The sequence below is a fragment of the Cornus florida genome, unplaced genomic scaffold, assembly GCF_030987335.1.
Source record: "Cornus florida cultivar Cherokee Brave unplaced genomic scaffold, ASM3098733v1 CherokeeBrave_3.0.0_Hap2_Chr03, whole genome shotgun sequence".
NCBI lineage: Eukaryota > Viridiplantae > Streptophyta > Magnoliopsida > Cornales > Cornaceae > Cornus > Cornus florida.
In genome coordinates, this window is record NW_026775573.1 from 41,419,552 (window position 1) to 41,491,640 (window position 72,089).

Consider the following 72,089-nt stretch of genomic DNA (forward strand, 5'->3'; position numbering starts at 1 on the left):
CTCAGTAACCCTCCAAGTGCCCAACCACAGTCCTCTTCTACTTTTGCAGTAGTCAACAGATTCCAGCCGCTTACACAAACATTTACATTCAAGTCAGCCTTGGTTAATCCCTCTTCAGATCCCTTTTAAACCCACAGTTCGCCAAAACTTACAGCCAGTTCCAAAAAAGTCATCTGGTGATTATTTTGAAAAACCCTCTGTTCCAATTTTTTATATTGAACCACACCTAAGTCACATAAAAGATCCAATCGCTTTGATGCGGTCTTATTTCCCTAGTAACCTCCACTTTTGCCCAAATTATCCCCAAAAAACACTTGGATTCTATAGAGACATTCTCTATCATATTGAATCTATCACCATCAGGTCCATAAAAGATCGCAATAATCCTACCAAAGTCATATACCACTCCCTATATATCCACCAGATTTTTTCCATGGAAGAATGGGGTGATTATCATTCTCTACTTCAACCCCGGCCTGATCATGAAATTCATTTTAGTTATTATGATTACATGGCAGCATGGTCAGCTATATTGTTACACCAAAATGAGTCATTTACCCATTCTTGGTTTATCAATTTTGACAACAAGTTCAAATGTCAAATCCCAACCTGGTTTCTTAAATGGTGGTCTACATGGCTCCATCCCAGAAATCCTCCCCTTAAACCTTGCAGATCAAGTTAAATATTTCCATACAGTCTACAAAGTCAACCGACATAATTCATAGTTCCCAATTCTCCTACTATTCTCCTGCAAATACAAGGTTCCATGGATATTCAAATTGCAATATCCAAGGTCCCATTGCAGTTCGTCGTCATTTTGTTAAATGGTGGGACACTTTTAACATTGATTCCCAAAGTCAATCCCAGCACAAGTTGCCCAGGTTGCTCCACTAGCTCAAGTTACTCTAGTTGCTTCACAACCAAAACAGATGCTTCAACAAAAACAAGTCAAAAATTGCAGAACTTAAAGAAATGGCAACATCCGTTTTAGATCGCATCCAAGATCTCTTTCAGAATGATGAAGAGGCTGATGATGCCTCCTCAGCTGCTGCATCAAGTCACCCGAAGAATCTGTACAATGATTCCCTATTCCAATATAGCCAGGATCCATTTTGAGATTGATCCGGGCTATCCAGGTCAAAATTCACTATTTGCTACCGTACAAGTCAAAGTTACTATTTCTACAGGAACTGTCGGCAGAATCATTATTTCTACCGTAGTTCCTCTATTTTGGCTTAATTGTCGGGAAAACTATAGAAATAGTGATTCTGTCCATAATTCTTGTAGAAATAGTAATTTTGACTTATACCGTAGTAAATAGTAAATTTTGACCTGAATAGCGCAGATCAATCTCAAAATGAATCTTAGCTATTAGAGTCTTCGTTGACTTCGTGCAGCAGCTGATGAGGCATCATAAGCCTCTTCATCATTTTGAGCGTTGACTTGATGATGCCCTCCCACATCCCTTGTATCACGCTCATTTTCTCTTTTAACCCTTCTTTCTCCAAAGGAGCTGCCGACAGACTGATGAAAAACGGAGAGAGAAAGTAAAGGGGTATAGAGAGAGAGAGAAGGAGAAGTCTCTTGGAATGAGAAACACCAGGGAGGTGAAGGAGAGGTTGGTTTGTTGGAGGGCCGAGACAGATCTGCGAAGAGGATGAACACGGCGGCGGTGGTGACTTCAGGATCTGGGAAGTCGAAATCGGTGCGGATGCCGTTGCAGCCAGTTTCCCAGAGGTCGGCGGTGAGGCGGGTGGAGCGGATGAGATCGAATGCGAGCTTCGGGGTCCAAAACGCAAACCTGATCGATTGATGGGTCTCGATTTTCTGGGTCATTCGGATTCATCTGTTGAGAGCTTGAGTAACGGTGGTGACGCTAAGAATGGAGATATCAGAGATTGGTGATATCAGAGATTGTTCCAGCTTTGCGGCTTCGATCTGTGGAGAGAGAACAATGGGTTGCCGATGTAGTCATGCCGCCCGTGACGAACTTAAGAAGCAAGCAAGCGACGGTGGAGCCCAAGCACTGGGCGATCCAGTAGAGGATGCGACTTAGAGCCGGCGAAGATGGAGATGGCAGTTGTGACAGACTTGGGACGATTCGCGGCTTCTCGCGGTACCGGCGAGGAACAAGTGGGACGATCAAGCGTCTGTGGAGACTGGAGGAACGAACTGGGTACAGAGTCTGTGCTGCCGTCGGAGGGCGGATGGGTTCACGCTGGCAACCTCTCCGACGAATCCCAATTGGGCTGATGTGGCCACCTTGGCGGCGGACTTCATGGCTGGTAACCAGTCGGCGGTGAGTGTGCCGACGCAGACCGTGTCGGCGTGAGGAGTGAAGCCGCAAAGCTTGAGAGTTGAGAGACAGCGGGCCGAACTGGAACAGCGGGCTATGGAAACTGAAAGATATGGGTTTTGAATTTTTTTTTTTATTTTTTGATTCTTGCAGACTTTGCAGTTGCAGAGAGAGAGAAGGAGGTCAGAGTTGAGAACAGAGGCGGAGACGATGACTCAGAGGTTGGTTTAATTGAGGACCTTGGACCGCCGCCGGAGATGAGGCCTATGCCGCCATCTCCGGCGGTGGCTCTGATACCATGTTGAATATCAGGATAGAGAGACAAAGATGAATATGAGAGAGATATAGAACTGATGTAATTGAATTGATGTAAATAATGATACAAAGGAGGACATATAAATAGGCCACATTACAACGGCTACATAACGGCTATAATATAACGGCTATAATATAATATATTATTATATGTTAAAAGAGAGAACCGATTCAGCAACTTCATCTTTCTCACACTGGATGATTCAGACGATGGCTCTTGGATTTCCCCCATCAAACACCAGGTGTGTGTATATAAAAATATCTGTATATGTGTATGACAGATGGTGATTTGCTAGTGTATATATATATGTGTGTGGGAGATGGATACGGAGTTGGAGATTTGCTGTGTATATATATATATATAAATTACGTGTATTTATTATATATATGTGTGTGTCTGTGTTTGGAACCGGGTTTTCAAAATGATATCAAACCCTTGTTTTGCCGGGACATGAGATGGAGATCGAAATGGGTTTGATCAATATTTTAAGTTTTTTTTTAATACTATTTTATAAATTTATATATATATGTGTGTCTGTGTTTGGAACCGGGTTTTCAAAATGATATCAAACCCTTGTTTTGCCGGGACATGAGATGGAGATGGAGATCGAAATGGGTTTGATCAATATTTTAAGTTTTTTTTAATACTATTTTATAAATTTATAACAGGTTTGTGGGATACATGACTTGCAAGGATGAAATTGGTCCACACGGGGAAGAATACAGTGCTAGTATGGGTATGTCAGATGGTGATTTGCTAGTACTACATCTATATGTCTGTGTGGGAGATGGATATGGAGTGGGAGATTTGGTGTGTATATATATATATATATACACAAACGTGTATTTAAATCATGCTTCTTCATATGGAATTTAACCATTGCTGATAAGCCACTGCCAATCATGATCTAAACTTATTTATCTGTATTTATCATATATATATATATATGTGTGTGTGTGTGTGTGGGGAGAAGGAGATTGAAATGAGTCTGATCCATATTTTAATTTTTTTTTAATACTATTTTATAAATTTATAACAGGTTTGTGGGACACATGACCTTCAAGGATGAAATTGGTCCACACAGGGCAGGACTACTACATTTTTAGCATATATTGTGCAACACATTGCTCCCGTCAACACAATGATCAACGTGATCGAACATTGCCGGGTTTCGCCGCCACCAGCTGCGGTGGCCGATCAGTTTCTCCCCCTTTTTTTTTTGACCTCATGTGGATACAAATCCCTCCTGTCCAAAAACTTCTCTTCTATGATTTCCACCACTCCAAGTCCCATTTCACGGACTCCCTCATTCCCCATCTCAAACACACACTCTCTCTCTCTCAAACACTTTTTTCCTCTGGCTGCTAATCTCATACTTCCCGCGTCAACAAATTCTAGTAAGCCCATAATCCGTTACGCCGATGGTGACTCAGTTTCACTAACCTTTGCTGAGTCTAGTAGCGATTTAAAGTACCTTACCGGAAATCAATACCGAAATGCTGATCAATTCTCTCTGCTCGTCCCTAGCTCACTCAAGAGGATTATACGGACAATGTAGTAGTCCCACTTGCAGCTCTTCAGGTCACGCTTTTTCCAGAGTCAGCAGGCATTTGTTTGGGGATCAACTACCACCATGTTCTCGCAGACGGTAAGGCCTTTCAAGGTTTCATGAAGTCATGGACTTCTATATCTAAATTTGGCAGTGATAATGCGGAATTGTTGTCTGGTGGGCATCTCCCATTTTGTGACGGGACTATGATAAGAGACCCAATTGGGCTAGAAAAAATATTTTTGAGCCAAGTTTGTGGACGTCAGAGTAAACAACAAAACTTGTGTCATCAAAGTAGCAGCAACAATGTTCGAGCCACATTTGTCATACCAGGAACCGATGTTCAACGACTCAAAGAATTGGTTATGGCCTGTTCTACAGTACCATTACACGTATCCACATTCTCGGTGACATGTGCCTACATGTGGGTTTGTAGTCTAAAGGCACGAGCAAGCACTAAAGTGCACGACAAAGATGATGATATTGATGAAGTAGAACACTTTCTTTTCCCAGTGGATTGTCGAGAACGTTTGGATCCACCCATACCTGCAACTTACTTTGGTAATTGCATAGCAATTTGTTTTGCAACGGCAAGACATAGCCAACTTATAGAAGAAGAAAAAGGTTTTTTCGTAGCAGGTAAGGCATTAGTATAATAAGTTATATCTTGTCACATAAATAAAGTCATATCACTATGTATTTTTGCATTTATGTATTTTTCTTATAACAGCGGAATCTATCGGAGAGGCCATTGCCACAAGGCTTCACAATGGCAACCCTGAGGGAGTGTTGAAAGGTTCGGAGACCTGGCTTTCCCAAATTAAAAGTTCGAAAATGGATAGAGTGAGGTCCATAGCCGGGTCGCCCAAGCTCAGACATTACGAACCGGATTTTGGGTGGGGAAGGCCCCGAAAGAGCGAAATTGTTTCCATAGATCGTGCAGGGTTTTTCTCCATGAGTGAGTGCAGGGATTCTCAAGGAGACGTGGAGTTTGGCGCGTGCTTCCCAAAGATCACAATGGATGCTTTTTCTTCGATCTTCGTCCATGGCCTAAAGCTCCTGTAAGAATATATTTAACAAGTTCTTTTCAATTATGTTGTGTTCCATGCACCCATTTTTTTTCCCCGAAAGTTCGAGCAAATGCACAACCCTTCATACTGCTCCTACTAGAACTCGAAAATTCAACCCCCTTGAAAGGGAGATATCATACCATCTAACTTATGAATATTTGAATTATGTGATACATGTCTATAATAAAGCCTGATACACGTGTTCATGAATATGCTTCCATATTGATATATTTCATGAATTTATGAATATTTGAATAATACATGTCTATAATAATTTGGGCTTCTGAAATATATGTTTATGAACGTAAATTAATTGAATTAGCTAAATATACTGTTATAGTGTTATGGATTATTGTTAGCCCCTTGACGGTTGTCCAAGGGAAGACATGGGCATTCCAAGGCCATGCCATGTCTTAGGAATACTTTGGCTTTGATTAGACAGCCATGAGGGTGCTCAGTGGGTTGTCAGCGTGCACAAGATGCTCAGCGTGCACACAGGATGCTTAAAAGGATGCTCGGCGTGCACTGGGGGTGCCCAGTGGCACTTTCGTAAATATGGCAAAAAGTGAAACTTGGAGTTTTGACTCGGGATCTTTATGGGAGATACCTTGAGTCCATAGAAGCTGGTTGGCGCAGACGGCACTCAATTTGGATGTCGGGAAAGGTCTGAAAGGCCATTATGACTCCTCAAGCATGGGTGATGTTTACTCCTGTCAGAGTGCTGGATTTCCTTAAGACTATATTAGGGGGGGTCTGTTGAGCGCATCGGTTGGGCTATGGCATGGCTTGCTTAGAGTGCTTAGCCAACGTGCATGGGCACGTGTTGCACCACTCCAAGATGGTTGCACAAGTGGGGAGCATCCAAGATATTGAAGGGCAAATAAGTGTGCACCGACACGCGCGCTGGAGTGCAGCGGCGTGCGTACGGGCGTGCAGGTGGGCGCGCGGGTAGGCGTCCAACCTAGTGTGCGCGAGCGTCTAGCTCGGCGTGCACATGGGCGTCCAGGTGGGTGTACAGCCACGGGCGCATGAGGGTACAAACATGGCGCGCGAAGAAGGGCACTACTGTGTGCGCCGGCGTGCACTTTGGTGTGCACCCGAGCGTGCGCACGGGCGTGCATGGCTTGGCACGCCGTGCACTCAAAGACATATATATGTGGGTGCAGATTGGTGGACTTGGCTTGGGCTAGGTTCACAGGGTTGACTCAGATGTGGCTAGAGCATGGATAACACAAAGTCATGGCTTGCGGTTACAAGAGGTGGTGGCTTAGTGGGCTCGGTTGGTTGGGGGAAGTTACTAGCACTTCCCACTCATCATGGGAAGTGGGGGAGTGCTGAGTAACCTCCCAAACATGTGGCACAATTCTGAGAGGACCAACACACAGGCGGTTAAGGGTGGTTTCCTCCACCATGCAGAATCTAACTTCTTGTGGTTATGTGGCATGAGCAGCACATGCCAACAAGTCTAGCAGTTGGGCTTGTCAACTGCATTATAGTGCTGGCTCATTTAGAGGGTGCCAGCACGACCCTAGGTGGATGGGGGTGTCATCCATCATCTTAGTGGGCAGTTATGGGCGGTTTTGAGAGGCCTATATAATGCTAAGGTGGGCTTTGTAGAGGGAATAAAGAAGGGGGTGTGAGCCTTGGTTGTTCCTTGTACGAACTCATGTTCCTTTGTAATATGTTTAATATGAGTAAAGGTTGGGGCTTGTCCCTGTAAACTGTGTGTGCCTTCTTTATATTTCTATACTGTGTGTATTGTGTTGTTGTGTTGGCTGAGACTTGGTGGCCCCAAGTGCCATCGCAGAGGCAAAAATTCGTGGTGTAATTTAGCCCTGTGACAATTGGTATCAGAGCCCCGTTCTACGATGGCTGGAGGTAATACTCGTGAAAGAGTTTCCCATTTGGAAGAGTTCGTGGGTTTTCCTACAGAAACAGAGGTACAAGATGGTGCAGAGAGCCTTGTTGTTCGAATTGAAAACTTGGCTTCTGAATTGGAGATCTTGAAGACTGATCTTGATGGGTTTGGTGACTTCATGCAGGCCACCAAAGAGCAATTGTCCCGTATCTCTGAAGATGTTGAGTCACTGACTGACGTTTTCAAGAAGAACCTGAAAGACCTTGAAGATGAAGTGTCCTTGGTGAAGAGGGCCATTCATGGGAGTTCCAGAGGCGGTGGTGATCCTCTTTCGCAGAAGATCAAGGTGCCGGATCCCAAGTCTTTCAGTGGTACCCGAAATGCCAAAGAGTTGGAGAATTTCCTATGGGACATGGAGCAGTACTTTAAGGCTGCTCGGATCCCTGATGGCGAGAAGGTGACCATTACAAGCATGTATCTGTCTGGTGATGCAAAGCTATGGTGGCGCACACGGACAGAGGACGATGCTTCTGCGGTTAGGCCTCGGATTGAAGTTTGGGAGACCCTCAAGAAGGAATTGAAGGACCAGTTCTTGCCTTAGAACACTGCATGGATTGCAAGGGAATCTCTGAAGAAATTGAAGCACACAGGTACCGTTCGTGACTATGTGAAGGACTTTAGTTCCTTGATGCTGGACATTCGAAATATGTCAGAGGAGGACAAGTTGTTCAATTTCATGTCCGGATTGCAACCATGGGCTCAGGCAGAACTCCGTAGGCAAGGTGTGAGGGACCATCCTACTGCCATGACAGCGGCAGATTGTCTTGTAGATTTCAAAATGACTGGGTCTACTACACAAGACAAGAAGAAGTCCAAGGAGGGGAAGAAAGACAAAGGCCAGTCCTTCAGGTTCAAGGACAAAAAGAAGGACAAGAATCAAAAGAAGGATAAAGGGGGTGGCTTTGTCAAGGCCAAGGCAGATTACAACAACAAAGGGAGTAGTAGTGGGACTAAGCCCAACTACGGTTGTTTCATCTGCAATGGTCCCCATCGTGTTAGGGACTGTCCCAAGAGGGAGAAGCTGAGTGCTATTGTCGCTGATTCAAAAGGAGACTCAGACTCGGAATCTGGTCCAACTCGAGTTAATCCTCTACAAATGCTGAATGCTCTTACTGAAGAACAGTCCATGGAGTTGAAAGGGCTCATGTTCATTCAGGTGACACTGAACGGCAAGGAAGTTTTGGCAATGGTGGACACGGGGGCCACTCATAACTTCATTGCGCAGAGGGAAGTAAGTAACTTTAATTTAAAGTTAATTCCACATGCTAATAAGATGAAAGTTGTGAATTCTGAAGCCAAGCCTGTTTTAGGCATGGCCACCACTTCTATGAAAGTTGGTTGTTGGGAGGGCGTAGTTAGTCTTATGGCTGTTCCCTTAGATGATTTTGATCTAATTCTTGGAATTGAGTTCCTTACGAAAGCCAGAGTGGTAGTTGTGCCATATTTAGGAGGAGTTTTTATTTGGGACAGGAGTTGTCCATGTTTTATTCCATCAGTGGCTCTTTATGGGCACCAAAAGAAGGAAGATCGTAAATATGGTTGCATCGAAATAATCTCTGCATTGCAAGTGAAAACAGGTTTGAAGAGGGGAGACTCTACCTTTCTTACAGCTATGATAGAGATCAAACCGGACCAACTTGTTGAAGTTCCGGATTCTGTTGCTGAAATTCTAGAGGAATTTGCAGAAGTGATGCCACCAGAACTACCCAAGCAATTGCCCCTTCGACGTGCTGTTGATCACAAGATAGAGTTGGAGCCGGGTGCAAGGGCTCCTGCTCAGGCCCCATATCGGATAGCGCCTTCAGAACTGGCTGAACTACGTAGACAGTTGGATGAGTTGCTGGAGTCTGGCTATATTCAACCATCCAAGGCACCGTATGGCGCGCCAGTGTTGTTCCAGAAGAAGCAGGATGGCTCAATGCGGATGTGTGTGGATTATAGGGCTCTGAATAAGGTGACTGTGAAGAACAAGTACCCAGTGCCCAATGCCGCAGATTTATTTGACAGGTTGTCAAGGGCATCCTACTTTACTAAGCTGGATTTACGTGTAGGCTACTGGCAGGTGCGTATAGCAGAAGGAGATGAATCCAAAACTGCATGTGTAACTCGTTATGGGTCTTATGAATTTCTTGTAATGCCGTTTGGGCTAACTAATGCCCCGGCAACCTTCTGCAACTTAATGAATAATGTGTTTTATGACTACATCGATCGCTTTGTTGTTGTTTATTTGGATGACATTGTAGTCTATAGTGAGTCATTGAAAGATCACTTAAAACACTTGAGATTGGTTTTCTCAAAACTGAAGGAGTTTCAGTTATTTGTCAAAAAGGAGAAGTGTGAGTTTTGTCGCCAAGAAGTGATGTTTTTGGGGCATTGGATCAGTAAGGGCCATGTCAGAATGGATGAGAGAAAGGTGAAAGCCATCCTTGATTGGTCTGCACCTACCAAAGTGACAGAGTTGAGATCTTTTCTAGGGTTGGCAAATTACTACAGAAAGTTTATAAAGGGGTATTCCAAGAAGGTTAGTCCTTTAACGGACTTGCTGAAGAAGGACAAATAGTGGGTTTGGTCTGAGGAGTGCCAGAATGCTTTTGAGATGCTTAAGCAGGTAGTGTCTACAGAACCGGTCTTGAGACTGCCTGACTTTGGTTTGCCATTTGAAGTGCATACTGATGCCTCTGATAGAGCAATTGGTGGGGTTCTAGTCCAAGAAGGACACCCATGTGCCTTTGAAAGCAGGAAGCTTAAGGATGCTGAACAGAGGTATACAACTCACGAGAAGGAGATGACTGCAGTGATACATTGTCTTGACGCATGGAAGCACTATCTGTTGGGTACTAAGTTTACATTGGTGACTGATAATGTGACCAATACCTACTTCAAGACACAGAAAAAGCTTACTCCAAAGCAAGCTCGTTGGCAAGAGTTTCTTGGGGAGTTCAATTTTGTGTGGGTTCACAGACCTGGAAAGCAGAATCAGGTTGCTGATGCCTTGAGTAGGAAAGAAGTGCAGGAGTATGTGGCGTCGTTGACAACGGTGTATACTGATTTCCTTGACAGAATCAAAGAGCAATCTCAGTCCGACAATGCCTATCAGAAACTAAAGCAACAGGTTACTGATGGTGAAGTCAGAAAGTACTGGATTGAAGATAATCTACTCTATGCCAGAGGAGGTAGATTATATGTTCCTGTTGGAGGTTTGAGACGGGAACTAATGCGGGAAATGCATGATCCTCAGTGGGCTGGACATCCAGGGGTGGATAGAATGCTGGCGTTGATATCCAGATCATATTACTGGCCCAAGATAGAGGATAACATAGAGTTATATGTCAAGACTTGCTTGGTCTGTCAGAAAGACAAGCATGAAAGGAAGAAGGAGGCAGGGCTACTGCAACCTTTGCCTATACCAGAGCGTCCATGGCAGTCAATTTCAATGGACTTCATTTTTGGTTTTCCCAAGGTGGAAGGTATGAGATCTATTTTTGTGATTGTAGATAGATTCTCTAAGTATGCAATTTTTATTGCTGCACCACATGCATGCCCAGCGGAAGTTGCTGCTGGTTTATTTCATAAGTTTGTGGTGAAATATTTTGGCTTGCCCGAAGATATTGTTAGTGATCGTGACACCAGATTTACGGGAAGGTTCTGGACAGTGCTATTTGGCTTGATGGGTTCTGAACTGAAGTTCTCCACAGCAAACCATCCTCAAACTGACGGACAGATTGAGAGGATGAACCAGTTATTGGAAGAATATCTGAGGCACTATGTCACTGCAAGTCAGAAAAATTGGCTGGAGTTGCTAGACACTGCACAATTCTCTTATAATTTGCACAGGTCTTCAGCAACTGGAATGAGTCCCTTTGAGTTGGCAACAGGGCAACAACCTCGCACACCATAGGAGGTGGCAGTGCAGAGGACAGGTGGAAGATGCCCTGCAGCATACCGATATGCCCGTTCCATGCAAGAGATGGTGGAGGAGGCACAGGACAGCCTTGCCAAGGCTGCGAGAAGGATGAAAAAGTATGCAGATAAAGGGAGAAGGCCATTAGACTTCCAAGTGGGAGACAAGGTTCTGTTGAAGTTGACTCCACAGATTTGGAAGAAGATAAGCAGCAAGACTGTTCACAGAGGGCTGATTCAGAAGTATGATGGTCCATTTGAAGTTGTGAAGAAAGTTGGGAATATTGCTTACAGATTACAGTTACCTGAGAGACTGAAGGTCCATCCTACTTTTCATGTGAGTTTCCTCAAGCCTTTTCATGAGGACACTGCAGATACATCAAGACAGCAGGCTAAGAGAGCCCCACCTATTATTCGGTTGCAGTTTAACAAGGAGGTGGAGAAGATTTTGTCTCACCGGACCCAGGGTCAGAGTAAGAAAAATCGCAGAACTGATTACTTGGTGCAATGGAAAGGATGCAGCGAAGCAGAGGCTAGTTGGGAAAGAGATGTGACATTATGGCAGTTTGAGAAACAGGTAAAGGAGTACTTGGACAAGTCGACGAGGGCGTCGACTTCTTCTGGTGGGGGTGGTTTGTTAGCCCCTTGACGGTTGTCCAAGGGAAGACATGGGCATTTCAAAGCCATGTCTTAGGAATACTTTGGCTTTGATTAGACAGCCATGAGGGTGCTCAGTGTGTTGTCAGCGTGCACAAGATGCTCAGCGTGCACACAGGATGCTTAAAAGGATGCTCGGCGTGCACTGGGGGTGCCCAATGGCACTTTCGTAAATATGGCGAAAAGTGAAACTTGGAGTTTTGACTCGGGATCTTTATGGGAGATACCTTGAGTCCATAGAAGCTGGTTGGCGCAGACGGCACTCAATTTGGATGTCGGGAAAGGTCTGAAAGGCCATTATGACTCCTCAAGCATGGGTGATATTTACTCCTGTCAGAGTGCTGGATTTCCTTAAGACTATATTAGGGGGGGTCTGTTGAGCGCATCGGTTGGGCTATGGCATGGCTTGCTTAGAGGGCTTAGCCAACGTGCATGGGCACGTGTTGCACCACTCCAAGATGGTTGCACAAGTGGGGAGCATCCAAGATATTGAAGGGCAAATAAGTGTGCACCGACACGCGCGCTGGAGTGCAGCGGCGTGCGTGCGGGCGTGCAGGTGGGCGCGCGGGTAGGCGTCCAACCTAGTGTGCGCGAGCGTCTAGCTCGGCGTGCACATGGGCGTCCAGATGGGTGTACAGCCACGGGCGCATGAGGGTACAAACATGGCGCGCGAAGAAGGGCACTAGTGTGTGCGCCGGCGTGCACTTTGGTGTGCACCCGAGCGTGCGCACGGGCGTGCATGGCTTGGCACGCCGTGCACTCAGAGACATATATATGTGGGTGCAGATTGGTGGACTTGGCTTGGGCTAGGTTCACAGGGTTGACTCAGATGTGGCTAGAGCATGGATAACACAAAGTCATGGCTTGCGGTTACAAGAGGTGGTGGCTTAGTGGGCTCGGTTGGTTGGGGGAAGTTACTAGCACTTCCCACTCATCATGGGAAGTGGGGGAGTGCTGAGTAACCTCCCAAACATGTGGCACAATTCTGAGAGGACCAACACACAAGCGGTTAAGGGTGATTTCCTCCACCATGCAGAATCTAACTTCTTGTGGTTATGTGGCATGAGCAGCACATGCCAACAAGTCTAGCAGTTGGGTTTGTCAACTGCATTATAGTGCTGGCTCATTTAGAGGGTGCCAGCACGACCCTAGGTGGATGGGGGTGTCATCCATCATCTTAGTGGGCAGTTATGGGCGGTTTTGAGAGTGGCCTATATAATGCTAAGGTGGGCTTTGTAGAGGGAATAGAGAAGGGGGTGTGAGCCTTGGTTGTTCCTTGTACGAACTCATGTTCCTTTGTAATATGTTTAATATGAGCAAAGGTTGGGGCTTGTCTCTGTAAACTGTGTGTGCCTTCTTTATATTTCTATACTGTGTGTATTGTGTTGTGTTGTTGTGTTGGCTGAGACTTGGTGGCCCTAAGTGCCATCGCAGAGGCAAAAATTCGTGGTGTAATTTAGCCCTGTGACAATTATCATGGTGATCAGAAATTTGTGACTTATATTTATAATTGTGGCTAAACTACTTGAGATAAGAGTAGGTATAAATTCACGTACATGTGAAAGTATTGAAAATATAAACATGTGGTTCGAGCTACTAGTTATATGAGCGTACAGGTTTTGGTCAGAAATTGTACTATTGAGATGAACCTTTATACGTTAATAGGGTATGCCCTAATAGGGTACGGTCTCTGGGTGGGGGTGGGAGTCACTAAAAGGTTTGTGTTAATAGTAGTATAGTCCGGGGAGTAAAATCTTCTCGTGTGAAGCAGTAGTCTTGTCTCTTTTAATTAGTGATGTACTAAATCACAATATTTTGGTAGCATACATTATTAATTGGACGGGAGAGGACACTGTTTTATTGGAGATGATTTTAATTCCTGCCCCTGAGTGTAAAAATATTGATTCATTAAAAGGCTACTGCAAAAGGACCCTAATTAGGGATTTAAAGGTTTTTATGTTCTTTGAGTTATCAATTTTATATTTTTGATTTATTGTTTTAAATTCTAACATAGATAATTGGATAATATTAACACAATTTTGAACTGGATTATGAGGTCATCACTTTTTAAATGATTGACATTGAATCTATTATGTAACGTTGGTTTTCTTTTAAATTAGATTTCTTTGTTATGATTTGTTATTTTGATTTTTTTTTTTTTTAATGTTTAGCGCTTGCATGTTTATTATTCTTTATGTGCAAACTTGGCCAACTTATTAATTAATTGTTCATATTGGTCACACAATTTGTCATTTTAGGTTAGAGATTTTAGAATGGAATTATTTAACTAGTGATCGAGTTGTGCAAGCAAGCTAACCCTATATTTTTACGATCTCCAGATCTGTTCGAGGGAGGTGATTAAAGAGGAATGAAAAGTACTTGGTTCATGATGTTTCGAGGAATGAAAAGTACTTGATTCATGACGTTTCCAATGTGCTTACTTGATCTACATTAGTAGAGGTTGCAAGAATTTTGTGTGCTATGATCCACGTAAAATGTATGTTGGCTTATAATAATTTTGAAAATGTAAAGTCTATAGTTTGGCTAATACTAGTACAATGTTTGTTAGTTTAACATACTTTAGAAATTAAAACTCGATAAAATCAATGTTTGTTAGTTTAACATACTTTAGAAATTAAAACTCGATAAAATCAATTATGAATGTGAACTTTTTTAATTCTAGAATTTTGGATTTTGGCTGATTATGAAGTGAAATTTCAAGATATATATTTTTTGTAAACAGTTTCTCATTTTATTCCAAAAACTCGAGATATTTCAAGCCACGCCTAAATAATATTGTTTCAACCTTTCTTAATCCACACGCCTATGAGATCTTTGAAGATAATGCAATGACATTGTTTCAAGAAGAAAATGAATGAAAGTGCAATTAATCTTATGTTATGTTTGGTACACAAAAAAACTACTATAAGGAAAAAATGAAAATTATTTATTATAGACATTATAAAATTGCAGTAATAAAATTAAATAAGAAGAGAGGGAAAAAAGAAGTCGTCAAAGTACATACATCATACACTCGTAGGAAGAAGAAATTTCAAAAAGAGATAATAGAAGAAATTTCAAAAAGAGATAACAAAAACAAAAGGATAAGAAGAAGAAGAAGAAAAAGAAAAATGAGATTACTTTGAAAGAGAAAAAAAATTGGGTGAGATTGAAGAACATGAATATATATAAATTTGAAGGGAATTAAAGGAATTAGAAGAAGAATAGGAGCAAATTATAAATGAAAAAACAAACTTAGGATGGCAAACATTTACCACATCAAGCTCCTTGCTCAAAAATATAAAAAATTCTATATTGCTGCTTGTTTTTAGTTTTCTCAATATTTCATTGTGACACACATATGTCAAGCGCGACTGATAATCTTGAAATGCGAAAAGAATATATCTAATACGTTTTACCAGCTTCAAGTCCTGAGTGATATGTTCCTCTCAAATGAATGAAAGGAAAAAGAAGATTTCAATATGTGATAATAAAACATGAATCTTGCATAAGACTAACACCAAATATACTACTCCCTCCTCACTCACATAATAATTGTCCATCTTCTTTACTTAGTTATCCCAAAATAGTTGTCATGTTTCAAAAATTAATGCACTATATTTTGTCATCCTTATAAAATACTCTTATTGTATTAAAATAATAAAATAAATTAAAGTGTCGACGACAACTTTTGGGTCCCACCAGTAATAGCTTTTAGGAGGAATAAATTGAAAAATCTATTTAATAGTAGGGGTGGCAAAGTTTTAACACGACTCGAGTTAAGTGAGGTTAAATTGAGTTTCAAAAGGATTCGAGCTGGAAACGGATCGACACGATTAACCCGTTTAGTTACTCGTGTCATGTTTGGGTTAAGGGGTTCAACCTGTATAACCCGTTTAACTATACGTGTCAAAAACAAATTTATATTTAAGTTCCAAAATAATTATCTAAACTTGTGTTTTATAATTTACTCTTTTGTAGACTAGAGACTATTTAATAATTTGGTTGAATTGAAACTTATATATTTCTAATATTTATTGTTTAATTGTCTATTATTAAAGTAATATATATATATATATATATATATACACACACACACACTCACATTACTTAAATATATATATTTTCGATACGTAATAATTTAAGTAATATAGTTTTTTTTATTTTAGTAAATAACTCATTAAACAGGTTACATGTTTAACCCGTTTAATAAGCAGATCGGATTAGTGTTGGGGGTTCCTGACACGAATATTAAACGGATCATGTTCGAGTTAAGCTATTTAGTAGAATATCCTTAGGTCAACACAACATGAATATAACTCGAAAACATGAATTTGCCACCCCTATTCAATAAAAAGGGCGCAATAAAATTATATACGTGTGGTGGTGTTGCCTGAGTGATAAAGGGTTGGACCCTCATTTAATCCGTTTAATAAACAGGTCGGATTAGTGTTGAGGGTTTCTGACACGAATATTAAACGAATCGTGTTCGAATTAAACTATTTAGTAGAATATCCTTAGGTTGACACAACACAACTATAACTCGAAAACATGGAATTTGCCACCCCTATTCCCCCCACCCCCGCTAACCATCACTATCTACTCACTATTGTTAGGAGGAAAAAAAAGAAAAATATACAATAGAATAATTAAATTGGGATAGAGGAAGTAATAACCCATTGGACCATTAATCTGCCTTAGTTTTTTAACAAACTTATTGCTTCTACTTTGATAAATTAATCTTTCGTAAATGATGTATTGAAATGGGTACAACAATAAAATTAATATTTATTTATTATTATTTTCTTCATCATCAGAATATTAATTGGGTTGATTTTCTTAAAAAATATTCTGGGTCACTGAAAGGGGTATTTTAAAGAAAAATTATTCTATTCTAGATTTGATGCTGGTCTAACCAAGGTGAAGGATCACCTCCGGTCGTGCCCCATTTTCTCCTTTCTGGAATAAATGACTGAGAATGTGCCACATCAATTAAAAATATTGGGCAATTATTTTTTCACCATCCATTTTTTTAGTTGTATATTATATATATATAAATTTTAAATATTGTATTTCATATGCATATATATACGTCGTCTTCCTTTCTCTCTCTAGAAGTTTCATCAGCTTTCATTAATGAACTTTCCAAGGACTGACAACAACTTCTGAGCTTCAAAGTTTCACTTCAAAAACCCAAACACACTCCAAAACTGGTTTCCCAACAACAACTCATGTAATTTCACTGGAGTATTATGCAGAAACTCCATAGTATCATCCATAGATCTAAGCTTTGTTCATCTAAATCTCGATTTTGGGTCTGTTTTTTCTTATCTGATTACTCTTCCCAATTTGTTGGGATTTTACGTATAACAAATAAAGTACGTACTACTTGTGATACAAATTACGTATTGCTTAGGATGTTAAGTATATATGATGATGTTAAGTAGGATTATGTTGGGATGTTATGACTCCAGAGTATCATCCATAGATTTTTGCTTTTTTAATATAAATTTTGATTTTGGGTCTGTTTCTTCTTATCTGATTACTCTTCCCAATTTGTTAGGATTTTACGTATAACATAAGCATGAAATAAAGTACATACTGCTTGTGATATAAACTACATATTGCTTGGGATGTTAAGTAGGATTATATTGGGATGTTACGCATAATTTATATTGACTTAAATTACAAACTGTTGGGATGTTATGTACAAACTGCTTGGGATGTTATGCAGTACACAAATAATTAAACAAAAAAAATCATGTCAGTCCAGATATTGCTCTGTTCCGATATTACTCTTGTTAATTTGAAATAAAATGACCTAGTATAGGAAGAAAGGAAATGAGAAATTTATAGAAACAAAAGATGGAGAAATAGATCTGTGATTCATTTTGGAAACAAATAAAAATTATCAATATTTGAAAAAAGAAGAAGATAATAAGTAGAAAATTACTCTCTTTCTCTCTCTGAAACGCTGTTTTTATTTGGAAACAAATCGAAGCATGCAAATTTTTGGAGAAAATAAAGAAATCAAAATTTGAAATGGGTTGATTGATATTTTGGGAGAGAAGAAACTGAAATGGCGGGATTTCAATTTGTTTTCAAATGGGTTGCTGAAATGGGTTTGTTGAATTAAGGGAGGGAAGAAGAGTATTTGTGAATGGTGTGTATATATATATATATATGAAAGTTGTGCGTACAACAAATACACATTTTTACTCATCATAGTAATTACTGATTTTTAACAAAAATGGAAAAAATGGGTAACTGTTCAAATGGAGAGGATCTTGATCTACCAAATAGAATTATTCCATTTCATATGTCAAACCAAACAACAAAATGAGAGTGACATCTCTATTCTATTTTTATTCTCACTTGAACAAATATTTCATTTCATTTATGCGCACCAAATGAAACCCAAAGAGTTATATGAAAAGTAGAAAGAGTGATAAAATTAGTACACCCATATGTTCACACAAATATAATAAATTCAGGATGATTTAACATTCCAAGGTATTAGCAAAGATGTGACAGTCAACCATTAAGATTAGACTTTAATTTACTCAGTATAAGTGATAATTGACATCCATAGCTTTTTAATTTTTTAATTTTTTATTTTTACCCTAGCAAGAAAACATGCCATACGCCATACGACATCTACAACAAGATCATCAGGCAGATACAGAAGATCAAAAACACATAAAACATCATTCCAAACTAACTAACATCTCTTATAGTCAAGATCAACAATCTTGACAAGTCAAAGAAAAAGTGCCAGTTATAGAAGGAAAATCACCACAACAAAAGAAAAAAGCCACTGGCGAGAGAACCAAACACACCAGCGTAGGCACCAAAAAGCTCCATAAAGGAGCAGACAAACAAACCCAATTCCGGCGACCCAGCAACCATCTATCGTTGGAAACGATGTAGATCAGGAGGTCGGGTACAAAAACTCACAATAAAACATGAGAGACACTGCTTACAGCGAAACCTCGACGACAGCGAGGAAAAACAACAAAAGATGGCGTGAAGCCACCCACCAAACAGGCTATGTACAGCACGCCGATTTTATAAATTAGTGGGTGGTAAAAAGTGGGACTTCCCCACTCGCATGGGAGGGAGTGGGGAGGAAGCAGGGGGATAAAGGTGAGGAGCGACGGCTACTAGGGTAGAGAAAGGCGAGAGAAAAGTTGGGTAGAGAGGGAGAGACATCCATAACTTAGACTGCAAAAAAAGTAGCAATGAAGTTTGGAAATATAAAATGTAGATGATCTACAAACGCTTAAAATATCATAAGAACACTTCATGTGAAGTAAAATCAATTTTTTTTTTTTTTTATTTTCTTTCAAATTAAGTACATTAGAAATAGTAATTTTTTCTCGAAAAATTTCAAAGCATAAGAAAGGGGGAGGTTAAGCTGCACCAAAATGTCTTTCCCCAAAAATTTGCCTAAATGAAAGTAAGGTTAGATCCAAACACACCTTTACACACTACAATTAAAACCATCAGGCGGCACTCACCTTGTTTTGAACTTTCTAAACATTGTGGGAGAAATTTTTTGTTTTTTCTTAAAGAACTTCCACAATGTTTTTGAGGAGACTCAAACCTCTACCTAGACGAAATATCACTAGGTAGCAGTCTTAATGTAACTTACACAAGTTACACCACCCAATACTACTACAATAGATCATATCAATCTTTGCTATACAAAAACTACTATCAATCAAGTTGAAACTTGTCCTCACCTGTGTGATGGTTTTGAAAGAAAATTTAGAAGGCTGAGTTCAAATTTTCTCGTTACTAATAGACTGATGAACTAAAGCTATTTTGCTCATTCACATATTAATCACTCAAAAAAAAAAAAAAAAAAAATATAAATAAATAAACAGACTGAAAAAAGCATAGATCAAATAAGAGGAAAGAAAACTTACAAGGACGCGAGTAGGCTAAATTGTCAATACTGAGATAGTCAGATATGCAAAAAAACAAAAAAAAAAAATTGTAAATTATTTTCTCTACATAATTAAGGTTGGAAATTTTATATTTCATTTAAAAAATAAAAGCTTAACTTATCTTTTTGCCTTCATATGTTAACTGTTTTAATTTATTTTAGGAATTTGATTGACACAATGCAATAATACATTCAATTTTTTATTTTGGGTCCAATTTATTTATTTATTTTTTATGGAGATATTTTGCTTGTTGGGTCGGAAGAGATGAAAAATATTAAAAATTAGAAATAGAGAAGTGGACCTAAACATATTTAGAAGGATAGTTGTGTCCTTTTAAAATATATATATTAGTTAAAATTAGAAGTGTCATTTCATTTTAAATTAAAGTACAGGTATAGAGAAATAGAATGTTAATATATCACACTTTAAAAAAAAATTGAATATCAATTCAATTTATATAATTTATTTGAAAGTTTTCGTATAAAATTTTGGAACGAAGACGAGGAATTTATTCAATAATATTAAAGATTAGGTCTCGTTTTCTAATTATTTAAATTGATAAAAAATATACTCCATATATTTTCAGGATATTTGAAAATAGTTTGGGAGTTGTTGAAAACTTTACCAATTTATTCGGGTCGGTCTGCTTTCGTCATATCCTCAAAACCCGGATTGTGCCAAGGGCTCCATGAATCCATGAATCACCTCACTTTTATTTTTCGATAACTTGCCATATACATCAACACAAGATTTACACTCACTGGATTCAAAAGAATCGAATTTGGACACAAAATCTGGAAAAGAGTTTGTGGGGTTGATTCATTTTGAGGTAATTTCTTAGTTTGTTAATGGGTTTTCTTAGTTTACTGGATTTGGGTATTGTGAGTTGGAATCAATCTGTTCAGGTTCGTCTTGATATTCGTAATCTAATCCCCTTGGTATTGTCTTCAATGAGAAATCTGCATTGATATCATATATATGCTGTTGTTTATTTCTCTAAATTTATTATTTGGAATGAACTGTAATGAGTTGTTACTTCATATAGTTCATAACCTTAGTTTGTATTCTTCTAACAGCAACTTCATGACAAGACTCAAACTGGGTTTTGATTTTTATATGATGTTGAATACATGAATTATCTTCAAAGGGTTGTTGATTTGTAGAGCTGGACGAAGCATTGTTGGATTATATTGACCTTTGATGGGAATTTTTTACATGGGTTCAATTTTGAGGTTGTTTGTGTAACAATGGAGAGAAAATCATCAGCTAGTAAGAACTTGAAGCCGAGCGGTTCATATGGTTTCTTAGACTTGCAACGATCGATGCAAGTTGATCACCAACAAGATGCACTGCCATACCGGAGTTTCGTGACCCATCCCCAACAATTTCAAGATGATTTCCCGGTAAGGGTTTGGAATATGCAACAACCTGAGCAACTGGAACCATCTGCGAGGGGCATTGATGGATCGAATACGGTGGAAGAAAGTGTTGATGTGAACAATGAAGGTGATAGAGAGAAAAAGGAGTCCCCCTGGCAGCGCGTAAAGTGGACAGATGAAATGGTGAAACTTTTAATTACTGCTGTTTCTTACATAGGAGAGGATGTTTCCTTTGATTGTAATGGTGTCAGAAGAAAGAGGTCCTCGTTAAAGAAAGGGAAGTGGAGGTGTATTTCGAAGGTCATGGCTGAGAGGAGTTATAATGTATCGCCTCAGCAGTGTGAAGATAAATTTAATGATCTGAACAAAAGGTATAAGAGACTGAATGATATACTAGGGAGGGGCACTTCTTGCAAGGTGGTTGAGGAGCCAGCACTTTTAGACTTGCTAGACTTATCTGACAAAGCAAAGGAGGCTGTAAAGAAGATTTTAAGCTCAAAACAATTATTTTATGAAGAATTGTGCTCCTATCACAATGGGAATCGGTTGTACCTTCCTCATGATCGAACTCTTCAATGGTCCTTGCAGTTGGCTCTTAGAAGTAAAGAAGACGATGATCCTCAGGAGTCAAGGCTGCACAAATCTGAGGCCATTGATGAAGATGATCACGTTGTAGAATCTGTTGTTCGAGATGATGAAACTGAGGAATATGCTTCACTTAAGGGTAATGGGGAAGCATTTGTGGGTTTTGACAATGCCTTGAACTTTTTGGATTGTAAAAAAAAATCAGATCCTCATTCTTCAAATAATTGTGCCAATGTGAGCCAAAATTTCACTGAAGGCAGGCATGTAGAACGGATTCAGAGTGAATCAATTATGTCTCGGTCACTTCAGTTGGAGGAGCAGAAACTGCACATTCAGGCCCAGATGCTGGAGTTGGAGAAGCAGCGGTTCAGGTGGTTTAGGTGTAGCGAGCAAGAAGACAGGGAGCTGGAGGAGATGAGGCTAGAAAACAAGTATATGAAGCTTGAGAATGAGCGTTTGGCATTAGAAATTAAACGCAGAGAATTGGGTGCTAATTAAATTCAATGACCATTGTGCGGGAGCCTAGGCATTTTTATTTCAGGTGCATAACTTAGTTGTCTTTTTCAATTATTTTTGTCTTTCCAGTAAGCTCGTTTTTTCCATCAAAGGTGGAGTAAATTTAGATGGGGGCATCTTCAAGTGCAATGTATAGGCTTTAATAGGTGATAAATTTTTGTATCATCTACAAGTGATCAATGGTACTGCCTCAATGTTTATCAAATTATTGATGGAGTTCTTATTTTATTTATTTCTACACCAGAGAATCCTTCTTACTGAGGATTTTCTCAATGATTGATTTCTTTGTGCCCAAACTTCATAAACCCAGTATACTTGGTGGACTGTAACTTTTGATAATTGTTCTAAAATATTAATTGTGTAAAAATATCCTTTATAAGTTGTTCCTTTGTTGTATTTTGGCGTTTTCTTTTATTCTTGTTCTAATACTCTTTATTTTATCTAAATTCTATCTGTAATTATATTGTCACATAAAGAGATAACTTGGGAAAAAATTTGAATCAACTTTTGGGTTACTGAATTTAGTGTTCTGGATCAAGAAATGTTTCATGTTTTGCAGTGTATGTTACAAAATTCAGATTGCTAGGGTATTAATAGTATATGTTACCCCTGATATGTGGACAGGTTCTATTTGTTTTCTTTGAGATGCATATATATGCACTAGTTGACATGCGTTTGTACATCTATCTAGACATCTATCAAAATTATCATATTTGGTATATCTCCAGTTTGGAATGGAAATTGAAAATGAACTAATTTTTTGATCTTTTTGGATTTCTTTATTTACTTGCAGAAGATATGTTTAGAAGGTACATGCAGTTCTAGTTTGGTAAAATTTTGTTCATCCCTACCAGTCAGTGGTGGTAGGAAGTTGCACTCTTTTTTATACATGGTTTTATGCTTTTAATTTTGTCAAATAACTAAAGAAGAGGCTGACGAACGAGGATGGCGAAGATAATTTGAAATAATACAATCTTTGGGACAATGTGGCCCATAATTGAGTGAAAAATGTTTGATTAGTATAAATGAAAAAAACCTTTCTCTGAGAGCATTGGACCTTCATGAATTTGTAGTGAGAGACATTTTTGTACCTAAGAATTGATTAACCAAAGTAGAAACTAGTATTTCATTTATGCTCGGGCTGTCAAGCGTGAGAGCGGGTTGAATTGAGTAACGGGGACCTTATTTTGTAATGACCCTTTTTTTCAGTTGAAATTACTTTGATTTGGTAGCTTGCTTATTTGATGTCACTTTGTGTCGTTTGATGCATACTCTTATTTCTTCACATTAAGCTATGCGTCTTAAACTAGAACTTCCTATTTGTGAGCTACAAATAGTTGGCTGTGGTTAGAGATGGTTCTCAATGGAATCTTGTCAGTTAGCACATTGAAAATCATTAAGATTGTGTAGTTGTTCGTCCCCTTCCTATTGGGAAATCTTGCTCTAATGTTTGCATCTGTTTCCGGAGATTGTGGAGTGTGGACTTTAAAGTTTATTTATTATTATTATTATTGTTATTATTATTTGTAAGTCCTATAATTATATTGGAGTTGATAAAACGGTACTTAAAACAGTAAGTTGCTAGTCTTGTGAATAACATGATGCAGAAACACTGATTAATAAGATTTAAACAGTAAGACTAAGGTCCAAGGAGTTGGGATGCAGTTTTTCATTTTTTTTTTGGGTTAAGGAATCCAACATGTTAACTGGTCTACCTGTCTCATTGTTATTGGGTCTTGATTTTCAACCCACAGGTCAGGGTCTATGGACTGGTAGAGAGAATAAAAAAAGAACCCAATATGAGAAATTCTACTAGAATTGGCGAAAGCTTCATGCTTCTTTGATGGGTATGATGTTGAAACCCATTGAAGCGAAGATGTGGCGCTGTTGCCGTCTGATGTTTAGTTGGAGACTCTAGTGGTTGCTTGACTGGGGATCCTTACAGAGGAGCTAAAACCTCTTAGTGCTTCCACAATTGAAGTTGGAGGTCAGAACTTGTACTGACGGGCACAGAGATTTCATGTCGATAAAGAACTGGACAAACTATTTGAAATTTAAGCCTAAAGAGAAGGCAAGTGAGGGTATTGTGAGTTCAACTGCAATCAAATCAAGTAAGTTCCTTTTCTGTTGTATGCTTTTTAGTCATTGTCTTGATGGAACATTATTCTGCTCAATCTTTGATCAGTAGCCTAGATTTGTTATTTACAGCAATCCCCAATGCTTCCTGGTCGACCCCCTTAGCAATATATTAAAGTCGATTATTATTTGAACTTCATCTATCATCATCTTGTGCTTTGCAACCAAAGAGAGACTGGATGGTCCTGAATTCTTATTTATTTATTTTTTTTTTACAAAAGTGTAACTTCTTTTTCCCTTTGAAATTTGCATTCTAGGGTGAACCTTATATTGGCTACTGTTCCTTTGTTCACCGATTCAAACTGTTCTTCATATTTATAATTCTAGCTCTAGGACTAAAAACATTCCAATTTTTGTGCTCATTGAACTCACTTTATGAGTAAATTTCAGTACCAAAATATAAGCTCCTGTATAAATTATGTGGTTATTGAAGATCTAATTCTTTCACCTGATGAAACTGTATAATATTTGATTTGGTATGGGTCTCTCTCTGTCTCTCCCCTTACCAACCCTTACCTTGACCTGTGCTCGAGTGCTTGATTCAGGTCGGAGGTTAAAGAATTTGGCAGGTCCAAATGAGCTGAGTCAGTTCTTCTTCTTTCAAGGTTGCCTAGTTGCTTGAATATGCGCAGCTTGATGATAGCAAGTCACAAACCTTGATTTCCTTCAAAATTTAAATTGCGTAGACAGATACTTGATTTGCATGTCAGCTCTATATATTAATTGTTCCGGAAATACTTGTCCCTGACTGTGAATTAAATGCAGAAAAGACTGTAAATGGTAGATTGTCACATGCTATTTAATTTATGATTCAAATACCGAATTTTATGGTTCTGCACTGAACCAGCATTCAAGATTTACTTTGATTGCTTAATGCACATTCCAAAAATATTTGGTTATTTAACGTTAATTAGATGACTGGGTAATACAAAAGCTTTGTTCAATTATGCTGAAGTATCTTGGACCTAGGAATGTCAATTTAACTTGCCTAGGTGGAAAAGCCCCACCCTCTCTCCTAATGAAAAGGGTTTTGGTTCTCATCTAATTGGGTTAGGAGCGGGTGTGTGAATGAGAGTCAAAAATTCGTTTTACTTTGAACCCGTCCTATTTAGTTGTGATATATATATAGATATAATATTATTATTTTTTATTCTGTTCAATATTATTTTAGATTTGTAATCATAAAATTAACAAAATTTATGGTTATGATTGTTGGATGTTTTATTATATTAAATTTTTTTTCTTAAAAAATATATTTTGAATATGTTTTGGAATGTATTTAGTTATTTAATTTATACATAGCACGAAGTACTTCGAATACGTCTCGACTTTGAATCAGGGGGGTTAGATGATTAATTTTTCTTCACTGAACGGGTTTGGATAGGGGCACCCCATAACGTATCTGCTCGCTGACAAACCTACTTGGACTTTAAGAAGTAGTACTTTCACTCGTCTTATTCGCTTGTCTTAGTTTACAATTGCTGGACAAGAATGCCTGAGGTTTAACTGATTGGATTAATGGTCTCCCTGAGAATTAGGGAGATACTATGTTTGGTTGATACTGAACCTTGTCTATAATTCCATATTATTATTATTATTGTTGTTGTTGTTGACTTTCAGGTGCAAAATGGGCACCCCTAAATATTTACCAACTAAGCACGTACCCAGTATAACGTTGCAATAGAGAGGTGGACTACAATTATGACCCATTTCAGGGTTCTGATAATTTTTGACAATTTCACCAAGTTTGAGTGAGAATATGTCAATTAGAGAGTCCAAAGCCCAGCTTTATTCAAATTGCTATACCGTTATAGTCATTCTGAAGAGCGGTCCACCTCAAGTCCCCCAGTTACCATTAATGGGGCTCAAGTAGCACATCATATATGGCTAAATGGTTGTCAATAAAGTTTTTAGAGGTTTGTGAATGAAGCAAATAATGATATCAGATATCCGATGTTATGTTCTCTTACCACTTAAAGAGTGATGTCAGTGAAAGTTTTTGAGACTTGGAGGGGAGTGAATAGGTTTTAAAGCCTTTTTCACTTAATTACTACATATTTATTTAAAAAACACGTGTCCTAATGGGGGGGGGGGGGGGGGGGGGGGGGGGGGGGGGGGCGGCTCTAAGAGTTGGAACTTTTTTTTAAAATTTCGACAAAATACAAAAAATCAAATTTTATTTATTTATTTATATAAAAAGTTAAGATAAAAATATTTGAGTGCATCAGTTACCCCATTGAGCTGGGAAAGCATATCCTCTAGATATTTTGTTTCTTAAAAACAAAATTAATGGATGAAAAAAAAGGGGATAAGCGTTTTGGAATTTGAATGACCCTATGCATGTTAACTTGAAAGCCTGTAGACATAACTCTTGAGTTATTATATTTTTTTACCAAATAAATGTATTTTGAATTCATTGTGCATACTTCAGTGGTTCTCAAATAATTTCTTTACGTACAAAGGTCTGTAGTTCAAATCTTCCGAGAGCATTGTGGGAGTTCTTTGCAAGGGAAAAAAAAAAAAAAATCATTTCTTTACATCCTATACATTACAAATGAACTATTTGCAGTATTTTGAAATTTGATTTGTCCGAGAAATTTGTTATATTGTTTTAAGTATATCTAAGGGTTTTGTCTTTCAATTATTTCACCAATGTTATTCCTTTCTTAAATTCCAATCACTCTAAACTTATGAATTATAAAATGACAAATTAAAGATTTGAGAACCAACCCAGATTTGCATATTTCACGTTATATAATTTATTTGATTTTTTTTGGTAATGAATTAGAAATTTTTAATATAGAATTTTGAGTGAAGAAGAGATATATTTACAATATAAAAAAGATGAGCACTCATTTTCTAATTCTTTAAAATAATAAAAAGTTATTTTCAGGATATTTGAAAGTAATGTGGAAGGAGTTGTGATACACATCCGATAGTCAAACACATTTGACTACATTTATGTGAGTGGGGGATGATGTCATCCCCCACTCAGATAAAAAAAGTCGGATGCGTCCGACTTTCAGACTCTTTACCATTTTCCATTTGGAAGTTATTGAAAACTTTACCAATTTATTCCAGATTGGATGGTCTGATTTTGTGATGTCTTTAAAGCCCGAACTGTGCCAAGGGCTCCATCATTAATAACCTTACTATTACCTTCCGATCACTTGCCGTATTCATCAACACAAAACTTACACTCACTGGATTGAGAAGAATCGAATTTGGATTCAAGATCTGGAAAAGAGTTTGTAAGTTTGATTCATGTTGAGGTAATCTTTTGGTTTGTCAATTGATTTTCTGCATTTGGGTATTGTGAGTTCGAATCAATCTGTTCAAATTTATTTTTATATTTGTAATCTACTCCCCTTGATATTGTCTTAACTGATGAAATCTGCATGGATACCATATATTCTACCATTTATTTCTCGAAATTGATTATTTGGATTGAGCTGCATTGAGTTGTTACTTCATATAGTTCATAAACTTAATTTGTATTCTTCTACCAGCAAAATCGTGATAAGACTCAAACTGGGTTTTGTTGTTATCTGTTGTTGAATACATGAATTACCTTCAAATTGTTGCTGATTTATAGAGTTGGACGAAGCAATGTTGGGTTATATTGACCTTTGATGAGAAAATTTTAAGTGGTTTCAATTTTGAGGTTGCTTGTGTAACAATGGAAAGTAAATCATCAGCTAGTAAGAACTTGAAGCCGAGCAGTTCTTATGGTTTTCTAGACTTGCAAGGATCGATGCAAATTGATCACCAACAAAGCACATGTCCATACTGGAGTTTCATGGTCTATCCCCAACAACTCCAAAAAGATTGCCCGGTTAGGGTTTGGAACATGCAACAACCTAAGCAACCGGAACCATCTGCCAGGAACATTGATGGGTTGAATATAGTGGAAGAAGATGTTGATGGGAACCATGAAGGTGATAGAGAAAAAAAGGAGTCCCCCTGGCAGCGCATAAAGTGGACAGGTGAAATGGTGAAACTTTTAATTAATGCTGTTTCTTACATAGGAGAGGAAGTTTCCTCTGATTGTAATGGTGTTGGAAGAAAGAGGTCTTTTGTAAAGAAAGGGAAGTGGAGGTGTATTTCGAAGCTCATGACTGAGAGGAGTTATAATGTATCGCCTCAGCAGTGTGAAGATAAATTTAATGATCTGAACAAAAAGTATAAGAGACTGAATGATGTACTAGGGACAGGCAATGCATGTAAGGTGGTTGAGCAGCCAGCACTTTTAGACTCGCTAGACTTGTCTGATGGAGCAAAGGAGGATGTAAGGAAGATTTTAAGTTCAAAACAATTATTTTTTGAACAAATGTGGTCATATCACAATGGGAACCGGTTGTACCTTCCTCATGATCAAACTCTTCAACGGTCCTTGCAGTTGGCTCTTAAAAGTAAAGACAATGATGATCCTCAGGAGTCAAGGCTGCACAAATATGAGGCCCTTGACGAAGACAATCAAATTGTAGAATCTGTTGGCCGAAATGATGAAACTGAGGAACAAGCTTCACTTAAGGGTAAGGGGGGGACGTTTGTGTTTCCGGTGGTGTCTCAAAAGAGGAGCAAACATGGGGAAGAGTATGAACCTGTGGGTTTTAACAAAGCCTTGAACCTTTTGGATTGTAACAAAAAATCAGACCCTCATCCTTCAAATAATTGTACCAATGTGAACCATAATTTCACTGAAGGCAGACATGTAGAATGGATTCAGAGTGAACCGATTATGTCTCGGTCACTTCAATTGGGAGAGCAGAAACTACAGATTAAGGCCCAGATGCTGGAGTTGGAGAAGCAGCGACTCAGGTGGCTTAGGTGTAGTGAGCAAGAAGACAGGGAGCTGGAGGAGATGAGGCTAGAAAACAAGTATATGAAGCTTGAGAATGAGCGCTTGGCATTAGAAATTAAACGCAGAGAATCGGGTGCTAATTAAATTCAATGACCTGTGTGCTGGAGCCTAGGCCATTTTTATGTCAGGTGCATGCTGCATAACTTGATAATCTTTTTCAATTATTTCTGTCTTTCCAGTAAGCTCTTTTTTCCTATCCGAAGTGGAGTAAATTTAGATGGGTGCATCTTGAAGTGCAATTTATTGGCTTTAATAGGTGATAATTTTTTGTATCACCTACAAGTGATCAATGGTTCTCAAATTTTATCAAATTTTTTTTTTTTTTTTTGATAAGTAATAATAAATTAAAAAAGACGTTTAAATGGGGAACACGTCCCTTAAACAGTAGAGGAATCGGGGTCTAAGGCCCCAAAGAATCCAGAAAAGTAATTAAAACATCAGAAGAAGAGCAAGAACTCCTCTTCACATAACTAAAGAGATAGCGAATAATAACAAGTTTCAGTGTCGCTTTAGACGACTCCTTCCTTTCAAACATTCTACTATTTCTCTCCTTCCAAATGCACCACCAGACACAATGTGGGACATTTCTCCAATAATTGCGCACACCCCTGCTCACGCGACATCCTCTCCAGGCATGAATCAAATCCTTAGTAGAATGTGGCATTACCCAACACATGCCAAACAGTCCAAGAATAAGATTCCAACAATCGTACGCCAAATGGCAATGCATTAGACGATGATTAACAGATTCCCCATCTTGCTTGCAAAGGCAGCACCAATTAACAATACAATTTCCCCTCTTCCTTAAATTATCAATCGTCAGAATTTGACCCCACACAGCTGTCCACACTGTTAGAATGTTTATGTATATATATATATTCATGTTGGGTTATTATGTAAATACCCATAGTTGTTAGGATCACTGTGTAATTAGGTAACCTTGTATAATTAGGTTATTTGGTTTCCCTTTATATAAGCCACTGTAGGCTTAAGGGCTATGTGTGTGAGAAATACACAAATACAGATTTTGCTCTCTCTTTCTCTCTCTCACAAACTCGAACATGGTATCAGAGCAATATGAATTCATGGGTGTGGGAAACGTCAAGTGTGTTGTTCTTGTATAAGATCGGAATCGCGATTGTGGTGTTGTTCTCTTTGTCGGAAGTTTGGTCGCCGGTCGGATTGAGAGCTCCTCGTTCGTCGTCCTTAGATCTGAAGCCTCATTTGTCGTCGTCAGACCTAAAGCTTGTTTTGTTGCTCGTGTCATTGCCGTTTTAGTTGTCAGCGAGCTCGCCGACACCTACCGTCGTCATTTGCAGCGGTGAGTTCATCGATTCGTGGTTCCTTCTTGGCCGGAAGTTGTAGAGGTTCTCCGGAAGTTGCAGAGGTTCCGATTCGATGTGGTCGATTCGTCTGTTGCTTGTAACTGAGTCGCCGAAGCCTCCGCTGTGTTGTTCCCCGGCGTTCGTGACGATGTGAAGAAGAAGAACCGTGTTTGGCTACACGGTTATGTTATTCCAACCCCGGTTTACTTAAACCGGGATAACTATTCCAACCCTGGTTTACTAAAACCGGGATATCCCAGGTCCGACCCAGCTCCAGATCCGACCCGGTTCCGATTCTGCAATTTTTCCTGAGGTTCGTGTTTTTTTTTTTTTTTTTTTTTTTTTTTTTTTTTTTTTTTTTTTTTTTTTTTTTTTTTTTTTTTTTACCTTCTCCATGGCTTCTAGTTCAGACCTGTTATCTTCTACCTCCTTCAATCCTCCCATGACTTCAGTCAAGCTTAATGGCAAAAATTACATTTTATGGGCTAAGTCAGTCGCCATTTTTCTGAAAGCCAAAGGCTTTGGCTCTCATTTGGTTGAGGATAAACCCAAAAGCAGTGGTGCTGATTTCAGTTCATGGGAACAAAGGGATGCTCAGATCATCTCCTTAATGCTGAATTGTATTGAACCTCATATTAGCTCTAACTTGTTATATCTGGACACTGCCAAGGACATATGGACCTGAATCCAACAGTTATTTTCCGGTGCTGGTAATATAACCAGAATCTATGAGGTGTGTAGACAATTTTTTGACCTCCAGCAAGGGACTCAAAAGTTTAGAAGAATACCTCTCACGGGCAATGGGACTTTGTGAAGAAATGAATATGTATCAACCCATTACCTCTGATATGAAAAGCATGTAACAACAATGTGAGGATTTTAATGTTGTTCGGGTTCTCACAGGATTGTCACAAGAGTATGAACCTGTTCGTGCACAGATTTTGGGTAGCCCTACACTTCCCTCTTTACCTGAGATGTTATCTAGACTTCAGCGTGCCACTTTATCTAGTGGCGCTTCAGGGGGTGCTTTAAGTGGTGTCACTGCTCCTCCTAGCAGTGAACGTTCTGCCTTAGTTGTGAACCAGGGTGGCTTTCAGTCTTCTCGTGGCAGTGGTGGTCGTTTTACCCGTGACCGTGGCCGTGGTCGAGGCAGAGGCAGAGACTTTAAGCTTTGCACTCACTGCGGTCTTACTAATCACACTGTCAATTACTGTTGGGATCTTCATGGGAAACCGCCACCTTCTTCCTATGCACATCAAGTGACTTCTACTAATGGAGATTCTTCTCTCTCTGCCACACCCACTGCTCCACATGTGGCTGTTGAGACTGCTATGGTCATGATTCCCCGCGATGAGTATGCTTAGTTTCTGTCTCAACAACAGCCTTCCACCTCATCTTCCATGGGGTCCTTGGCCCAATCAGGTCGTGCCCCTGCATGTCTTTTGTCCTTTAGTCAAAGTCCCTGGATTCTTGACTCTGGCGCATCCGATTACATGACTGGTAGTTCTCATCTCTTCTCTGATTTTCAGTCTGTTCCTTCGTCTCAAAGTGTTACTCTTGCTAATGGATCATCAACTAAAGTTTTAGGTTTGGGAACTATTCATCTCACCTCTTCTATGTCCCTTTCCTCTGTGTTATATGTTCCTCAATTTCTTTTTAATTTGTTGTCCATTAGCAAAATTACTAAATCTCTTAACTGTTCCATTACATTTTACCCTACATGTTGTCTTTTTCAAGATCTCAAGACAAAGAAGAGGATTGGTACGGGACATGAAATAGGTGGCTTGTATTACTTCGATCTTGCACCATCTCCTATGGCTCTTGAATCATCTTTGTCTTCTTTCCAGTGGCACTGTCGTCTTGGCCATCCATCACTATCCGTTTTGCAGCATGAAGTCCCCGGTCTTAGTCGTATTGAGTCCATGTCTTGTGAAACATGTCAGCTTAGTAAGCATTGTCGTGTATCTTTTAAACCGAGAGCTAATAATCGTGTTGCTAGTCTTTTTCAATTAGTTCATTTAGATGTATGGGGACCAATAAAACATATTTCTATTAATGGATTTCGTTATTTTGTGACTTTTGTGGATGATCATTCTCAGATAACTTGGTTGTTTTTAATGAAAAATCGTTCTGAGTTGTTTTCTATTTTCCAACTATTTCGCAAAGAAATAAAACTCAATTTGGGCGTTCCATTCAAGTTTCACGTTCTGACAATGCCAAAGAATATTTCTCTGATCCTTTTGAGGCTTATTTTCATGCCAAAGGCATCATTCATTAATCCTCTTGTACTTATACTCCGCAACAAAACGGAGTAGCTGGACGTAAAAATCGTCATCTCCTGGAAGTTTGTCGTGCCCATTTATTCCATATGCATGTTCCCAAACGATTTTGGAGTGATGCTGTTCTTACGCCATGTCATCTTATTAATCGGATGCCCTCGTCAGTGTTAAAAGGTAAGTCTCCTCATTCTGTTCTATTTCCCGACTCCGTATCGTTTAATCTGACTCCGCGAGTCTTTGGCTGTGTGTGTTATGTCCATAACCTTGGATCCAGTCTTGATAAACTCGATCCTCGTGTCACTAAGTGTGTTTTTCTTGGGTATTCTTGCACTCAGAAGGGCTATTGTTGTAACAGTCCTCATTTTCAACGCTATTTCACTAGTGCTGATGTAACATTTTCTGAGTCTCTACCATATTTTTCTGATTCTACTCCTCCTCTCGATATTACTTCTGAGCCACCTTTGCCAACGGTTGTATCTCCGCTTCCTGCTTCCGCACCTCCTCGCTCTGCTGTCCCATTGCAGGTTTATACTTGACAACCTCGACTGCCTACTTCGCTCCCTCCATCTCTTTCAGAGTCTTCGGATTCGACGCCTTTACTTGATGATTTGCTTATTGCTCTCCCTAAAGGTATTCGGTCGTGTGTTACTGCACATCCCATTTCTAACTTTGTCTCCTACCGTCATATTTTATCCTCTTTATCTTGTTTTTTATCCAAAGTATCTGCTACTTTTGTTCCCAAGACTGTGCAGGATGCTCTCTCTGATTTGGGTTGGTGACAAGCCATGGTGGATGAAATGGATGCCCTTCACCGTAATGAAACATGGGATCTTGTTCCCTTACCTCCGGGCTCCAAAACAGTTGGTTGTAAGTCGGTCGACACAGTTAAATACCTTCACGATGGATCTATTGAGCGGTTGAAGGCTCGTCTAGTGGCAAAGGGGCACACTCAGACTTATGGTGTTGATTATGATGAGACTTTTTCCCCTGTTGCTAAGATTTCTTCTATTTGGGTTCTTATTTCCATTGCTCTCAATTGTAACTGGCCGTTGTTTCAATTGGATGTCAAAAAATGCCTTCTTACATGGTGACCTAGTTGAAGAAGTTTATATGGAGCAACCACTTGGGTTTGTTGCTCAGGGGGAGTATCGTCGCACTCTTTGTCGTCTTAAAAAGGCCCTGTATGGATTGAAACAATCTCCACGGGCTTGGTTTGGAAAATTCTCTAAGGCGGCATTAGAATTTGGTCTTAACAGATGCCAGACCGATCATTCGGTATTTCACCTGCGCACTAAAGCTGGCTTCATTTTTCTTGTGGTGTATGTAGATGATATTGTGATCACAGGTGATGATTCTGCAGGTATTGCTAAGTTGAAGTTGTTTCTGCAAAATCGATTCCACACTAAAGACTTAGGTAAACTTAGGTACTTCTTAGGTATTGAAGTTGCTAGATCCAAGGAAGGTATAAGTTTATCTCAACGAAAATATGTGTTGGACTTGCTAGAAGAAACGGGTATGTTAGGTGGTCGTCCAGTTGATGCTCCTATGGATTCAAATACAAAACTTGTATCTGATGAGGGTGATCTATTTAATGACCCAGGCAGATTTCGTCGCCTTGTTGGGAAATTAATTTATCTCACTATCACTCGACCTGATATTTCATATGCAGTTAGTGTTGTAAGTCAGTTCATGGGAGCTCCTAGAATGCCACATTGGATTGCCGTTCTTCAGATTATCCGATATCTCAAGCAAGCTCCAGGTTTTAGGTCACTATACAAATCAAATGGTCATCTTAGGGTGGAAGTTTTACAGATGCTGACTAGGCTAGTTCTCCTTCAGATAGGAGATCTACTACAGGCTACTGTACATTTGTAGGCGGAAATCTTGTTACGTGTAAAAGTAAAAAGCAAACGGTGGTAGCTCGATCTAGTGCTGAAGCTGAGTACAGGCAATAGTCTATACCACTAGTGAGTTGACATGGATACAGAATTTTCTAAAAGAACTTAGGTTGACAGTTGAAGCTCCTACTCCATTGTTCTGTGATAACCAAGCAGCTGTTCACATTGCATCAAATCCTGTGTTTCATGAGAGGACCAAACATATTGAGGTTGATTGTCACTTCATTCGGGAAAAAATATTAGGTGGGAGTACCTCTACTCCATTTGTGAAGTCTGAAGATCAACTAGCTGATATGTTTACCAAAGCACTGGGTCATAACCGGTTAAGGACTATCTATTCCAAGCTGGGATTATTTGATATATATTCTCCAACTTGAGGGGGAGTGTTAGAATGTTTATGTATATATATATATTCATGTTCGGTCATTATGTAAATACCCATAGTTGTTAGGATCACTGTGTAATTAGGTAACCTTGTATAATTAGGTTATTTGTTTTCCCTTTATATACGCCACTGTAGGCTTAAGGGCTATGTGTGTGAGAAATACACAAATATAGATTTTGCTCTTTCTCTCTCTCACAAACTCGAACACACACAAAGAATGCCACCCTAGTAGGTGCCGAAGAGCGCTATATAGTTTTCCAAGGGAAGTCAAAGCTAACAAATTTAGACAGGCATAAGAACAAGGATCTTACTTCAAAACGACCGTGAGAAGAGGGAATCTATATCAAATTGTCATGCCCACTACTAATTCCTTCCTGCCGATACAATTGGTCCAAAAAAATACTTACCTTGTTCAACTCCCAGTCTTGAAATGACCGCCTCAAGTGCACATTCCACGTAATTCCACTATTATCAAGCCGATAACAGTCAACCACGTAGGCATGTATGTCAATTGCAATACTGTATAATCTGGGAAATGTGCGAAATAATGGCTGATCCCCACACCAAAGATCTTCCTAGAAACAGACGCATCTACCATCACGAACTTTGAATCTAATATGAGAAGAAAAGCATCCCATCCCTTCCGAATGGATTTCCAAGCCCTAACTCCTCCTGTAATAGAAACCGGGCATGTAGTCCAACCGCCAACGTCTTCCCCATACCGACAAGATACTAACCTTCGCCAAGGACGATGCCTTTCCTTCCCGAATCTCCATAACCATTTGCCCAAAACAGCTTGATTAACAGGAATCAATCGTCTAATACCAAGACCACCCAACTTCATAGGCTTGGAAACTCGCTCCCATCTGATAAGGTGATACTTGAACTCTTCTCCCCTTCCACACCAGAGAAAATCCCTTTGAATTTTTTCAATCCTTTCAGCAACGGAGCATGGAATTTGGAACATAGAAAGAAAATATGTGGGAAGACTAGATAAAGTGCTCTTGATAAGAGTTACTTTGCCCCTCTTTGACAAATATTGCTTTTTCCATCCTACCTTGCATACCTGTCGAGCACAGAGTCCCAACTCCCCACTAACCTTGAGGAGACCCCTAAAGGCAAACCTAAATAAGGAATAGGAAAGGAACTAACCCTGCAGCCAAGTACTGCAGCTAAAGAAGAGATATCCTGAACATTCCCAACAGGGATAAGCTCACTCTTAGCCACGTTTACCTTTAGCCCGGAAACCACCTGAAAACAAGCTAGACTGCACCTCAAATATCTAAGTTGAGACACATCTGCATCACAGAAAACCAAAGTATCATCTGTAAATAGCAAATGAGAAATCTCCACCTGATGGTCAATATCTCTTCTAACCCTGAATCCATTAATGAGCCCAAGATTCTCTGCCCTGCGCATAAGTCTGCTAAGGCGCTCCATGACAATAATAAAGAGGAAAGATGACAATGGATCACCTTGTCTTATTCCCCGAGAACATTTACAAGAATTGAGAACTTGACAAACGAAAGACATGTCTCAATCCATTTCCTCCATTTGCTTCCAAACCCCATTCTTTGTAGCAAATAGAGGAGAAAATTCCAGTTAACATGATCATAAGCTTTCTCAATATCAAGTTTGCATAGAACTCCAGGAACACCATTGCCTAATCTTGAATCCACACATTCGCCTGCAATAAGAACTGAATCAAGAATTTGCCGACCTCCAACAAAAGCATTCTGGGAGTCTGTAAATACAACCCACCAAACTGATAAGACGAAAATCCTTAATGTCAGAAGTGCTTCCTTTCTTAGGGATGAGGGCAATAAATGATGCATTTAGCGACTTCTCAAAGACACCAGTAGAATGGAACTCCTGAAAGGTACCCATCACCTCACCTCTCACAACCGCCCAACTTTCTATAAAAAAATGCATAGTAAACCCATCAGGCCCCAGAACTTTATCCCCATTACAACTTGATAAGGCTTTTGGAACTTCTTCTTCAGTGAAAGGAAGCTTTAACCCCTCTCTCTCTAACTCAGAAAAAGCATCAAAAGGGAGTCCATCAAGTTTGGGTCTCCAACCTAAAGGTTCTGTGTAAAGCTTCTGATAAAAAGAAACTATCCCATTACTCACCTCTTCCTCCCACCACAGCTCCACACCTTCCACTCGAATGCGTCCAGTGTGATTACTCCTTCTATGACCATTAGCTAATATGTGAAATTTTTTTGTGTTACGACCCCCTCTTTCAACCAAAGAGCCCGGGATTTTTGTCGCCATGAAATCTCTTCCATACTAGCAATCTCAACAAGAGCTGCCTGACAGGAAGCTCTCCTAGTAACCCTTGCTAAGACCGCCTGAACAACATGATCAGAGATAACCCTTGCTAAGACCGCCTGAACAACATCCGGGAATTTTTCTTCCTATTCCCCAGAGATCAGAAATCTGTCCAGTCTTGAGAGAGTAACTGGATCCCTGCCACTAGACCAAGTAAAGGTTGCACCTTCCATTGGTAGATCAAAAAGAAGATGCTTATTAATGAAGTCAGAAAACTGATCCATATCTACGGACCTCCTTCCCCCAGTAGACCTCTCTGACGGGGACATAACAGAATTGAAGTCCCCACCCAAACACCAAGGGAGAGGCCACATTCCTTGAACATGGCTTAGCTCCTCCTAAAAAATAGGTCTCTCATTATCAACAAGCGGTCCATAGACCCTAGAAAAGACCCATATGAAATCATCATCTTCCATTTTAAACTCACAGGAAATAGAAAATCTCTCCATCCACACATCCATTCTAGACAACCATCTGTTGTCCCGTATAACTAAAATTCCACCCGAAGAACCTGTAGCATCCAAAGCCTCCCATTCCACAAATCTTCCTCCCCATAAGCTTCTAACCACCCCGTCAGAAATGGATGCCAACTTGGTTTCTTGCAAACAAACCACCTGAGCCCCCCATTTCCTTAAAGCTACCTTCACTACCCTCCTTTTATTCAGGTCATTGAGACCACAAACATTTTAAGTAATAATTCGTAGCTTCATTAAAAACCAGATAAGAGTAACTCCCCTCCCCCCTTCTTTAAACTCCTACTTCTGGTCCTTCCCCTTTCCTTCACCACCCCTTTCTTCCCTTCATAGTTAACTTCAGAAATTAGATTCTTGACCTCTTGTGCCCCTTTCCAAGACGATAGAGGCCTAGTATTCATTACCTCAGTGGTCACAGCAATCTCTCTTCCTTCCACTATATCATGAAGGATAGATAAAGTCTTATCGTTATTACCTTCTGATGAGACACCCAACAACTCGCTAGTGGCTCCTATATTATCAATCACCCAGTCCTTTCGTATATTTGCAGAAGAATCAGGTTGCAAAACAGCCAAAGGTTCTACATTGACGCATTCATCCTCCAACCAAGGGGCTAGCTCATTAGAGTAAACCTGTTGGATAGAACCGAGGTCATCATTATCTTCAGTATCTCCTCCATTGTCAAACACCGAACCTGTGATATAGTCTTCTACTCCATTAGCCAAATATCTAACAAGTGCATTCTCCTCTGTCCCTATAGTTGGCAAACAGTTAAGACCTTCCAAGGCTACACGCATGAGACTAACAGATTCATTCTCCGCAGCCCCTTCAGAAGGCAAGCAAAGGCCTTTTAAGGCTACATGCAGACGGAGTTCTTTAAACAGAGCCAAAGCCTCAACATTAGATAATTGAAAATGGAGATCCCTCCCCACACAAACTGTAACCCCCTTAGATGAATCCTTAACTGCGCATTCCCCTGGATCAACATTCCCTGAATCAGTCCTGAAAGCAGCCCTTCCTTCCGTATTCGATCCAAACTCAGCTTCAGGTATAACCGAGAGCGCACTGCACTTCTCCTTTACCAGTTCAATTTCCCTCCTCACCACCCCATTAGAAGGAGAAGAAGAAGAAGGAGCGTATGGAGGTCTTTTGAGATGGTGGGTCGAAGACATACCTGGAGCATTAGTGGATGTCCACTTCTGCTTTTCTTTTCTGTACCATCTAGCTCCATGATTAATTCTGTGAGAGTCTTGAACCGGAAGTCTGGTACCGGCGCAACACTGAGAGTGGCGAGAATCCTTCTCAACAAATTTTACACCTGTCTCGGCTGCAGAGAGATCCATCCATCTCCTCTTCTCCGGCGAATTCCAAAAAGTTGTAGAGATACCATTGAGGCTTCGACTCTGTGAATTGCTACGCCCTGTGGTTGGGCTAGGCTTATGATTAAGAAAAGAGACTGAGATAATGTTATTAGGCCCCGCATAACCTTTCTTTTTGGGTTGCTCACTTTTGGCTTGAGTTTAGGCTTGGCTAAAGTTGGTGGGTTCGACTTCTCATTTGAGAATGATAACTGGTTGCTAGGCCCCCACTTAACAGCCCTCTTAAACTCCAGTGGGCCATGATGAACCAACCCATTTAGCTTAGAGCGCGCTTCAGGCCCACGTTTAGGCCCAGCCAAGGCCACTGCATGAATGGCTCCTTTAAAGCCACGATCCCGTCCACGTGGTTGGTAACCGTTGAAGCGGTCAATACGAGATGATGATGGGCACTGATTGAGGGCGTTAATGACACGGCTCTTGGTTCGGCCTTCTCCACTCGCTTCTGGTGCGTGGGCAAGCAATCGTCTCTTCCTTTCAAATCCCTGATGGGTCTGTAAACTCCGGTGACTTCCATCCATAATCGTTGCAGCAGCCGGGAGGTGAGGACTCTCCCTGACGCCATAATAGGACTTAGGAAAAATGCGGGGTGGTATTTCCTCTAACAACCCTAAAGGCCACTCTTTGATCCTCCATGAAGACATACTCCAGCATCACTTTTCCGGAGGAAACATAGAGGAGGATTCTCTCCCCACTCACCGAAACGTCCGCCTCAACACCTCGAAGACCACCACATAAATTTCCAATTGCTACAAATAACTTATGGCACCATAGGTGGAGAGGCAAACCAAACATCACGCTTTGTATTTCCCGATCATTCACTGCAGAACACCTAGCCGCGAAGTACCAAATATCGATGGACAGCAAGGCATCGCCCCACCTCTTCTTCCCTTCTTCCAGAAGCCTTAGGCCTCACTCTCCGATGGAAACCTAAACAGGAATAATTCATCAGGTAGGGGAGAAACTTTCACCCCACTCGAAATCTTCCAAGCTTTCGTAGCCCACGCCTCGATCCCTTCTAAGCATCCCACATCTCTATCAAAGCGACCTACCAAACATGATCGCTAGGCTGATTCTCGTTCCTTGATGCTTTGGTGATCAACCCTAAAAACCGGATCATTGACAATAGTACAACTTTTGATTTCTCCATGAAAATTGAGGCACGGTAAGGTTGCGACACTGAGATAGGATCGATACATAGGCTGTTTGTGTTATCTCTCATAGTTCTTTCATAATTTTGGTGGTGTTAATAGTATTTTGTGTTATAGAGGCTTAATTAGTTGTTTCATTTTTCTTTTATGTTACTTTTTTTATCAAATTATTGATGGATTTATTATTTTTGTCGTGTATAATGGCCTTTTCTTTCAATGTTGAATGGAGGAATATCGTACTTTCTTGGTTCATCTTATATTCTACCCCAGAGAATCCTTCTTATCGTGGATTTGCTCAATGATTGGGTAAATTTGTTCCCAAACTTCATAAACCCAGTACACTTGGTAGACTGTAACTTTTGATAACTGTACTAAATATTAATTGTCTAAAAACACCCTATTATAAGTTGTTCCTTTGTTGTATTATGGCCTTTGCTTTTATTCTTGTCCTAAAACCCTCTCTTTTATATAAATTCTCTCTGTAACTCTTCATGTTGTCACATAAAGAGAAAACTTGGGAAAATTTTGGAAGCAAATTCCGGGTCACTGAATTTAGTGTTCTAGAGCAAGATATGTTTCATGTTTTGCAATGCAACAAAATTCAGATTGGTTTTTTGCTTTTAGTGAGTTAACACTTTTATTTTTTTTATGTATGGTTTTATGCTTTTAATTTCGTCAAAGAACTAAAGAAGAGGCTGACGAAGTAGGGGAGGAAGATAATTTGAAACAACACAATCTTTTGGACTATGTGGCCCATAATTGAGTGAAGAATGCTTGATTAGGATAAATGAAAAAACCCTTCTCTGGGAGCATTGGGCCTTCATCAGTTTCTAGTGAGAGACATTTTCGTGCTTAAGAATTGATTAATTTAAGTAGAAATTAGTATTTCATAAATGCTTAGGCTGTGAAGCGTGAGAATGCGGATTGAATATAGAGAGTAGGCACTTTGTGCAAATAGTGCCAACGTTTATGTCTGTATCCTATCTGCCCATTCCAATACCCTTGAGTAACGGGGAGTTAATTTTGTAATGACCCTTTTTTCAGTAGAAACTAGTTTGATTTGTTACCTTGCTTATTTGATGTCATTTTGTGTTTTCACCTTGTGCTATTTGCTGCATATTCGTTTTTCTTCACATTAATCCATGCTTTGTAAACTAGAGCTTCTATTTGCGAGCTACGGATAGTTAGCTTGTAATTAGAGATGGTTCTCAACGGAGTCTCTTCAGTTAGCACATTGAAAATCATTAAGATAGTTGTTCATCCCCTCCCTATTGGGATATCTTGCTCTAATGTTTGTATCTGTTTCCGGAGATTGTGGTGTGGACCTTAATTTTAATTTTTATTTTTTTGTAAATCCAATAATATATTGGAGTTGATAAAACGGTACCTAAAACAGCAAGTTGCTAGCCTTGAGAATAGCATGAAGCAGAAAGACTGGTTAGAAGATCTAAACAGTAAGGACTAAGGTCCAAGGAGCTGAGATGTAGTTTTCCGTTCTTTTTATTCATTTATTTCTGTTAAAGAATTCAACATGTTAACTGGTCTACCTCTGTCTCGGTGTCTTTTGGTCTTGATTTTCAATCCACAGGTCAAAGTCTCAAGACTGCTGGGTGGAGGAGAAAAAAAACAAAGAATCCAATATTAGAAATTGTACTAGAACTGGCGAAAGCTGCATGTTTCTTTGATGGGTATTATGTTGAAAACCGTTGAAGCAAAGATGTGGCGTTGTCGTCTTCTGATGTTTAGTTGGAGCCTTTTAGTGGTTGCTTGACTGGGAATCTTTAAATCCAAAGAGAAGGCAGGTTATGGTATGTGAGTTCAACTAGAATCAAATCAAGTTAGTTCCTTTTCTGTTGTATGCGTTTAGTTATTTTCTTAAATGTCATGTATTTTGAGTCCAGCTACAATCAAATCAAGTTGGTCCCTCTTTCTGTTGTATGCTTTTAATTGTTGTCTTAAATGTCATGTATTGTGAGTTCAGCTACAATCAAATTAAACTATGTTCCTTTTCTGTTGTATGCTTTTAGGTATTTATTGTCTTTAAATGTCATTCCATCGAATCCATCCTAGTACTGGTTTGGAGGAGGTTCCTCCATCCTACTATGGAGGCAAGTGTTTGTTCATACCTAGATGTACTGATTTAATGAGTGATGAAAGACAAGTAAAACTAAAATTATATATATATATATATATGTATAGTAATTATGCCATAAATTTCTAGCCTCAAACATCTACTTCCTGTTTCAAATTTATGTAAAGGTGTGTCAATAATCAATATATATATGTACACACACATATATTCTCTATTTTTTTGTTTTATTGAGATTAGCATGATTATTTAATGATGGGAGATGGATGCATAGAAGTATATATACCAATAAGAGGGAGGTGGGATAATACATGGTAGTAGCTTTTACTGAATGCCACCACTACAAAAAATGTCTACTTTTATTACTCCCCAAACCCACACACCAAACACAGCTTCAAATTATTTGTTGTAGCATCAATAACATTATTAACAGCATACATGATTTTATGAACTTCAACTGAATCAGACAATACAATTTTTTTTTTTTTTTTTTTTTTTTTTCTAAAAAAGGAAAGTTCCTTTCTCAAATTGGTTTAGAGGAGGATACGATCATTCCGCTTGCCGAAAACGCCCTTGCCATAGGTGGATTTGGAGATGTCCCAAAGAAGGGGAAATTGTGATGACATAAACAAGATGCCAGGTAAACATGAAAATGCGGTAATAGGACCAAGAATCCATGATTTCCTCTCTCCAAACACGAGATATAGTGTGGCACCAAAGGCTACCATCATGGATATTATGGAGATGAATAGGGTCATCAAACCAACAATCAACCTCCTAGGTAAGACTTCGAGAAAATCTTCTTCCGCATAGCGCGAAGTGAGAATTGACAAGAACATTAATAAGGAAGAAGTGGACGAAAAGAGTGCAATTGCATCCGACATGCCAAAGGTTAGAAAAACTTTATCTTTGGTGAAAATTGGATGGCCGTTATCGCTACTGTTTCCACCAGGCACCGTGATGGCAGCTGCAAATACTATAGTAACAATGAGAGCGGCTACAATTGTGCATGAGTTGGCTGTATCTTTCATCCATCTCTCTCCCTCTTTCATCAACTCCTCGTGTGTCTCACTGAATTTCATTTTGGGTTCCTCTATTTTAGGATCTCGGTAGTCTTTGTAGAAATCCAATGAAATTTTTTCTACTTCCTGCAGTAAAATGAATGAATTTGACATTAAATAGCTCTTTGATCAAGCTATAAGTTCAGTTCAGAATTGAAAATATGGGATGGTGCAAAGAAATTTAGTATTTCTTATGTTTTATTTATTTATTTATTTTAGAATTTATTTATATATATAGCCAATGCATTCATGCCCCATAAATGAAAAGGGGGAGAGCTTATAACTTCTGACAAAATCAACTTTTAGAGCATAATACTAAATATTAAAAAAAAAAATATTGTTATGCACTTTTTAATTTAAAAAAAAAAAAACGAATCGTTACCTTAAACCATTGTAATTCACGCTGCATTTGTAAAGCTGCACCGGGTGCACCGGCTCTAAGAATGACTCTTTGCTTAAGTTCCAAACATGCAACCAAATCTAGACAACTTTTACCGGATGAGTCTGGTGTTGCTAAAACCAAATATCTCAGCTCATCTTGGAATTGATAAATGATGTTAAATATATTTTCACGGCGGTTTAAAATTGCAATATGGAATACATTTTGTCCATCATCGTTCTTCGCTGTAATCACATCAGGAAATGCCGCAAAAATCTCTTCAATAATTTCGGGAATCCCAACTCTCGCAGCAATAAATATGGATGTTTGAAATATCTCCTTTGCTTTAGAGTACTCTAACTTCACAACTTCCTTGCACAGATGTTTGACGAGTTTAAGTGCTTGATTGTGTATCCATTTTATCTCTTGAACGCCCTTGCTCTGTGGCACTGTGATTTCAAAAAAATAATAATAAAATAAAAAATTACCAATTGGTGGCTCCGTTACGATAGTCTTAGTGAGAAAGACTCAAGTTGACCCAGACAACCCGATCGACCCTAAAATATTTGGGTTGGGCTTCATGGGTTGAAGTTCGAATTCGAGTTATATCCGGCCAGCCCAACTCAATCCAAAGCTGGGTTGGAGTTGGACTCGGGTTGACCCAATCAACCTGACCGGCCCAAAAATATTTGAGTTGGACTTCATGGATTGAAGCCTGAATTCAAATTACCTTGGACCAGCTCAATCCAACCCAAAGCCAAGTTAAGATTGGGCTGGGTTGGGCCAGCCCAAGTTGCACCCTGGACTCAACCAAACTGTAAACTACCGGATGCAACAAACTAAAGTGGCTGCTTACGTGTTCCGGTGAGTTTCCACAATATATAATGCAACTTTTGCTTGGCTGCATGTACAACAAAAGCAAAAATAAGAAATAATGAATACAATTTTTATTTTTAATTATTTTTAATTTTTTTTGGGGAAATTGAATGCAATAACTTCACCATTCACTTTAAATAATTTTTTTTTTCTTTTATAAATTTAATTTAATTGATAAGAAATTCAGACTCACATTTCTTCAACCCTCGTGGACCTCTCGGAAGGTTAAAAAATATGAAATGCATGGTGATTTTGAATGTCATCTCAGTAGTTATTTTTATTTTTATTTTTTTTGGGACTAAATATAATAATAATATACCAACCTTTCAAATAATAATAATATACCATTTATTATAGTATTTGCATCCCTTCTATAATCAGGAATATTATTATAGATTATTTTTCATATAATGATAACTAATTCAAAAATCGAATATCTCCGACTAATTTATGTGAATGAGAAATGACATTATCATTATTGTATTTTACGTAAATGAGAAATAACATTATCATTACTGTAATTCTCTAGGCTAACAACATTGTAGTATTTCTATAAATGATATCATAAAATGAAGTCTTACCATAATCCGATAAAGAAACGAAGCTATTGACTGGATTCTCAATGTCTCCTCGACTCCTTCGATGTGCAGCGTCTACTAACTTTAGGGGTGCATCTAAATGGGAGAACAATAAATTAGTTATTCTTGTGCAAATGTGAAAAGTGAGAATTCGAGTAAATGAGTATGTCTTTTTTTTTTTTTTTTTTTTTTTGGTTAAAATGAGTATGTCTTGCTAATGAAAAAAATTGACTTAATTTGCTTTACAAAACTCTACTGAATTTATAAAAACTACAGTAATAGAGTTGATTAATGGTCTATTTAAACATTTTTTTAAAAAAATAAAAGTTATAATTTCTTATATTGAATCAATCTAATACTTTTATTTTATTTCTTTAAATTTTTTTTTTTTGGCTTTAAGTGTGTTTTGGTGTCTTTGTCATTGTAGGCAGGAACAGTCAGTAAAAATGCATATTCGCATATAATACCCATATGTATGTTTAAATAAAAAACACTCCCCTTTTCATGAATATTTCAGACCTATAGAATAATACTCATATTTTTCAGATCCATCGGTTATATAATACATGTATTAAACTTTTTATATATCATATAAGGAAGTTGATATTGGGGCTCCATATATATACTCTTGCACTCCACTACACCTTCATATTTTAATAAATATAATGACCAAACTATTCAATATCTACTATGAACTTTGTTTTCTTGGTTTGTCATTTGTTAACAGTTCCCTCTATTCTTTTTAAAAATGAAATTTCTCTCTATTTTATTGTTAAAACTTAACTTCATCGTAGAATTAAAATGTATTGAATCGAATTAATAGAAAATAAATTGAGTTGTCTTGCTGCTAAAGAATAATAATAATAATATATATATATATATATAGATATATATATATATATAGTCGGAATTGCCTATTTTCTAGTGCCAACAAAGGTGGCCCCGCCACCCCTACTACCACTTGCGGCTGCCAAGGCCGTGTTTTTTCTTTGGCAGAGCAACTGATCCAACTCCAATACTGCATTCACTCCAATCCTTCCAGTATCTCGATCACTCTCTCGTTCTTGTTATGAATTTTTTTATTTGGTCTTTAACAATTATGCTCCTTTTCATTACAGTTTGAGTTTTTTTGGAGTGGATCTATATATAGTCCTGCTAATTTTATGCATGTATCTGTTCGGTCATGTGATGGTTTGGGAGGATTTTTTTTTTTGTACTTCACACACACACATGAAACATGGGATCTATTACTCTAATTTTATTTTATTTTTTTTTTACAAATCATAAAATATATATATCTTTTTTTTTTTCTTTTTGATTCTTCTATAGCAGCAAGTCTGTAACTCAATTTATTTTCTAGGATTCTTTGGTTAGCGTGAAATAGGTAGAAAGGAAAAGAAACGTAACAGAAAATTAATTTTAGGAGTTTGGTTACCTGGAAAGGGAAAATTTTTGAAAAAGTGAGATTTCCGCATCAATAAATTTTTTTAAAATATTTTCCCACATAAAACACAAGAAAGTTTACTATTTTGCACAAAACGGTCATTTTATTTCCAAATTTCCTAATATGCCCAGTTGTTTCTCATATATATATATACTTTTCACATAACAAATATAGCGTGGTTATTAAATTTAGACTTAGAAAATATTCTAACAACTATTATATATTGGGACACATAATTTGATTATTTGACATAACAATATTATATGGATGGAAATCAATATAATATTTATTTTTTACTATTTAAATATGAAAGGGGACTAATAAATTATGAATGAACCATAAAATTATTATGCATGAATAATAAAATATGTTACTTTTGCATGACAATTTTTATCCTAGAGTTGTCATTTAATATTTCTTCGAGGGGCTTAAAAAAAGATATATTTAATAATTCAATAAAATATGAGTATGTTATCATAAATGAACTATATTCTACCTATAAATATAAATAATTATTATTGAAAACATAAAATAAAAAGGGTATGACAACTAAAATGCATTCCTTCTTAGTTTGTCTAATTTAAATATGAATATAAATAATAATAATAATAATTATTATTATTAATCCATTATTTGACTATTTAATTGCTAAAAATTAATATAAATAATTGGGTATAAAGATGATTCATCCAACACAAAATTAATTTATATTTTAATATTTGAAATTATGAGGGTAGTTTTGGTAAGTAAATCATTTTCTTTTCCCTTTCATGCTATCCAAACTAATAAAATAATATTTTTTCACAACTTAAAATTTTTTTTTTTACTAACCAAATGCATACAGGAAACTTGATTTTCCTTTTTTTCACTTTTACTTTCAATCATAAATTTCCGTCTAACCAAACGATTCTATATGATTCAATATTCACACACAAACACACATGAGCCTAATTGGTTAGAGTGCATCACAATGTGAATTTATCTTTTTACCCTTTTAACAAAGATTACCATTTTAACTTTTGTTGAAGCTTGTTCATCATCCCGCTTGACTAACAATTAGAACAAATGTATCTAACTAAAAATAAAATAAAAATAGATTTGGAAATTTTGTTCTACGAATTCTGGTAACCTAGTCGCATTGACCTAACTAATATTATACATACAACAAATGATATATATAAAATGCTACAGTTCTATAGTCACTCCCCCACGACTAGTTCCATCACCTCCTTGGTTTCACATATAAAATTTCACTCGAGATAAAGTAAACGAGTATACCTTTTACATGTTATTGCTATTATAGGTTAATATTATATATATATACATATATATATATATATATATATATATGCATTTATATTTGAGTCCTTTCGCATTAATTTACAAATTGAACTGAAAGATTTTCCAATTTATGTCATGTAATTTAGCACATCCCTCAAATCAAAATAATTTGGGCAGAGCAGTTGTGAACCATAAAATTAGTGATTGCAATCAAATACGGAGTATTACATTATAGTGTAAATCAACACAATTATATATATCAACTATATATATCAACTCAAATTATTTATATCCCTACATTGTATTATTTTTTTTTTTTAGTTAAAGCCTACATTGTATTATTTGCATACAAAGAATTGTATATGTGAGGCAATGTATATATTTATATCTATATATATAGATATGTGTGTGACTATCTATTTGTGATCGTCACATAATCACTTCATGTATGAGTAATGAAAAAAAAAAAACTACAGGTAATATAAAGAAATGTAGAAACTTACAAGAGTAGATTAAGCGTTGCCACCAATTAAAGTGTGCGCCACTTAGAAACGCAGATGTTTTGAGAGCAATCAATTGCAATGCCATAGAGTTTTCCGCCCATGCCATCCAAGGGATCAGTGATAGAGCAATGTCTGCAACAATATAATTTGGATAAAAAGAAAAAGTTTAATTACTAAGAAATTGCCATATATATACTAACATTTCTCATATATATAAAATATCAGGTAAATTACATTATTTTTCTTGAGAAATTGGCAAAATACACCAGATTAGACTGTTCATTGTTTATTATTGTGTTCCCATGAAATTTGGTGTGTGTTCATAAGTACCTCTAACTTATTTAATTTTATAAAATGAAATGTAATAAAACATATTACTATAATATTAGGGCATTACAGACTTTTCATACTTGAAGTCATGTGTCAACCATGAAAAAACGAGTTTAAAGGACGTCAAACTAATACACGTTGAACTAATGATCTAATTATGTATAATTAATCCGACTAAACTTCAATAATGGTTAGGGGTAATTTACCCAATATATGTAATATTGTTACTTACCGTATTGATTCGCAAGTACTAGACCATTAATAAGAATCGAATCACACTCATTCTGCCTTAGTAAGTAATGAACCATATCCTTTCGTCCCAATAAAGCAGCGCAATGGATAGGTAGTAATCCATTATTGTCGTAAATAGTGCACAAGTTTGGATACTTTTCCACCAACATCTTGGCACCCTCCATGTTGCCACAGAGTGCAGCAGCGTGAAGAGCTGTGCTGCCATCACAATCAGCTAGAGCCACATCAACTGGTGGCATCCTCTCCAACAGTACATTCTTCACGAAATCGTTTCCGCTCACATGCCTGACTGCTATCATCAGTGCTGTTTCCGAGTCGCTTGTGATGATGGCCGTGGCCGCATCCGGTTCACTTCTCAGAAACTCACTGACAATCTTCCACTCATCTCTGATTAGAGCTGTGTACAGTGGTAGGTATTTGCTTAGATTATTGTTCTTCAATTCTGCAGCTTCTGTGTTTGGAGCTTCTGTGTTTGGCGGCACTGGAGCTTGTGTGTTTGCTGTCACTGAAGCATCTGTTACTGTTAAATTAGACACAAATTTAAAAATGTTGAATTATAATCCCTTTGTTATATATATATATATATATATATGTACCGTACTCATTTAATTAATTTAAGGGTTTCTTGAAGAATAATAGTATAATTCAAACATATAGTTTTTTATTATTATTATTATTATTATTATTGCTAAAAACTAACTCATTTTCAGCTCAATTTTCAGAAAAAAGCTATCAAAATAAAATAATTTCTCCAATATTGCTGTTATATTATTAAACACAACCATCCAAACTCTATCACTTAAATATTATAGGGAATAATGATAAGTATATAAATATTCACATAACAATAATAACAATAATAATAATAACCATCCAAACTCTATCACTGAAAATAAGTTGTATTCGACTATTTTATGTGAGTGGTAATGATATCATTATAAAATCATTAAATATCATAATATCATTTTTTACTCATATAAATTTAATTAGATATTCGGCTCTCGAACTTTATATTCAGAAAAATATGATGAATGGAGAATTGATTAATAATGTGATCCGCTAGATCGAGAGTCACTTACCGCTCTTAGTTATTTGGGGCTGAGTGAAGACGGCCTCTAACGCGTTCCACATATCTTTGACAGTTTCTAAGCTCACCACATATTGAAGGAATTCTTCATTGACCGTCCCTAAAATCCACCCTCGCAACAGCGAGTCTGTTCTTTCCCAAGCCCAGTGATTCGGATTCTCGATCTCCATTGTTCCGTCAGGGGAACCATCATCAGCAGCTACTCGGATCCGTTTAGGTTGTGCGGTAACCTCACCATTGATGAAACCCAGTAATTCTTGACTCTCGATGAGACCAAGCATCATTGGCTTCCAGGTATGGTAGTTCTGTGCAGAGAGATTGAAAGGTAAAATGTCTCTCACTTTGATCCCTAATGGGTATGGATAATTTTCCAAAGAGGAAGGGATTGAAGAAGCCATTGAAACTTGAAACAAGATTGAAGGTGTGAAGGCTAGGTTTTGGATATCTTTCTTCTCTAGCTCTCACACCAATATATATCCCAGTGTCTCACCGTTACATATACATAATACACACACAACCCGAACCCCAAAACAAGTGGGGTAATATAATATACTAATACACACACACACACACACACACGCCAAATGTAGGTTATCAATATATACCTAGGGTAGGATTATTTGCATCTTATAAACTAGGAGATGACTTCGACTCAATTATCATTATTATTCATTAACAACTTCAATTATCACACATGTTTCTCACTCCACAAGTCTTTGTTTATACATATATATATATATATACACACACACACACACAAACACATTTACACATCTTTGTTCATAAATACTTGTACAATTCTGCATGTGCAAGTACTAACAGCGTCTTGCACGATGGTAGGTTTCTCCTCCTCTGTAGTAGAATAATGCTTTACACACAGAAAAAGCGGGAGACACAGCTGGTGAATAAGCACTTGCTCTTGAATTCCAAGTCTTTGTTTACTGTTTTTATGTTAGAAAAGCATGGCCTCACCAAGTCTGATAACCATGATTCCAGCAGTACTGATGTCAGAAGTGCTGACATCATGGTGGGGCTCAGCAGTCCTAAGTCATGGTGTGCCTCAAAGATATGTATTGTATTGTTTGAAGACAAAACTTTTAAATTTTCACATGTAAGAATGTACTCTAATAATTCGAATTAAATTCTATTATTATGTTATCTGAATGTGAATTGAATAAATAATTTTAATAATGTACAATAACATTTGAATCTATTAATCTATTAACTTAACAAATTGAATATGAATTATAGTAATTCTGGTAATAATAGATTTATAATATATTATATTTGTATGTTTTATATATTAATTATTTATCATTAGATTTATTTGATGGTATAGCTACATGATCCATCATCCTATATATTAACAACTTTCTACCCTTCCTAATCTTATAATCACATATGTCAATCAATTTGATTTTGATCCGAATGTGAATTATCCTATATATTAACAACTTTCTACCCTTCCTAATCTTATAATCACATATGTCAATCAATTTGATTTTGATCCGAATGTGAATTAATCTAACCAATAATATTTAGAATATAAATTGGAACATTCAATACCATAATTCGTTCACAATTTGAATCTAATCTGTTAACTAAACAAATCAGATATAGATTAAGTCGATCCGATCCGTTGACACACTTACTGATTGGTGATGTGGAACAATAACAAATAGACATGTCATCTTTAATTATAAAATCAGAAAAAAATTTAAAAACAATACTCGGGTGATAGGTCTTTATCGGTGAGTATGTACAATCAACTCTAATTCTATAATTAAAAAGGACATGTACATTTATAATTGGTCGGGTCAGAATTGAAATTTAATTTTCTTTTTCTTTAATAATTTTGAATTGGAATTACGACATCTATAATTTAATATATATATATAATTATCGAAAAAAAAAAATTTAATATATATACAAAATTTCAGTCCAGCAGTTACCCCAACATATACTGGTCCTTTTATAATGTGTTTTGTTGATAGAGATAGAAATGTTCTTTTAGGCCAATTCAACTACGGCCTAAGAAGAAATTCAATTACGGAGGATTTACACTTGTTTTTTTGTTGCCCATTGTCTTGTCTAGCTCTCAGACCAATACACACACACACACATACACACGCAACCCCCACCCCTAAGCAAGTGTTACAGCTATATCTTAATATATACATAATGTTATTAATATTTAATTACTTATGGTTAATTACTTTATAATTAAAGAGAGTGCCACCTTATAATGGTAGCTGACTTCGACTCAATTATCATTAATGTTATTCATCATCTACTTCAATTATCACACATGTTTTTCACTCCCAAGTCTTTGTTTATACATATATATACACACACACATTTGCACGTCTTTGTTCATAAATACTTGTAGAATTCTCCATGTACAACTACTAACAGCTAGCGTCTTGCACAGTAGGTTTCTCTTCCTCTGTAGAATAATACTTAAAATATATACACACACAAATTAAGGGAGAGAGACTCTGATCAATAAGCACTTGCTTGAATCCCAAGTCTTTGTTTTTATATGTGTGCATATGTTTGTGTACTACGTGCGTGTGGATTACTTCCAAAGAAAACGGAAAACTAACATGGAAAAAGTTCTATGTCAATGGTAGGGAGAATTTAACACGATATATCACCAAGACTTTGATTTGGTCGTCGTAGGGAATTCAAGAGCTTTGGATATCAATTAATGGATTCACACCTTTTTTTTTTTTTTAGGTAAATGGTTCACCCTTGTTTTGTCTGCGTATGTAAATTACACTCACACCTCCTCTTTATTCTAATTACACGAAAATGGCCTTAATTACAATGACTATCAGCGTTAATGGTTGATAAACATTACTTTGACATTTTGGCCTTGAATTGTAATCTCTCTCTAACTTTTTTTTTTTTTCCCTTTTTATATATACCTTCTCTCTTTCCACCTCCACGTCCTCCAATTTGTCAGCACCGCCGCTGCCAACCACCTCCTTGCTCATTCTCCACCTCCCTTATCCTATTATAGTACTCAGTACCTCCATCACGCACCCACTAAAGGGCAATTCTCATCAAATATCATCTATGGCCAAAATTGTTTGTATAAATTAATATGAAGAAAGAAGTGCATGCCCAAATTAACTACTAAAACCTAGCTAAGATTTGCAAACCTATAAACTTCGATATCTATATATATATATAATTATTATTTTTTTGAATCTTTCTTTTACCATGGAGCGGTGGTGGTTGATGTTGCCACAACTGGCAGAATCTACCCAGTTACTAGGTGATCCATGTGGGAATCTAATTAACTAGTATTAAGATGATACGCATTTCATAGGACAGTCTCGTTCTACTTTGTCTGTTATTCACCTCTCAATATGAGGTAATTAGTTGTCTGCTAAGAATTTTTGGTTTGATATGGTTTTAAATTCAATTGGTTTGATATGGCTGCCAAGGTTTATGTTCCTTTGGCTTGTTGTATTGTTTGCCGGACCTCTTTGTACATTTTTTTCCTTTTATAAAGCTTATCCTTTTAACAAACAAACAAACAAAAATAAACAGCATGTTGGTGATTTACAATGTTAGTTTTCACGGCATAATGTTTCTAGGCCAAGTCCAAGTCTCCGGGTGGTTGGCGTTTGAATGTTGAATTTTGGTGATTAAATCATGCACGTCATGCCATTGGAGAAGGGATTCGGATGGGAATTGACTTTTATATATATTTGGCAAAGAATAAGTATTTGATGAAATAAAAAATAAGAAAATAAAATAGATTATATCACAGTAGAATCTAAGTCACATAAAGTGAGAGTATGAGCAAGAGCGAATTCGAGAGCGGGAGCGTGAGTACAACAAAATTAAGTCAAAAACAGTGAGAATTTGAGTAAGAGCAAAAGCGCGCTTGGAACGTAAGAGCAACACCTATTGAAAATGATTGTGTGACTTAGGGTAGAATAACCCCCTTGGGAAATTTGAATCGGAGATGCATTGTAGATCTCTAAAAGGGTGGGAATCTAAAAAGTCAGCTTCATGGACAGTATAATACAGTATTGTATTCTGTTATTTGATTACATACATAGGCTTAATTATTATGAGTGTTGTATAAGCACCTGCTCATTTTTCTGTCCTGACGGACTTTATGGTCTTCTGTGAATTTATTTATTTATTTATTATTATTTTTTTTTTCTTTGCGGCATATCCGAACTTACCACTTTTACGGCATATCCGATAGCTAGACAAGAAGAAAAAATAAAATAAATTAGTAGTGACAGTTGCAATAATTGGGCGGACTTACAAACCGCCATGAGAACAACCTTCCAATGCCTAAATTAAAATGCGTGGGCTTAGAGCCCTAAGTGTTAGGTTCGAAGAACTACCACCACACGTTTCCTTCCAAAGATAAGAAGTCTTTAGAACACCAAAGTCCAATAATCAGTAGAAAATATGTAACATTGAATGGATCTGTTTACAAACAAAGGAGTTCGAATTTGAACTCATTTTGTGAACATGCTAATGATTAGTGCTTATGAACATGTCTTTCATTATAAATTGTAATTACATTTTATCCATTTCAAGATGGGCCTAAAGCTCGAGCTTGATAATGAGTTGAGCTTGACTTGAACACACAAAATTAGACTCGACCTTGTTCACTTACTAAAATAATATATACGGAGTATATGTATCTATTAATCCTTTTTTTTTATTTTTTTTTTATTCCTAGCTAATCTAGTTATAATCAAAGACAATCGGAAGACGTTAATTGAAAAATAACAAATAAATTAACTTAATTCATACACCTATTATTGTATTTTCGTTGTCAAAAGGTAAAATTTGTAATGATTTTTAAAATATATATATATTAAAAAAAATATATTGTGGGATCCAATAGAAGGAAAAAATGTACTAGTATTTTTGAAATTTGGCCGGATAAAATGCATCTTTTTGAGAATTTTATAAGAATTTGGTTTGGGGAGGGGGGACTTATATAATTAACTAAAAGTCAAACTACATCATAAATAACAAAAGGGTCAAGCAGCGATAATCGTGTCAACTGTTAATGAAATTATTTATATAAAAAAAATATATATATATTCAGAAATAAAAAAAGTATTGTGTATTCCATGAACAATGACAGACTCAGGAATTTTTTTGAGTGGGGAGCCGTTGAAGAATAAATAAATTGAAGACAAATAATTTTAAAATAAAATAACAAATATAAGAATTTAAAATAAATTATGAGGTAAAAATGTGAAATGGAGTATTTTAAAAATGTGGGGGCATTTTTGAAAATTTATTTGAAACTATAGGTAATAATGTAAATTGAAAAAATTTGAGTGGGGATAGTTTTGAAATTTTAATTACAATATAGGTAATAATGTAAATTGGGAAAAATCCTGTGGGGAAACTTTTAAAATTTTAGTTGAAACTATAGGTAATAATGTAAATTAGACAAAATCGAGTGGGGGCATTTTTTAAATTTTAATTAAAACTATAGGTAATAATGTAAATTGGAAAAAAATATAGTAGGGGCATCCGCCCCCACTGGGCTGAATTATGTGCCTAGCTGTAAAGTAGAGATGGTTCTAAATGGAGTCTCTTTAATTAGCACATTGAAAATCATTAAGCTTTCGTTTATAGATCTGCAAAAAATTATTAGCAGAACCTACTCTAAATTTCATCCAAAGTTTCTATTTTGTATGCCCCGTTTCCAACAATCCCCCACATGAATGGAAATTGGCTTCAACTGCAAATGATGAAAATGCAAACACTAGAGAGAGTACTATTGGAAAGTTACTGCATTAGCGTAGGTAGCTTTTGGCCTTGAACCTTCCCTAGTGTATTACTATTGGATTTACTGGTTAACTAGTGAACTTGATGTCTTAAACTATTCAGCTATTGATGTAAACCAAGACAATAGAAAACACACAGTTCCCTTCTACACAAAGTCGGTTCTCACGGTTGTGTTCATATTGCCCTAAAGAACTCCTGGTATTTCATGAGTGCTTTAGAAAACTTAGCCTTTGAAGTTCTCATAGAAGCGGTCCCACTTCACACTCATATATGTAACCTCTTATTAAGAGTATCCTACCATACCCCACTTGAATTTTCAAGGTATAAGAGTCGTTAAAAACATAACTTATCCTAATCCTCGCTGTAGGTAGCACTGTCTCATCATAGAAATGGGTAGAAGATTAAATCTTCCCAGTGCTTCTGGTGAGCTATTCAAAATTTCTATTGTCCCTTTGAACCTAGATCTTGGGATCTCCAGTCAACTAGGCTGGGTTTCCATTAAGATGACTCGTTAGCTTTCGGCTTTAATCCCATTCCCCTTGATGAACAATATAGTTGCTCTCTTGTCAAACCTTTTGTAAACGGATCCGCTAAATTGTCTTTAGACCTGATATAATCTATTGAGATTATCCCACTTGAGAGCAATTGTCTAACGGTATTATGTCTTCAACGTATATGTCGAGACTTACTGTTATACATATTACTTTGTGCCCTTCCAATTGCTAGGACCAATATTTTTCGATAAATGAAGATTTACATCAACAGGAGTCTTTACTAGACTACTATCTTCTTTATTAAACTTTTCTAATATTTTCTCAATATAGTGAGATTGAGATAACACTAGACCATCCGATGTTCTAGAAATCATGATTCCTAGTATGACATCAACTATGTTTAAATCTTTCATATAGAAATTTTTAGTCAACAACTTTTTAGTAGTTTTGATTATAACATTTTTACTACCCATTATTAGCATATCATCCACATATAGACACACAATGACATATCCATCTTGAGTATTTTTCACATAAACACATTTATCACACTTATTGATTTTAAAACTATTTGACGACATCTCACACTCATTACTTTTTCATGCCTTTGTTTAGGTGCTTGCTTTAATCCATATAAGGATTTTACAAGCTTGTTGTTAACAACCAAATTTAACCCACATTCATATACATATTATTTTTTGCATTTTTGGGCCAACAGTGAAAGGTTGACCTTTTAGTTCTATTTTGGTGAAACGCCCTATCATCTTGAAACACCCATATGTTACATAACTATCAAATGATAATATTACAAAAATTGGGTAAAGTTGAAAAGTGAGCTTTTAGTTTGACCAATGTTAGTATACATTGTAAAGAAAGTCCAAAATCTCAGGCAACACTCTTTCATAGTCTCCTCATCTAAGGCTGAAGAAAGAGCAAGGTGATGACGTGGCACACATCAAGCAAAATTAGCATGGTTGGTGCTTTGGAGAGATATTCACTATAAATACCCAATCAATGCTATGAGCAAAAAAGGACCCGAAACCAGCATTATGCTTCGCTTTCTTATCTCCTTAGGCCATTAGCCCTTTTTATCTTATTCTGGTAGTAGTTCAAATTGCAGCTTTGTAAGTCATCTTTTGCCTCTTGTTTAGTATTAGTTTAATTATCAGTGCTTTCTTTTTTATTATCCATGTTCTAGTTTCTTATTTTAGATCTTTATAATTTGTAAGTACATTTCCTATTGTGAGTTGTACACAACAAAATATTTAGAAAGTTTTGTATTTTTAGAAATAGATCTCTGTCTTTCCAACTTTACTTATTTTAGCAATTAAATAATTAATCTCATGTAAGATAAAATAAAGCAAAGTAAAGAGTTAGAGATGGCACCAGAATTTTTAGCGAGGAAACCCCAGTTGATAAAATACGTCAACTATTTGCTCAGAAAAAACCTGGACTGTGCAGTCCAAAATAAACCAATCCACTATGTTTGAAACAAAGTACACTGAACTTTAATTCTAACTCACACCCTATCGTTCTACCAGACACCAATAGCTGACAACCCTCTGGCTTTATGACGTAACGACGTCCCGTCCAATAACAACTTGATCTCATACTTATACTTGATCTTTGTAGTAGAGTAACAGGTAGATCAAACAACATTCCACGAATGCTTTGACCCTTTTAAAGTGTGATCGCTTTTACTTCTGTTATTCAACATCTGAATTTGATATAAAAGTAGATATGTTTTTCTCTGATCGATGTAGATGCAACTATATGATCATGATCAGGATTTGAACAACACAACTATAAACTCACAATGTGATTATGTGCATGTTCTAGAAAGACTGACATATAAATCTCTTGAATTTTCTACAAAAATAATTTTCCTAAGGCTTTTATGAATAATGACTTAATAGTGCAAAAGTCGCTTTTAAACCTAGATGTCTAACAAGGTTTATATAGATTTTAGAATGACCTAATCCCTCTAAAAATATAGAAAATTTTGTGTATAGGACTTGGTACAATTCTAGGAAAGAAATCTGAAATAGGAAACTAAAATTGGAAACTGAACAGGACTTCTTGAACCGGTTCAAGGAATGCTGAACTGATTCAAGAACGGCAGAGTGTATTTTTGAAGCCAAATATAGGCCTTGAACTGATTTACAAAAGGCTGAACCGGTTCAAGTGTGCTAGACTTAAATTTTAGGTTCTGAAAGGCTGAAAACACTGTTTTGGTAAGTTTGGAAAAATATACCAAGTATAGAATATGTCCTAATCTCTTTAGATTCCTTCATAAAATGCTGTTCTTACCTTTTCTTAAATGATCTCAGTTATGGTAACTTTGAACAACCTTCCAATTTCGCAGTTGCTGTCGATCCCGATATAGTAACTTGAAATTTCAACTCGACTAGGACTTGTTTTGTTTTCGATAATTTCCAATTACAAAATAATATCTCACAATCTACCCTTTTGGCAATTTCGTGACAAAACCCTAAAAACAATTAAGCAATCTACCCAAACAAAAAAGTAAATTACAATTTTGTTTAAAGGAATAACATGAAATTTCATCTCTGTTCTCTTCTCTTTTTGGATAAACAATTTAACCTGATTTCCTGAACAAGATCAAGTAAAAACTACCAGTGAAGTTTAATAAATAAAATTTATAAAAACTTTCCCTCAAGTAAATATCCAAAAAAAAAAAAAAAAAATTTATTTTTCTCCCCCTTAAGATCACATTGTTCTCCCCCTTTTTGGAACAATTGACAAAATTTATTATTGCAGAGCAGAGAGAAATAAGAGAAACTGATTAATCAGTTAAACATGTCATTAAAAATATATAAGATAATATCCAAAAGTAATGACAATGTTAACAAAAAGTATGATGTCATAATGCATGAGAAATACACACAAAAATGTTAGCATCATTATTTTCCCAAACAAAAAGTCAGATAAACATCAATCAACTCTAATATTCACCACTATCCTGATCATCCTCATCCTCATCCTCATCTCCATCTGAATACTCATCGTCATTATCCTCAGCTCTCAAAGATAGATCTGGAGGTGGAGGTCGATAAACATCATCTGTAAAACCCCCTGGCTGCTGTCCTTTCAGCTGTCCCATCTATAGCTTGAGATCTCGAATCTCAACCATCATCTTATCAAACATAGAAGCCTGATGCTGAAGAAGAAAAGAGTACATCATGTTTGCATCTGCTCTCGAAAAAATTACTTTGGGAGGAAATAACTAGTATCCTCTAGAGCCTATAAAGAACCCTCATCAGCACCTCTCTGAGCATTTCTTGCATTTTCTCTAGCAGATTTGGACTTATTCAGAGCACGAGCATCTAACTCAATCATAATAGGCTGATGGTACGCTTTAGGAGGAATATGAATATTCTTAAGCTTATATAATTTCATGATAATCACCGGAAAAAGAGATGAATTTCTACACGAGTTCTTTTTATAATGAGCTATCGTTAACTGCACAATGGATGGTACAAGCTGGATATGCTCATTGATAGTAAGAAAATAAAGAAACTGAGCTCACTCGAGAGTAATCTCGTATTTCTTTCCAAAATATCCCAAATTAGCCATGGCGAACAAATTAAAGAATGCCACTTCATCTGTCAAAAATTGAGCTGGAATACTATCTTCATTCAAAGGAGAATTTGGTATACAAATTCTTGAACCAATCACCAGCAATTCTGGACCCTTTTAGGAGGCTTTAGATGAGCAATCCCTTTGCCTTTAGCTTCCTTGGATAATTTTGGTGCCATTTGCTTCACAAACTTTTTCACTTTGAAGTCTTCAAACTCTCTTGGGAATTCTATCAAACCCTTGGTGTGCAACCCCAAAAGTGTTTATAGAAAAGCTTGATTCAATCTTCGATCTTCCCCAAAATCAACAAACAATGCAAGTGCATATGCTTCCAACCACCAATTGAAGTTTCAACAACCCAAGAATTCAAATACTTAATCGATTCACTAAGTTATTCAATCCCAAACTCCAATTTCATTCAAACCCATTTTTCATATTTCAATCTTCACAAATCTTCTTCAACTCTTGTTCAATGTTGGAGAATTACATGTAGCACTCGCAAGTGCACGAATCTTTGCAGAGAGGGTTTACTTATAAGAGTGTCGTACCCAAGAGACTTGTGTAAATTAAGTTTGTCAATAGATTTCTTAAATTCCAAATTAACTTGAAAGTAGGATAATCGAATTGTGATGATTTATTCTAAATTAACTAAATAGAAAATAAAATAAAGTAAAGAACAATGATATATTAAATAGGATGTAGAAATCAGAGAAAGAGAACTAGGGGTATGACTTCACCACTAACGTCGCACTACCAGTCAATTACATCAATTTATTGGAGATCTATGATATAACATGCACATGGAATAAATCATAGCTACAAGCACATATTAATTCAGCTAGAAAATAATATAATTTAAAGCTAAGCATGAACTATTTTTGATTGGTATAAACCATCTACCTATCTACTTTACTCTAAGGTGTAACATGATATATCTTTTCTAGGCATAATCCATCAAATCTCTAACATTATATTCAGAGAAATACCATTGTGTAATCATCTCATTCACAACTACAAGAAGTGAATGAGTTGTGTTCAATTACAAGATTCAAATATCTAAGACAAGATAGAAAAATATTTGTAATTAAATTAAAACTTGAAAAACCGATTCTTATTGAAAAGTGAATTAAAAATCCTATAAATTACACAATCATACATGATAAAATTATTCTTCAATAAATAAATACAATCAAACCAGTGTGCTAAGCTAGGGCTACATCACTACCCTAGCAAAACGTTTAACCAAGCATGACTGGAGTGGAGTTCTTCATGGTTAAGGAAGACATCTTCACCGGCATGGATCGATCTCTTCTTTCTTCTAAATGCTTCCCTCTGATCTCAGCCTCAAGCTCCACTGTATATGATCCTTCAATGCTGTAGAGGACTCTCTTTAAATAATAAAAGATCGGCCCTAAAGTTTTTTTTTTTTCATATAAAAGACATACATAGAAAAACTGTCAAATAAGGACTCTAAAATTCGTACAAACTTCCAGCCCAATTTTGATAATGTAAACAGTTGTTTTATGAAATCCTTGTGAAATACAAAATTGTAGCTCGTCGAATTTCCTTTGTACGCGAGAATTTAGCTGTTTTGACACTCGAGGAAAGAGATACAGCCAGATTCCCAAAACGGGTTTAAGTTACCAACTTTGGCGAAAGTTTCCTTTTTGGAGAAGGATTTTTCATTTTCTTTTTCTTTCCATTCTCATCAACTTGTGGCTTCTTTTTGACTATTTTCTAAGTATAATTAGAGTTGGATCTTTAACATTATTCGGTCCCACGGAATGTCATCTTTTAAAACTCGAAATCACTAGTATTGACTGATTTTACAATTAAAACCCTAAAATAAATAAAAACAATAAAACAATGTAAAATCTAAAATAAACAACTACAAAATGAATAAAACATATAAGTTAAGGGGCTAAAATGTATAATATTTAGTGCCTAACATTCACAATCTTCAAGTTCTTCTTGTAATGCACAATTATGGAATGATGAACAATTTATGATGAGAAGATATATATGTGTGTATGTGTGTGTGATGTATATATATGCGAGTTTTGAGCTATGGAGTCAATACACAATTGGATGCATATAGAGAGAGAAGTGCCAAAATAAAGTGAGCAACTAACAGGTTTTAAACTTGTATTCCTGCAGCCTTGAACCGGTTCAGCCAAAGTGGAGCCAGTTCAAGGCTGGCAGTCCACTTTGGCTAAGCCAGTGGACCTCTTGAACTGGTTCACACTTCCTTGAACCGGTTCAAGACATATAGTCTTGAATTTCATTGTGAAATTTTGAGAAAAAAACCTTTTCCTTTTTCTAGAATTTTTCAAACATTAGTGATTAAAATAAAATAAAATAAAATCTTAAAAACTTTAAAAAAAACAAAACTCTTTTTGAAATTTTAAAATTTTTTAATTTTTTTTTTTTAAAAAAAAATTTAAACAACAAATCACCGATCATGAAAAATATTTAGTCAACACATGATTTAAAACTCTTTCAGAGATTTTTTAAAAAAGTATCTCAGATTTCAAATTTTTGACTCCACAAAATTTTCAAATAATTTCAAATCTCATAAAGTAATCACAGCATTAAATCAAACTTGCAAATTTTAATGAAAAATTTAGAAATTAATCTAGCAAGTTCATATGTGTGTGTGATCAATTTTTAATCAAATTTGAAAAGATCATTGTCTAAACTTTATTGATTGAAAAGTATCAAGATAAAATTATTTTGAGCAATTTTTCTAAGCAAAGTGGCTTTTATTCTAAATAGCAGACAACAATTCTCCAATTCAACTTGTCTCCACTTTTCTTTTTACTCAATTAGCTCATCTTCAAGGTCTAATTGGAGCTTTCGATCAAATCTCAATAGGTAGCATTTTCCTTAACAAAGACTTCAGCAATTTTTAAAATTTTTCTTCTTTTTTTTTTCAAACTGAATTTCAAATTTTTTTTTTATTTAAAGCTCCTATTTTTTTCAGACAATAACCGTTATAGTTTTTGTGATCAATAAACCATAGTCAACAGATCAAAAGATTTTCAATCAAAATTTTCAAAGATGGACTAATACACAAAAGACAATGAACTCAAGATATTCAAATCTAAAAATCCCTTAATCAATGCAAATCATCTTTCATTGTATAGATTACAAATTAAGAATCTATTTTTATCAAATTATCATGTGTCTTAATTTGCATTCAAAGATAGATCATAAATTCCTCGAAAGAATTTTCACATATATATCATGAAGAATATGATCAGAAACTTAATACTTAAACCAAACCCTAACAAATGATCCAATGGCAACAACATATTCATTGAAGCACAAACCATTATCACTAATTATCGTAGGACTCAGTTTGAAGGTGAAGTCGATCCTTTTGGAAACAAGTTCTATGGACCCAACATGCATATACTTGAGCAGATCTTCCTTTCTGATCCACACAGTTTTTAATCTCACTTTCTTAAAGTTGATTTCATATGTTACCTCTTTCTCAGGAAAATTTTCAGCTCTAGAAGTCTTAGGTGACACAAAATTCTTTTTCTTTTTAGAATTCACCTTCTTCTTAGCATGAACATCGTGAGAATAAATTTTAGAAAATCTTTCTTTTTCCTATGAAAACATGAGTGATACTTATGTTCATTCTTACCATAAAATGTACAATGCAACAGTTTAGGCACATAAGACATATCAGAATGCAATGTATTAGGTAAACATGGTTTAGGCATACAAATATCAGCAGGTTTAACAAATATTGTTTTACCTTGTTTACTAGATGAGCCTTTTTCATATCCCAACCCAAATTTATCATTCACATCCTTAGCCATGTTGATTATCTTATTCAAACTATTTTAACTTGAAGTAAACCCTCTCAGTTTATATTGTGCAACTTTCAAATCAGTTTGAAGATCTTTAATTCTCATAACATGATATTCTTTCCAAGAGTTAGCACTACTTACCTTCTCTTCAAGAATGACGATCTTATCGTTAAGCTCAATGATAATATAATTACTTTCAAAAGATTTTGTTATCCCTTCATCAATCTGTTTTCTTAGATCTTCATTCTCCCCTTTTGCTTGGATAAGTTCCTTTACTAATGTGATATCCCTCAATTATAGAGACATGGGTTGATCAGGCCCAAACCCAAAACCGAGGAAAAAAATCAAATAATTAAGGTAATAAACAAACACATAATACAAAAAGAGTTAAGAATAAAGAATAAGCTGAAAAGAAACTAAATAATAAATTCTTCATTAAAAAATCCAAGATAATAATCCTCCAATAATCCAAATCCTCTGATACTAGTGACCATCTAGATTACAACTCGGGAATCCATAATGTGGACCCCTAATCCAAAACCCAACTGAAATAAATAAATAAATCCAAATCCAAATACTAAAAGATAAAAAAGAATCCTACATAGAGTCGAAAGAATGAATAAACTGTTTCTTCTCAACACGAACAATCTTCAAGTCTAGAACTGACGAACACCTGTAAAATAATGGTAGGTTAGGCCCACAAACAAGTTCTAATCTACTACATCCCAAACAGAGACCCGATACACGTATACATCTTAGTTAACTCAACAATAACTAAATAGTCCGTATATATACACACACACACACACACTAAAAGATTCTCACTGGACTATAAAGCGGCCTCAACTTGAATAGTAAGCGACATGCAAAATGCACATAAAGTGGGCATGAATACCTAGAACTAACAGGGCACACAACTATCCATTATATCCAGCTATAAATCCCAGGCATTTACGCTCACTGATCCTGAGACTCAAACTCATATTATGGCACATATCTATACATATATAAAATTCATCCTATCTAACCTAAAAGTAAACTATCCAACCATATTATTTCAATGGCATGTCATCCAACTGGTTCCGTGTCCTGACACGAGATAGGTAACACTTAACTTATTTTAGTTAATCCATCCCTAATATGCCCTCATATCTTGAAAATGGTGCATAAATCCATATAATTCATAATTGATGCAACATAAATAATTATACATCAAAAATATTGAAGAATCAAACATAATAAAAATTAGTTAAGTACATGATCATATTATACTACCAATACAAGACTAAAATCATATAAACATCATTGAAAATTGCTAGATTAAATTTAAGCAATTAAATTCTTCATTAACAATATGTAAATAAATTTAAATTCCATATTGTTCAAACCCTTAGCATATTAATATTAATCATGCATTCCAATCCTCCATGAATCTATTTTAAACAATTTAAAAGATTTAATAACAAATCCAACACATACAAACAACATACAGTTTGCAAATACCCAAAATCCATCCCAGTACCAAATCGGTCGATTGATAGCAGTACCGATCTGCTAATTTAGCCCTATCGATCGATCGATAGTCCATACCGGTCCACCGATAACCCCTCTTTGGTCAACAGAATCCCTGTACCGGTTGACCGGTTTCCTACGTCAATTCATCTTCTTCGTCTTTGACGAATCTGATCCTTCAAATCTCCATTGTTGAAGGTTTAAAGCTTGAAATCCACATCCTAGAATGTCCCAACAATGATATTAAAGCATATAAACATGATTTCAATATCATAAAACATAATTCATGTATCAAATTATCAAAATATGAAAAATATACATAAACCCATTAACACATAAACATACTTTGTAAATTCAGATTTTAATTTTACAAATAGGTTTATTCATCCAATTTAAACATCCTGGAATTAATTTAAACATGTATAGAACACGAAATCAAAGGAGAATAATAAAAAAGAACTTGCCTTAAGGATTTTTAGATTGAAAATCCAAGCCTCCTTTTTCTTTGGTTCAATTCCTCCTTCTTTCTCTCTCTAGTTTCTCTCTCTAAATTCTGCCTCCACAATGAACGTGAATAGGGTTTTCTAACCCTTTGGCAGACCCATAATACATATATATATATATATATTACTTAACTGACTTAGTTATATATATGTGTGTGTGTAACTAAGTCAGTTAAGTAATATATATATATATATATATATATATATATATATATATATATATATAATATAACATTATATATAATAAATACTCCCTCTATCCCAAAAAAAGATGTCCTATTGGGGGAACCGTGACTCACAAATTGTGAGTCACGGTTCCCAAACATGACATCTAATTTTGGACGAAGGTAGTATATAATACTAACTATACCATAATAATAATAATACTATTACTATTAATAATACTGCAAATAATAATAATAATAGTAATAATAAAACTATCCATATATATATACCCCTATAAATATATATATATATATATACACACACACAATTAATCATGGGTAAATATCTATATATTAAGATTCTTATCCAAGTAGTCCATGGGACCCAAATGGTTGGTCCATTACTACTATCCATATCCATTCTTTAAAATAAAATAAACTAAAATAAATAATTCAAATACAAAAAAAAAAAAAAAAAAAAACACATAGCAATTAAAACAATTAAATGCACATCATTTAGCACAGCAAACTCATACAATTAAATTAAAATTAAAATACACCATTTAAGCACGTAAGCAAATAGCCATGAAATCAAATAATCAATTAATCAATAAAAAATGCAATAAAACAATTAAATAAATCCTGAGACTATCCTTTTAAGATTAGGGGTATTACAGCTAACTTCTTGATAACATCTTTAACTTCAATGGTTTCTTCGACCATCTTCTTCAATCTTTCATTGTCCTTTTCATCCTTTTATACCTGTTCATCATGAACTTCATTGTCTTCATTATCTAAAATATCAGAATCAGATAAAATAATGATATGAGAACCTTTTTCAAGAAAAGCGACATAAGAAAAATCATTAGAATCATCATGAGGAGAGTCATTATCACTACAAGCAGAATTTTCAGTAATAGAAACTTTCATTACTTTTCTTTTATTCCTATCCTTTTGCTCTTTTCCAGGACTAGGACAAACATTGGATACATGACATTTGCCACCACAATTCCAACAAGTGAATTCAGTTTCTTTTGATTCTTTTACTTTCTTTTCGTTAAACCTAAATTTCGACATCAAAATTTTGAGGATTGGTTATGTTGTCATTCCTTCTCCTCTATTGTTATTATAAGATCTGATTAAATTGTTTTGACAGTAAAGCAAAATCATCATCAGAGTTGTCATCGACAAAATTATCAACCTGTATTAATTTTAAAGCAAGATTCTTCTCTTTCTGATTTAAATCAAAATTCTGCATCTCAAAAGTTTTCAATGAACCTATAACCTCATTTACTTTAGAGATAGACAAATCCTAATGTTCAGTGATAGTTTCTACCCTAATTTGAAATCTTTTAGGTAAAGATCTTAAGTTTTTCTCACAGATTTTCTTATCACTAACCATTTTGCCTAAGTGACGTAATTCAGAAATTATTTCAAGAAGACTAGAATAAAAATCAGAAAAAGATTCATTTTCTTTCATCACGATGTTCCCAAAGTTATGAGAAAACATCTGAATTTTGGATAACTTCACTTTTGAAGTCCCTTCATAAGTAACCTGTAAAATATCCCAAACATCTTTAGTAGTTTTACAATCAGAAATTCTAGCATATTCAGATAGAATAACAAAATTAATAATTGTATATAAAGCTTTTCCATTAGCATCATTAAGCTCAATTTCAACAACTGTAAAAACAAAAAAATCTTTTAAAACTTTGACTTCTTTACTATCCACAGTTTTATCTTTTATAGGTGGTGTATAATTAGATTTAACTATAGCCCGAGTTCTACCTCTTGAATTTTGAAAATAGGCTCTCATATTTGATTTCCAGAAATTATAATTATCTACTTCAAATAAAGGGCCACATTGATTAGAACTGCCTTTTTTCAACGCATAAGACATGATGAAAACAAAATTTTGAAATCAATCAAAACTTTACACAATGATCAACTTAATGTGTATTGGCTCTAATACCAATTTATAAGTTGTATGCAGTGAAATATTTAGAAAGTTTTGTATTTTTAGAAACAGATCTATGCCTTTCCAACTTTACTTATTTTAGAAATTAAATAATTAATCTCATACAAGATAAAATAAAGCAAAGTAAAGAGTTAGAGATGACACCAGGATTTTTAACGAGGAAACCCCAGTTAATAAAATACATTAACTGTTTATCCGGAAAAAACCTCGTAGACTGTGCAGTTCAAAGTCAACCGATCCATTATGTTTGAAACATAGTACACTTCATTCTACTAAACACCAATAGCTGACAATCCTCTAACTTTGTGACGTCCCGCCCAACAGCATCTTGACCTCAGGTTTATGCTTGATCTTTGCAGAAGAGTAGCAAACAGATCAAACAACACTCTACGAATGCTTTGACCCTTTCAAAGTGTGATTGCTTTTACTTCTGTTCTTCAATATCTAAATTCGATATAGAAGTACATCTGCTTTTCTCTGATCGATATAGATGCAACTGTATGATCACGATTAGGATTTGAACAACACATCTTTAAACTCATTATGTGATTATGTGTGTATTCTAGAAAGACTGGTAGATAAATCTCTTGGATTTTCTACAAAAATAATCTTCCTAAGGCTTTTATGAATAATTACTTGATAGTGCAAAAGCCGCTTTTAAACCTATATGTCTAACAAGGTTTATATAAATTTTAGAATGACCTAATACCTCTGAAAATATAAAAAAATTTCGTACATAAGACTTAGTACAGTTCTAAACTAATTAGGAAAGAAATCTGAAATAGGAAACTGAACAGGACTTCTTAAACCGGTTCAATGAATGCTGAACTGGTTCAAGAATAGCAGAGTGTATTTTTGAAGCCAAATGAAGGCCTTTAACCAATTCAAGAAAGCCTGAACCGGTTCAAGTGTGCCAGATTTGAATTTTAGGTTCTAAAAGGCTGAAAACACTATTTTGGTAAGTTCAGAAAAATATACCAAGTATAGAATGTAATACCCCTAATTTTAAAAGGATAGTCTCGGTATTTAATTAATTATTTTAATTACATTTTTTAATTATTTATTTGATTTCTTGGCTATTTCTTTAATTGGTTATTTGAATTAACTAATTTTGTGGTTATTTGGAATACCTATCTAATTGAATTATTGCCTAATTGAATTATTTGCCTGATGGTGCGTGTTATGTGTAATTTAATTGTTATGATTTAAATGTTTTATTTTATATTTTATATTTAAAAGAGTTGGACTTGGATAGTAGTAATGAACCAACCATTAAGATTTCATGGATTACTTGGATAGGAGTTGGATGGATACGGATATTTACCCATGGATAGTGTACATATATTTATGGATATATATGTATATATATGGATGGTTATAATCACTATTATTTATTTATTGTTAAAAAAAATAATAGTTATATAAATATATATATATATATATTTATAATGTTTATATTATATACATATAAGTATATATCATGTACAGAATATGTATATGTATAGTTTTATTTTTATTTTCCTTATTCTTTTATTTTCCTTTAGACTTAGACTTGGATCACAATTAGGGTTAGGGTTTTCCTTTAACCTATATATATATAAGTATAGGTTTGTAAGAGGAGGCTATATTATATATTACGTGATATATTGAGAAGGAGAATTAATAGAGAGTTGAGAGAGAGAACTGTGAGGAGAAAAGGGAAAACTCGGCCAAGGCTCAAGGCTGAACCAAGGGAGGAAGAAAAGGGATCTGCTCGTGGGTTTAAGACTGAAAAGCAGAAGCTTTGAAGGTAGCCAAGAGGTCATCGGAAAATTAGAGAAGAATGAGTTAAGGTTTTGAACCAAAAACCTTAGAGGCAAGTTCTAATTCTGTCTCTTCTCCTTTGACTTGTGTTCTGTACATACTTAGTTCAATTCCAAGATCAATTAATGGGATTAAAACAAATATTCTTCCATATTAAAAATATGATTTCACAATATGTTCATATATGTAATGGGTTGTATAGTTTTTACATAATTAAATGATATGATGCATGACCCGTGATTTAATTTGATGTAAAGATATTTATATGCTTTAAAATCAATATGGGAACACTCTGGGACGTAGTTGGTAAGCTTCAAACCTTCAACAATAGAGGTTTGAAGGAGTAGAGCCGTTGGAGAAGAAGAAGTTGGTCTGTCGCGGAGGTTCGGTCGACTGAAGTGGCTCAGCAGTGAGGGGTAGAGATTGTATTTCGGCCAACTGGACTGGTAATTTCAGTCGACCGAAATAGCTGTATCGACCGACCGGTTTGGTACTTCGGTCGACCGATTTGGCACTGAGTCTGGATTTTTGGGATATTTGTATGTTGTTCATATTTTATAATTATTGGAATCTATTTTAATAATTTAAATTGATTAATTAGATTCATAGAGGAATGGAAAAGCATGATTAAATATTGATATGCTAATGATAAGAACAACATGGTCTTTAATTGATATATATGTTGTTGATGAAAGATATAATTTCTTAACTTTAATATAGTAAGGATTTGTGATGTATGTATATATGATTTTAGTCATATATTGTTAATATAATATGATCACATATGTGTTTGATTTATATTATGCTCATCTATGGATTTAATTGATGTAGTATTATATTTATTTTATCAATTATGGATTGTGTGATGTAATGCACCAGTATTGGATGGTGGCATTCTAGGGACGAATTAACTTATCAGTTAAGTCCTACCTATTTTTTTTATATATAAATGGATGGATTAATCAAAATGTTAAGTCCTACTTATATTCAAGTCAGATCAATTGAACAAATTGAATGACTTACTGTAGATTACTTTATATTGGACAGGATGGTTGTTATATTTATATATATTTTGTTATGAACCATGATATGAGTTTGAGTCTTAGGATCTACGGTTAGGGCGCGTATATTGCCAGGGATGTGTAGCTAGATATAGTGTAGTTGTGTACCCTGATAGGTCTAGGTACTCATGTCCACTATATGTGCGTTTTTGCATGTTGTTTACTATTTAGGTTAAGATAACCCTATAGTCTAGTGAGGTTCCTCTAATGTATGTGTGTGTGTGTATATATATATACGAACTATATAGTTATTGTTGAATTGACTATGATGTATATGTGTATCGGGTTTCTGTTTGGGATGTAGTAGATTAGAACTTATTCTGACCCACTATTATTTTTCAGGTATTCGTCAGATTCAGTCATAGAGGTGGTTCTTGCCGAGCAGATACTATTCATTCACTCTTCCAATTCAACGTATAAGTCTTCCTTATGTTTTAGTTTTTGGTTTCAGTTTTATTTCATTTTTGTTTAGTTGTAGTTGGATTATGGTTAGGGGTCCACATGATGGATTCCCGAGTTGTAACGATATTAGATATTTTGGATATTGTCATTTGGAGGATTATTTAATTATTTGTTTAAGGAGTTATTATTTAGTTTCCTTTCTGTTTATTTATTTATTCTTATTTTTCTTTTTGTATTCAATGCTTGATTAAATATTACTTATTTAATATCCTTCGGTTCTGTGCTCGGACTTGATCACCCGTAACTCTAGAATCGAGGGGTATCACATAGAATATGCCCTAACTTCTTTAGATTCCTTCCAAAGGTATTGTTCTTGCCTTTTCTTGAATAATCTCAGTTATGGTAACTTTGAACAACCTTCTAATTCCGTAGTCGCTGTCGATCCCGATATAGTAACATGAAATTACAACTCGACTAGGACTTATTTTGCTTCCAATAATTGCCAATTACAAAATAATATCTTGCACCTATTAATGTAATGTTGCTATTTTCCAATAACTAAATGTATCCATTATTTTCTCCCTCATTTTACTCTCCACATCATCTTCATCAACCATTTGAGAAAAATTTAAGTCCTTATTACGAAGGCAATGCTAACCCAGTAAGAGGTGTTTTCCTGGCCTCCTCACAGTCGCCTAACCAATTTTTGGGACCAATCCAAC

General features: G+C 36.2%; 2 protein-coding genes and 1 pseudogene across 4 annotated transcripts; 2 read left to right on the forward strand and 1 right to left on the reverse strand.

Moving 5' to 3' along the window:
• Positions 1-2,701: 2,701 nt before the first annotated feature.
• Positions 2,702-14,324, forward strand: LOC132300358 (anthocyanin 5-aromatic acyltransferase-like; annotated as a pseudogene).
• Positions 14,325-20,277: 5,953 nt separating this feature from the next.
• Positions 20,278-42,377, forward strand: LOC132300359 (uncharacterized). 3 transcript variants are annotated; one of them, XR_009480403.1, is made up of 3 exons: positions 20,278-22,163; positions 23,893-24,249; positions 41,948-42,377. XR_009480403.1 is itself a non-coding variant. In XM_059797394.1 (3 exons), the coding sequence occupies exon 2, from the start codon at positions 27,954-27,956 to the stop codon at positions 29,220-29,222; it is 1,269 nt and encodes a 422-aa protein (XP_059653377.1). In that variant the 5' UTR covers positions 23,896-24,249; positions 27,870-27,953; the 3' UTR covers positions 29,223-29,266; positions 41,948-42,377. The 3 variants fall into 3 exon arrangements, 2 of the variants coding, with proteins under 2 accessions (XP_059653378.1, XP_059653377.1); XM_059797394.1 differs by lacking the exon at positions 20,278-22,163 and adding an exon at positions 27,870-29,266 and having other exon boundaries at positions 23,896-24,249; XM_059797395.1 differs by lacking the exons at positions 23,893-24,249; positions 41,948-42,377 and having other exon boundaries at positions 20,278-20,487; positions 20,735-22,370.
• LOC132301504 (uncharacterized) lies at positions 36,507-37,302 on the reverse strand. Its single transcript, XM_059798753.1, has 2 exons — positions 36,780-37,302; positions 36,507-36,712 (listed from the first exon to the last, which is right to left on the reverse strand). Exons 1-2 carry the CDS (start codon positions 37,300-37,302, stop codon positions 36,507-36,509), a joined length of 729 nt encoding a protein of 242 aa, XP_059654736.1.
• Positions 42,378-72,089: the final 29,712 nt, after the last annotated feature.

Coding starts and splice junctions, on each gene's coding strand:
- LOC132301504 (XM_059798753.1), bottom strand. CDS start 37,302: ATGGCGACAAAAATCCCGGGCTCTTTGGTTGAAAGAGGGGGTCGTAAC. Junction 36,713..36,779: donor TCTTATCAGTTTGGTGGGTT/GTATTTACAGAC, acceptor TTCTTATTGCAG/GCGAATGTGTGGATTCAAGA.
- LOC132300359 (XM_059797394.1), top strand. CDS start 27,954: ATGGAAAGTAAATCATCAGCTAGTAAGAACTTGAAGCCGAGCAGTTCT.